We start from the raw sequence: 72,089 nt of genomic DNA on the forward strand, positions 1-72,089 counted from the left end.
TGCCCCCCGCCATGCCCAACATGCCCCCCATCCCCGCCAGGCCCCCCGCCATGCCCCCGCCAGACCCAACATGCCCCCCATCCCGCCAGGCCCCCGCCATGCCCCCCGCCATGCCCAACATGCCCCCCATCCCCGCCAGGCCCCACGCCAGGCCCAACATGCCCCCCATCCCCGCCAGGCCCCCCGCCATGCCCCCGCCATGCCCAACATGCCCCCCATCCCCGCCAGGCCCCCCGCCAGGCCCAACATGCTCCCCATCCCCGCCAGGCCCCCCGCCATGCCCCCCGCCATGCCCAACATGCCCCCCATCCCCGCCAGGCCCCCCGCCATGCCCCCCGCCAGACCCAACATGCCCCCCATCCCCGCCAGGCCCCCCGCCATGCCCCCCGCCATGCCCAACATGCCCCCCATCCCCGCCAGGCCCCCCGCCATGCCCCCCGCCAGCCCCAACATGCCCCCCATCCCCGCCAGGCCCCCCGCCATGCCCAACATGCCCCCCATCCCCGCCAGGCCCCCCGCCAGGCCCAACATGCCCCCCATCCCCGCCAGGCCCCCCGCCATGCCCCCCGCCATGCCCAACATGCCCCCATCCCCGCCAGGCCCCCCGCCAGGCCCAACATGCCCCCCATCCCCGCCAGGCCCCCCGCCATGCCCCCCGCCATGCCCAACATGCCCCCCATCCCCGCCAGGCCCCCCGCCATGCCCCCCGCCAGACCCAACATGCCCCCCATCCCCGCCAGGCCCCCCGCCATGCCCCCCGCCAGCCCCAACATGCCCCCCATCCCCGCCAGGCCCCCCGCCAGGCCCAACATGCCCCCCATCCCCGCCAGGCCCCCCGCCAGGCCCCCAAGCCAGCCAGTGGCCCCAAATCCATATTGAATTAAACTCACTTGTTGGTCTGGAGGACCGTAGAGTAGCGCATACTGGGGGAGGACCCCATCCACAAGTTTCTCCAACTCCTCTCCAGTGAAGGCAGGGGCCCTTTCCCCAGGCGCAGCAGCCATTGTCCCTTCCAGACCGAGGTCACAGCAACACTTGCAGTATAGGTCCTCTCCTGTGAAAGTTCAAGTCGCAAGTGGATAAGTAGATAGAAAATGGCGGTGACGTCCGCGGCGGTGCGTACCGCGGCGGTGCGTCCCGCAACCGCCGGCGCCCTTCGCCATTGGCTCCTGAAACCCATAGGCTTCAATGTTAACCAATGCGGCTTTGCGCCGCGGTCTTCGCCCGCCGCCCGCCGCGGTGTGCCACGCCAGCGCATTGACCTCACATCCCATTGTCACACTTCACAGGTCAGGCAGCCGCCATTTCCAGGGCCCACATGGCTCAATTTCAACTGGTTCACACAGGCCTAGGCCTTGCATAGCCACTCAGACACGCCATTCACTGCATAGAGAATCGTATACTGTGCTAGCTGTGAGTACGTACCTGTGGGTTGCTTGACTGTGTGCTCCATGTTGTCCTTCCTAGGCACCGTCCGCTGGGTTGGGCGAGGAGACGGATGAATCCTCCCGTGTACCGACCGCTGGTGGACCTGTCGACAATGGAAGAACGCCACATTATCCTGACCTACCGTCTTAACCGTGCCACTATCCATGAACTGTGTGCCCAGCTGGAGCCCGACCTGATGTCCCCCATCCGCCAACCCACAGGGATTCCCCCTCTGGTGCAGGTCATGTCAGTACTCCATTTCTTGGCAAGTGGGTCATTTCAGACAACCGTGGGAATTGCTTCTGGGATGTCTCAGCCCATGTTTTCGAAGGTGTTATCCAGAGTGTTGTCTGCCCTGATGAAATCCGTGAGGAACTACATCATTTTCCCTGAGGTGGGCGAATTGGCTACAGTGAAGGGTGATTTCTACGCCCTTGGACATATTCCCAACGTAATTGGTGCCATTGATGGGACCCATGTGGCTTTGGTTCCCCCAAGAGACAGGGAGCAGGTGTACAGGAACAGAAAAAATTACCATTCAATGAACATCCAGGTGGTGTGTTTGGCTGACCAGTACATCTCGCATGTAAATGCCAAATTCCCAGGGTCAGTGCATGACGCCTACATCCTCAGGAATAGCAGCATCCCTTACGTGATGGAACAGCTACAGAGACACCGTGTATGGCTAGTGGGGGACTCTGGGTACCCCAACCTGTCGTGGCTACTGACCCCAGTAAGGAATCCCCGGACCAGGGCAGAGGAACGGTACAATGAGGCCCATGGGCGTACTAGGAGGGTGATCGAACGCACCTTTGGCCTCCTAAAGGCCAGGTTTCGGTGCCTGCATATGACAGGTGGATCCCTAATGTACTCACCTAAGAAGGTGTGTCACATCATCGTGGCCTGCTGCATGCTTCACAACCTGGCTTTGCGCCGCCAGGTGCCTTTCCTGCAGGAGGATGGTCGAGACGGTGGTGTTGTGGCAGCGGTGGAACCTGAGGAGAGTGACGAGGAGGAAGACGACGGGGCTGAAACAGACAACAGGGACAGAATCATTGAACAGTACTTCCAATAGGACACAGGTAACATTTCAAAGATAATTTAGTAAATGTTAACTACTCTCCAGCATCTCTGCTGCCTGTCTATTTGCCCCAGTGTATGATGACTGAGTTTTGGCTTTTCCCTCCCTATTTCAGATCTGGGGTCCCCACTACGAGTCCTGTGCTTCGTTTCCCCATGGACTACAGCTTTGTGGCAGCTGTTTGTTGACTTCACCATGTACAAGGACATATTTGCACTGTCATGTCAATTACAATCTATTGAAATCACAGCCAGACTCCTGATATTTTGGTGCAAAATAGGTGTTTATTGAAGTGCTCAAAATGGGATGGGTGGTTTCAAGTGGGTGGGGGCTATGGTGAAGGAATGTCCATGGCAGAGTCCAGAGTAACAGTCACACAGGTGCATTGTCCAGAGGCCTGTGGAGAGATGGAGCATGGGCAGTTCAAGGATGGACAGGGTGACAATGTGGGACAGTGGGATGACATCAGGTGGTATCCATTGCTGGCGGGGGTCTTGACATCCTACTCTGTCTTCTTGCGAGATCTCAGGGCCCTCTTGCGGGGTGGTTCTTCTCCTGCAGGAGGTGGGGGTCTGGTGGGCTGCTGCTGTGCGGGGGCCTCCTGTCCACTAGCGCCGGCGGAGGTGGTTGGCTGTTCTTGGTCCAGGCTAGTGGCAGGGGCCCTTGGGTGTTGTTCAGTGTCCGCCCTGTTGTTGACGAGGTCCTGCAGCAGCCCTACCATGGTAACCAGGGTGGTGTTGATGGCTCTGATGTCCTCCCTGTACCCCCGATAGTGTTCCTCCTGCAGTACCTGGATCTCCTGGAACCGGGCCAGTACCGTCGCCATCGTCTCCTGGGAGCGGTTGTATGCTCCCATGATGGTGGTGAGGACCTCGTGGAGAGTGGGTTCCCTGGGCCTCTCCTCCCCCCCCTGTCGCACAGCTGCCCTCCGAGTTCCCCTGTTTCCCTGGGCCTCTGCCCCCTGGCTGGTGTGCCCACTACCACTGCACCCAGGTCCCTGTTGTTGTTGGGGTGGTGGGTTATCCTGGGTGCCCTGTAGTGGTAGACACACCGCAGATTGACGCGCCCTGGAGACAGAGGCATGGGCCCGCTGGGTCGGAGCTGTGCTGGTGTTCCCAGAGGGGTTTGGGTCTGTAGTGGCCTGGGCCTGTGTGAGGGGAACCGACTGTCCAGAGGTCCCCGATGGTCCGGGCTGGTCATTGGTGTCCAGGTCGACAGAGCTGCTGTCATCGCTGACGGCCTCTTGGGTGGGGGGTGTGGAGAATTCTGGCCCCTCCGCCGCGGTGTGTTGACGGTCGGGTCCTGCAGGGGTATAGAGGTATGGTTATAGTTTCAATGTGTGGCATATGGGTGTATCTGTGGGTTCTCGTGTCCCCAAGTGCTGGCATTCGTGTGTGGGGGCTTTGGTGAAGGTGGCTTGTGGGGGGGATGTGTATATGCATTGGGCATGCTTTGGTGATGGGTGTCCATGCTTAGTGGACGCATGCAGGCCTAGGTTTTGGGATGTGTGGGTTGTGATGGTGAGACATTGGCGGGGAATAGGTGTGCTGGGGGTGGGGGTGAGGATGGTGGTGGGGGTGAGGATGGTGGTGGGGGTGAGGATGGTGGTGGGGGTGAGGGTGGGGGTGAGGATGGGGGTGGGGGTGAGGGTGGGGTTCGAGGATGGGGGTGAGGGTTGGGGTCTGATTTGGCATGCAGGTGGGGGGGAAGCAGTATTGAAGCTTCAACTTACCAGTATCCATTCCTCCGCCGACTCCTGCGAGGCCGTCAGGATGCAGGATGTTCAAGACTTCCTCCTCCCATGATGTGAATTGTGGGGGTTGAGGTGGGGGTCCTCCGCCAGTCTTCTGCACGGCGATGTTGTGCCTGGATACCATGGAACGCACCTTCCCCCGTAGGTCGTTCCATCGCTTCCTGATGTCTTCCCGATTTCTGGGGTGCTGTCCCACTGCGTTCACCCTGTCGACAATCCTCTGCCATAGCTCCGTCCTCCGGGCAATGCTGGTGTATTGTATCTGTGTGCCGAACAGCTGGGGCTCTACCCGAACGATTTCCTCCACCATGACCCTGAGTTCTTCGTCTGTGAAGCGGGGTTGTCTTTGGGGTGCCATGGGGTGGTGTGTATGATGTGTGGGGTGGAGTATGTGTATTTAAGTGAGTTGAGTGTGGTGGTGTGTGTTGTTTTGTGTGTGGATAGTGTGTGGGTGATGGTGTTGAGTGGCTGTGGCTGTTATTTTTTGGATGCTGGTGTCTCGCTCTTGCCTTCTTTACGAATTTTTTAGCGTAGGGGTTTGTGGGTGATGTGGGTGTGTGTTTTATATTGTATTGTGTGTGTGGGAGTGGTGTGTGTATGTGTATCAGGTGTGTGGGATTCAAATCGTCCAATGTGGCTGAGTTTTGTTCGTTTGTGTGTATTCTGAACGCGGCGGTGTGTCCCGCCAATGGAATACCGCGTTTGAATGACCGCCGCGTGGATTCGTGGGTCGTAATGGCATGGGCGTATTTCTGTTGGCGTGACGGTGGAGGTTTTGTCACCTCCACCTTTCCGCCGACCGCTGGTCTGGCGGTCTGTTGTGGCGGTCGGATTTTCGGAGGTTTGCCTTCTGCGGGTCAGAATGACCGTGGCGGGTTTCCGCGACCGCGGCGGGATTATGGAGGATTTCTGACCGGCGGTAGGCGCCTTTTACCGCCGAGGTCAGAATGACCCCCTGTGTGTCCATTTAACCTTGACTCCTGTTCCTGATGGCATACATTAATTTAGAGAGTATTCATTTTGGTGGAATGGTGGCTGGCCTTCAGGGATTTAGGGAGACAGGTTTTCAATTTTTTCAAATAGTTTGACTAATCGACCTAGCAGTTCATAGTGTGTATGCACAACCATTGTCAGAGCTCTAACCACAACTTACTTGCTCTGCAAATAGTGGCTTAACTCTTAAAGTCCAGGAGATGATATTTAATCCCAATGGAAAACCTTAATAAATAAACATTATAGGGCCTCATAACAACTGGCCGCCCGCCAATTTGTAACCGCCGTGCGGCCGCCAATGGGTCTGCACTCCAGCGGTGCCCATTTTGACAACCCCGCTGGGCCAGCGGGTGGAAACAGAGTTTTCACCCGCCAGCCCAGTGGGGATGTGGGCTGCAACATGGGTGCCGGCTCCAAATGGAGCCGCGGTGTTGCGGCCGTGCGACGGATGCAGTTGCACCCGTCGCGCTTTTCACTGTCTGCGAAGCAAACAGTGAAAAGCCGCATGGGGCCATGTCAGGGGCCCCTGCACTGCCCATGCCAGTGGCATGGGCAGTGCAGGGGCTTCCAGGGGCCCTGCAACTCCCTGTACCGCCAGCCTTTTCCTGGCGGTTCAATTCGCCTGGAAAAGGCTGGCGGTCAGAAACTCGTAATCCCCTGGGCAGCGCTGCTAGCAGCGCTGCCTTGGTGGATTATGGCCCCGGTGGTGCACCCGCGGCGCTTCTGCCGTGGTCGTAATGACCCAGGAAGCACCGCCAGCCTGTTGGCGGTGCTTCCGTTATTCGAAATGACCCCCATAATGTGAGAAAGTGGATTATTAGTTGGGGTGGTTGGTAGTCCACCACAAGTACTAATGTTATTTTTCTGGTTAGGTCCAGTAAAAGGTTCAATGTTTTAAACCAGAACTCAATCCCTGGTAGATATGGCTTAAAGCAGACTGGCTTAAATGTATAAATTATTTAATGGTACCAAAACAGTTAAAAACAAAATAAATAACACAACTCATTAAAAATCCTATTGCAATTTATAAAAATATAAAATAATTTCATGACCAAAATGACACCAAAACAACAAAAATCTAATAAGTTGAACTGATGAAAGGTGTATTTTTAAGGTTTTAAACAAGAATAGTGGCCCTATTGTGCTGGTTGTGCTTGAATGGTACCTAGTCACAATTTAAGTTCAACTGCATTAGACTGTTGGTCAGATACAGAAGCAGAGTTTGACTAGGTTTTCCCTTTATAGCCTCTGAAATGGAAGTCAAAAATGTTCAATAAGCCAAGGAAGCAGGATATGGTGGAGAAGGGCTCCATGAGGCCGTAAAGCATTTGGTTGAGGTCCCAGTAAAGCTGTTGACTGGCAAGCTCTGACCATGAGAAATTCCAAATTCATTCCCAAGAAAGGTTCCTACCTGGCCAAATATTTTGGCACCTTCATCCAGTGAAGATGTCTATGTTAGCCACTTTTTTAGATCTCGCATTACCCTGCCAGGGAAGTATGCAAGCTGTAGTCAAATGGGGCTCCATGAGGCAAGTTACCTTCTCCACGAAACCCTGCTGCAATGGATTTGCTGCTGGAGATAAACTCTGTGCAGGAACAACTTGAATCTTTGGGCCTTCGTTTAGGCACCATTGTTGGATTGTCTTGGAAGGTTTGTCCCTGTCCTCCAAAAGTGTTTGGAGACAAAGAATTTATAAGTTCCAGGTTTCTCAAGATGTTCGGAGGAGTACACATTTGTATGGGCAAGGGTCCCAGGACCTCAGGAACAGCACTTGCAGGTCAAAACTTATCCTAGCAGAAACAACCAGCAGCATCTAGGGGAAGTTCAGTAGGAACTGATCACTTGGGTTCTTCAGGAAAAGGGCTTCTAGCACCTTATGCTATTGCTGTAACCAACCGGGAGGTCAGCAAACTGACCCTTGAGTCTAATTGTTTGCCTTTGGTACAAGTGGGATCAGGCATAGTCTGTTGGGTCTCCTCACAGGAAGTGCAATCCTACTTCTGTCTTCAACAGGTCAAGTAGTGTCCTGAAGGGGGGGCCCATGGATGCCACAGTTGTGCTTTGCACTAGCCCACTGATTAATGCCCTCCCTAATCAATAGGATACAAGTTCTTAGGGTTAGCCCTACCCACTTTTTCAGCACTTCCTGTGTGCATTCTGGAAGCAATCCCACAGTGCTCCTCTCAAAAACCATCAACTTTCTTTCCCTGTACAAGTGCTTGTTTTCACCTAAGAGCTATGGCCATGTAAATGAGCAACTCCACATTTGTTATTACTCTAAAGCAGTCCTGGGCATAGTTCCTTTCCAACTGGAATTGGTGCTTGGCTGCCTAGATGGACAAAAGATGTCCTTACACAAAGTTAGCTAACATTTGCCTGCCACATGTTAAGCCTCTTGAAGTTAACCAAGTTAATGGGAACAGACCAAACATTCATCCTGCCAGAGGAACATAGCATCTTCCCCTACACCCAAGACCTTTGTCTCAACTCCAGGAGCAAGTTCACACTGCATCAAACCTATAGCTGGGTTAACTATCTCAGTTAGGCAAATAGCCAATGTCAACATATTTTAGGGGTCAGAGCACATGCACTACCTAGTCCCAGTGAACAGAGTGACTGTAGCATCAGTTGAAAATGAGGATGATCATGCATGGTCAGTCAGAGGTCTGTGATCCACTATAAAATGAAAACCATGTGAATAGATGGCCCATTAATTAGCTGTTCATGGTTTTCCTCTGTCATCTGTGAGAGGCAAATGAGAGGCCTGTGGTCAGTTGCACCCAGAGGTGAATAGTAAACAGACAGAGTTTCATTGTCTTCACTGACCAAACCACAGCAAAGGCTTCTCTCTTTATGGTACACCAATGTTGACTTCTGGGGAGCGATTGCCTATTGCCAGTTCAATACCATTCTGGTAAGAAGGTGGCTAGTGCTTCGACATACACCTTCCATCAGAGAGTAAGGGGTCATTGGAACAGAGGGAGTCTCCCTTCCTAGGCCCTGGCTCGTGTCATGGAAGGAAAAGGTTTCTGCCCCTTGACCATACCCACTTGGTTTTGGAAAAGTCATGGACCTTCTGAATAGACATTTGTGGCCCTTGTGAGAATTTTATGTTGATCCCCAATCTCCCCTGAGGGGGGCTGAAACCCCTTTCTTGAGATAACCTTGTGAGATCACCTTCTGTGTCTTTTTAGACACCCTAGTGTGCACCCACACATCAGCTATCTTACCAAGATACCTGAGGTTAGGCATCTCCGAGTCAACTATATTCTGGTATAACTCTGAGTGACAATTGCTCAAGATGTTCTCATTCATGATCAGATTATAAAGTCCATCCTAAGCAGTGTTGCTTTTCATAATCCACCTTGTTAGCAATCTGGTCCACATTCTATTGTCTTTCTCTGCAAAGGGTCTTCATCTTCACCACTGTGAGAGATTTCTGACTAGCCAGATCCAACTCCATGTTCACTCAGAGTTTTACATGGTCCAGAAACTAGAATGAAATCTAATTTGGAAAAGTCAAAAGAGACACAGTCAGAGCCCTAATGCCAATTGAAAAAAATAAAAAAAATAGCTTTTAGTTCAATTTAGGTATTTTTTAATTCTAACTTGACAACTGAGTGGTACTGCTAAAGAGAAGTGCTGGATTCCACCAATGTAAGAATTTTGATTATTAGGTGGGTGGATGACAGTCCACAACAAGTAATAATGTCATAATTCTTGCTAGGTCCAGTAAAGGTTTCAGAAACTTGAACCTGGGCTCAACCCCTGGTAGCTATGGCAGGGATAAGACAGCCATGACTTAAGAAAATGTGTAAAGCATTTCCATTACCAAAACAGTTAGAAATTGACACCAAAATGACAAGAATCTAATAAGTGAAAATGGAGGTATGAATTTTGAAAGTTTTAAATAAAAACTTTTATTGCCTACTCCCCATTAAGATTTCTATGTTTAAATGTATTCACTTTTGTGGAGCCTGGATTCCTCCAGCAGCTCAAGGCTACAAGTTGTAGCCAAACAAGGCACCACAAGTCCAGGTACCTTATTCCCGATGTCCCACTGACACATATTTGTTGCTGCGGAAAAGCTCTAAGAGGGAACAACCTTAATGTTTGGCACAGAAACAATATACATTCATCATATTGACTTGACATGTTTGTCTTGGCCCTCCGGATGTCTTTGGAGCCAAAGGTCATTCTAAGTGACAGGTGATTAAAAAGCGTAATTTAAAGACAAATTCATAGGGGGTTGTAGTTCTCAAAAGGTAATTGTAGGCAATATCAATGTCCAGCTGTGCTTATATTGCACATTAAGGCCCTCATTATGAGTTTGGCAGTCATGAGACTGCCAACCTCACAGCGGTGGTCTAACCGCTGCGACCCGGTGGTAAAGACTGCTGCATTACGAGTTGTGTGGTTTGGACAAAGCCAAACCGCGACAACACCACCTGTCATTCTGACATACACACACCTGCACTCACACATACGCACCCCCATCTGCAATCATTCACAAACCCTTTATTCGCACACTTGCACATACACCCCATCCGCATACTTCCAAACACCCCCACCGACTGCACTCATCCACACAGATACTCCCACTCCTTCTCACCCACCACACAGACACCCCCACTCACTTGCAGACTTGCACACATGCACCCCACTCGCACGCATCTCAATAAACACACCTACTCACTCGCATCCCGACACCCACTCCCCTCAACATACATGCAGACACCTTCCATGCACACATACATAAACATACATACTCATGCACACCCATACCGCTACACATAAACCGCTACATGTACACACTACACACATGCACACAACACCCCCCTCCCGACCGCACACTTGCAGACACCCGGCCACACACATTCATACAGACTCTCCCTCCTCTGCATTCACACCCCCGCCCTTCCACACATCTACACACCCCTACCCCCCTTTCAGTCGGTCCACCTACCTGTCTGGGCAAGGTGGTCATCTGGGAGGGGATGGGTATTGGCTGTTCCACCACCAGCCCTGCACTGCCATGCAGGGTCCGCCGTGCCGCATTACATATCGTAATGTGGCGGGCAGAGTACTGGCCCCGTGGCGGTGCTGGCAGTGGAAGAGCCTCTCACCTACCGTCGGTCACACCGATGGTGTCAGATTTCGGCCTGTGAATGAGCAGAAATCTGTGGGTAATACCAAATACGGTGGTCACTGTACCGCCAGAACTTGCGGTATAGTGGAGGCATTATGCACGGCGGTCTTGGCAAAAGACAGCTGTTGTCATAATGAGGGCCTGAGTCACTAACTCTGTTAAAAATTGGAAAAGAGATAAAGATATGTGTATAAGAGTTGGAAATTGGGTTTCTGTTGGGCAAAGGTATGCACCCTGTCCAAGAAAGAAACACAATATTAGTCAGGGTAAGTCACAAACACACCATAAATGAACCTGTGCTCACCCTCTGGTAGCTTGCCACTGAGAAGTCAGTCTTAATTTAAGATGCAATCTGTAAAGTATTTGTGCAGCCCTTCAAACAGTAAAACAGTGAAAACACCACACAAAACGGTTCTGCTCCAGGTTGGAAAAATATAAACTTAATTTAATCAATAAAATAAGACCAAAAATCCAATAAGTAAAACTTAGGTTATGAATTTGTAAGAATAAACTGTAAAATAACGCTAAGAAGTAAGAAGTGCCAATCAGAGACATCTGGTCATCCTTGACCAGGGGAAAGTTAAGAGTTCAGGCCGACTGTGACGGAGCGCAGGTCAGAAACAGGGACCTACTTAGGACCACTGAACAAGAGTAACAAGTTCCTGGTTGTGTTGATGTTGGGGAATATGTGGGGTGCAGCGAAGGTGATGCATCAGTTCCTATCCTGCAACAGAAGATGTGTCAGTTTACTCCATGAAAAATTGATGATGCATCAGTTCCGAGGGTGATGCACTGGTCCTAAATGTGATGTGTTGGTTCTGCTCTTTTAGTAGAAGATGAGTTGATTCTGAGGGCGACGGGCAGGTTCTAAAGGTGATGCCCCTGGTCCCCTCCATGCAGTAACAAGGATGCGATGGTTCTGATTCACACAAAGGCAAACATGCACTGGTTCTGATCTTTACAACAGTCCCAATGAGGATGCATAGGATGATTGAAGGAGCACCTTAGGCCTCACATCCAAGGATCCAGGACTGGGGTGGCCCCAACTGATAAGGCAGACTCACAGATGTCAGAGTCCAGGTGTAGATGTAGGGAAGTTGGGAGTCTTTTCTGTCCCTGAGACTTCAGAAAACAGGAGACCAGTCAGCTGGCTGTTAGAGGCACTCTGGGTCCTGAGGTGGAAAGATGCAGGTACAGTCCTACTCACTGCCAAGCAAGAAGGCAACAGGTCAGGAAAGCAAAGCAGAAATCTGGCAGAGTAGCAGTCCCACTAAGTGGCAGTCCTAGTGACAACACACCAGTCCTTCTTCCTGGCCAAGTATCCATAGGTTAAGAAGTGTACTGAAGAGGTGGTGAGGGATGCCCAGTACTTTTACCCAGTTGAACTATGGGAGACTTCAAAGAAAGGACTTTGAAGTGCATAGAGGTCCTCCCTTCCTGCCTTGTTCCAGCCTCACTACAGGGGGAATGCAGTCCTTTGTGTAAAGACACAACACACCCAATTCAGGTATAGGTGTGAGGTTGTCTACAGCTCTCTCCCTCCTATACTGCCCAAGATGGGGAATGAACAAAGCCCAGCTGTCACCCACCCCAGAAGTCTATTCAGAGACAGGAAGCAGGTATAAAATAGCGCAAAATGGCTAAAGTAAGAAAATGTCAACTTTCTAAAACTGTCATTGCAATTTAAAATCGAACTTCACCATAAATAGTGGTTTTAAAGTGGGAATTACATTTAAAAAATGTAGTAAGGTAATCACAATATTATCCTAAGGGCGAGTTAGGCTTTGCAGTATGGAGAAACAATGTTGGGAGTTTTTCACTATCAGGGCATGTAAAACATAAAAGTAGATATCCTACCTTTTAAATACAATGCACTTGGCCCTCTGGGTTATCCAGGGCCTACTTTAGGGGTGACATATGTATAAAAAGGGAATGTTTTGGCCTGGCAAGAGGTTTATCTTGCCAGGCCGAAATGGCAGTGTAAAAAGCACAGACAGGCTGTGCAGTGGCAGGCCTGAGCCATGGCTATAAGGCTAATTAACTGGGTGGCACAATGGGTGCTTCAGGCCCACCAGTAGCATTTAATGTACAGGCTGTGGGCACTTGTAGTGCACTTTACTAGAGACTTACAAGTAAATTTAATATGCCAATTGGGGATGAGTGACTGAAAAATGGAGAAAGTAGGCAGAAAGTAGGGGGGAAGAACACTGACAACAAAGATTTAAAGTTTCTCATCCAGGTATGTCTGAAAAAAGTGTTAGCAAATGCAATATCAAAACACAGTGGATCAGCATCAATAGTGGCAACTGGCTAGAATTAAATGAACATTTATACAAATATATATAACTTACTACAAAGTTGTTTCAGGAAAAAATAATGGTAAAGGGTATATTATAAAGATCAATAGTAAATAATTTGCAATATCTGAACAGGATTAAAATGTAACATACATTGTGACTCTTCCCTCAAAACTTGTGTGGAAAAATATTTACCAAATGTGTTTTTAACCAGATTTGGCCAGTAGTATCATCTCAAATGGGTTACATTTCAACAAAGGTTTTATGGAGGGCTTCAGCTTGATAGAAAAGAAGCAGAGCAATTAACAGACATAAATTGTATCTCATGAATTGTATCCCCCTATATCAATATTATGCAATTAGTTCCTACCTCTTCAAAGAACCATCACTGATGGGCCATTGCCTGTCTTCCATCTGCCTTTAAAATCAATATATATTTCCATGAAGAAAGATGCATAATATTATTACATAAGACTCCAAATGTGCTACCCCCTGAACATGATAATCAATGTTTCTGTGTGTACACATGTTAGTTTGTCCCAAAAACTGTGAAAACAGCCACTGCATTGTAATGATCTAATGCAAACATGTTGCTGGTTTTAACTTAGATTTACATCAAGCAAAAGCCCTTCAGTCTGTTGGATTAATGAACCCACATCAATACAGGAAAGGAAGAACTCACCACCACTTATTTTCTATGTGGTGCTTATCTCCTTTAGCAATGGGTGGAGATATGGGCCTCAGTCTGAGGCCAATGCAAGTACCACGTTGACAAGTCACAACCAATTTGACTGTGAACTGTGGGCCTCGAAACAACAAATTAAACCAATAACAGGGATAGCTCTCTTCTTTAGGACTAGAACATTCTACCCACTTTTGAATGTGGCTCATCCTGTGGTTGGATCTATGCCACCACATAAGAATAAGTACTGTATGATGTTTTTTTCTTCTTTTTTTCCTCCCTCTAAGTGAACTGTATTATGCAGCAAATATTGGAAAAGGAAATGCCTTGTGGGATTGTTTTTGTGCAGGAGGGTATCCTTTCTTGAACAAAACACTTTTCCTTGTAACACAGGCACCCTTGCAGCTTGGTGCATTGGTGCCTGTGTCGGCACTAGGCTGCCTAAACCATGCCAGCACTTTGAGAGAGCAGATGTGTGACATATCTTAATATATATGGGAATTTTCTCTCTCTCTTTCATGCAACGCAATGTAGCAGGTTGCCTTTCTACACCATGTTGCATGAAAGGTTAGTAAATCTGGCCCAACGTGCCTAGCATGAAGAAGCTATAAAAATGTTTGGGGACAGTTATGCATCCTTAAAGGTGCTAGTACCTTTGAAATATTTATGAATGCTTTCTTTTTAATTAAACTATTTATTTCTCCTAAAGTAAAGCTAAACAAGTAAAGTAAAATATTTACTCTCCCAAAGTAAAGCACAGTCTAGTTCTAGATTTGTATTGAGTTTGACTGAATCAGATTTCCTAACTCCCTTCTCCTTATACAATGCAATAGAATTTATAGATTGCACAGTGTTAGAAATGGGGTCTTTGGTTGGCAGTCAGGTTACCCCCTGTCCAAGCAAGGACCCTCACTCTAGCCAGGGTAAGTCACACACATTCCAAATTATCCTGTGCCCACCCTCGGGTAGGTGGTACCGAGCAGTCAGGCTTAACTTAGAAGGCAATATGTAAAGTAATTGGCAATAAATCATAAAATAACACCATATAGCACCACAAAAATACACCACACAGTGTTTAGAAAAATAGAAAATATTTATCTGGAGAAATGCAGGTCAAAACGATCAAAAATGCAATAAGTAAATGTTGAGATATCACTGAAAAGTGATGTAAAGTGTCTTAAGTGTTTTAAAAGTAAACAAAGTCTCTTTCAAGCACAAAGTACCTGGTTCACGTGAAAAATCTCCACAAGGAACTGCAGAGGAGAAGAGGAGTGGAAACAAAGGGATGTGCATCGATTTCTCGGGCAGGACACGGCGATGCGTCGTTTAGTTTTCACGCAGGGACGGCTGTACGTCGATTTCCGGCTCTCGGTCATGGATCCTCTTCGGATTGTGGGGTTTTCAGATGCCCCAGGGACGGTGCGTGGATTTCCTGCACTGGCAGGATGAAGTCACAGGTGCTGTGTCGATCCTGTGGGCCATGTGTTGAATTTTCTACTGCACGGCAGGTGCTGCGTCGATTCCTCTCTGGAAGTCGGGCTGCATCGTTCTGATTTGGCTGTGTGTTGATCCAGTGGGCCATGCGTTGAATTTCCGGCTGCTACTCTGGTGTTGCGTCGATCTTCTTGTTGGGAAGTCGGGTGCATCGTTCCGGTTCGGCGTGCAGTGAAATTTTCTGTGCGGTGCTGGCTGTGCGCCGTTTCTGGCAGCACAAGGAGTCCTTCTGGATGAGATGAAGTATTTTTGGTCCTGAGACTTCAGGGAACAGGAGGCAAGCTATATTCAAGCCCTTGGAGAGCACTTCTTTACCTCAGCCAGAGAGCAGCAAGGCAGACGGCAACAGCAAGGCAGCAGTTCTTGACAGAAAGCAGTCAGATGAGTCCTTTGGGCAGCAAGGTAGTTCTTCTTGGCAAGATGCAGGTTCTGGTTATATGTTTCTTCTCCAGGAAGTGTCTGTGAGGGAGAGTGTCTACCCCAAGAAGTGTCTACGTTGCTAGGGTCAGAGACCCTGCTTTAATACCCAAATGTGCCTTTGAAGTGGGGGAGACTTCAAAGACTGGCCCAGAAGCGCACAAGGTCCCCTTTCAGTTCCATCCTGTCTGCCAGGGTCCCAGTAGGGGGTGTGGTAGTCCTTTGTGTGAAGGCAGGCCCCTGTCCTTTGACATGCAAGTGTCCAGCCCTCCACCCTCCTAGCCCAGGAAGACCCATTCATAATGCAGATGTATGCAAGTGAGGCTGAGTATCCTGTGTTAGGGGTGTGTCTGAGTGAATGCACAAGGGAGCTGTAAAATAAACCTAGCCAGTGTAGAGAAATGCTCACTTTCTAAAAGTAGCATTTCTAAAATAGTAATAGAAAATCCAACTTCACCAGTCAGCATTTTGTATCACCATTCTGGCCATACTAAATATGATCTCTCTACTCCTTTCAGATCAGCAGCTACCACTCAAACAATGTATGAGGGCAGCCCCAATGTTAGCCTATGAAGGGAGCAGGCCTCACAGCAGTGTAAAAACAAATTAAGGAGTTTTACACTACTAGGACATGTAAACTACACAGGTACATGTTCTGCTTTTTGTCTACACAACACCCTTCCCTATGGGATACCTAGGGCATACCTTAGGGGTGTCTTATGTGTAGAAAAAGGGGAGTTTTAGGCTTGGCAAGTACTTTTAAATGCCAAGTCGAATTAGCGGTGAAACTGCACACACAGGCCGTGCAATGGCAGGCCTGAGACAAGGTTAAGGGGCTACTGAAATGGGTGGCACAATCATTGCTGCAGGCCCACCAGTAGCGGTTAATCTACAGGATGTATCTCTCCACTGGTTCTGGAGGGGGCTTTGTGCCCAGAGTGCTTCATCCTGCCCGTGACGGACTCAGTAGTGTCAGTGCCCTTGGCGCTCATGGGCCAGCAGTGCTTGAGGTGGCGGTGCCCTGTTCAGCGGTGCTTGAGGCGGTGGTGCCCTGTTCTGCGATGCTTGAGGCGGCAGTGCCTGTTCAGCTGTGCTTGGAGCGGTGGTGCCCTGTTCAGCGGTGCTTGAGGCAGCAGTGCCCTGTTTAGCAGTGCTTGAGGCGGCAGTGCCCTGTTCAGTGGTGCTTGAGGTGGCGGTGCCCTGTTCAGCGGTGCTTGGACCAGCGGGCTCCTTTGCAGTGACTCAGCTGCTGGCGGTCCTCTCTCTCCCAGCGGAGCTTGTGCTGGCGGTCCTCTCTGTCCCAGCGTGGCTTGTGCTGGCGATGCTCTCTAGCCCAGCCGGGCTTGTGCTGGCGGTCCTCTCTAGCCCAGCGGGGCTTGTGCTGGTGGTCCTCTCTCTCCCAGCGGGGCTAGTGCTGGCGGTCCTCTCTAGCCCAGCGGGGATGATGGCGGTGGCCTCCTGGGCAGCGGGGATGATGGCTGTGTTCTCCCGGGCAGCGGGGATGACGGCTGTGGCCTCCTGGGCAGCGGGGATGATGGCGGTCTCCTCCGCCGTGCTGCTCTTCCCAGACTTTCCTGGTTTCTTGTGGCCCTTCCCCACCTTGGAAGGTGTCGCAGCTGACCGGGACCCCTGGGAGCGGCTTTGTTGGCTGGAGTCTTCCCCCTCTCCTGCCGGGCACTGGGCAACTTTTGATGCTTCACAGGTGGGGGACTGTCTGTGCTGAGGCTGCCCTGGTGGCCGGTGCACTCCAGATTCTGAGCTGTGGGTCATAATAGATCTGGCGGAATTCCGCTGCCGCGGCGGTGTGTTGGTGGTCTTCTGCACGGCGGTAAGCAGCTTTTACCGACAATGTTGTAATGAGGGCCATAGTCTTTTAAACGTGAAGGAGTCTTGATGTTCCTCTCAGATCTCCTCAGCTCCATCGCATCTGTAGAACATAATTTTCCATCTTGCAGTCCTTTTAGGGTTTCCAAACTTGCAGTGTTACCGTAAAACTTAACAATCCTATTGAAATTCCATATTCGTCCGTCACCAAGTTTTACAGCATTAGTGAAAAGTTTCACAACCTTCATGGGAGAAGAGAGTCTCTTTCCACAACTTTTCAAAACTGGATTCTTGACCATAACCCAATCACCAACGTTTACTATAGTTTTTTTTACAGAGTTCTTCCTATCAAAATTACATTTACTCATCAAAGATTTCTCTTGTTCCCTGAATTTCCAACCTTCATCAATAACCTTCTCTCCTTTCACCCCAAAAAACTAATTGACCCAATTTGGCTCAAGAATAGTGTTCCCTCATCTTCCACAAAATAAAACAAAAGGGGTTTGACCTGTAGTTGAATGCAGAGTATGTCTATATACAGCCACCTTTTTAATTACCTCCTGTTTCCAATTGAGAAGATTGTCTTTTGCTAAGGTGATGGTCTCTTTTTAAACTTGGTTAAATCTCTCAATTAAAACATTACACTCAGGGTGATATAAAGCATATAACTTATGTCTTATTCGACACCCTTTGAGAAATTTCTCCATCTCTCTTGAAGTTATTTGCACGCCATTATCAGTAAGAAGGGTGGAAGGGATACCCTCCTTAGTTATAAGGTTTTTGAGAAATTCTATTACCTTCTGAGTTTCTATTCCCTTGGTCAAACAAACTTCAGGCAATCTAGAATACATATCCATGATCACTATGACATACTCAGCTGACCCTTCACTATATATAGGACCTAATATATCCAATGCTATATTTTCCCATGGTCCAGTTGGTTTGTCCCTTATTATCCCAATGCTATATTTTCCCATGGTCCAGTTGGTTTGTCCCTTATTATCATTGGTTGAATCCTAGGCTTCATGGTATTTTCACTTAGAGCACACTGCACACACTCACGAACAACCCTCTCCACATGAGTATCCATACCAGGCCACCAATACGATGATCGTAATCCCTCCTTTGTTTTGGATATCCCCATATGACTGTTATGCGCATGATCAATCAGTAGACCTCCCACGCTAGCTGATGGTATCAACCTCATCCCTCTAAGTAACAAATCCCAATCAACAGCTAGTTGATCTCTCAAACTCCAAAACTCTCTGCACTACATTGACTCTTACTATTCCATCCAGATCGCAACTAATTCACCACTTCTTGTAACACTCTGTCAGACTTAGTACCCTCACGCCACTTTTCCTCAGAAATAGTTTCAAAATCCACCTCACATACTCTATCAAATTGTTCAAAGTCTTCAGCCTCATCAATCTCTGACATAGACAGTGATACTAGTCTAAATAACACATCCACTGAGCAATTATCAGACCCAGGAACATACTCCACCACATAATCATGATCCATCTAGTAATCCTGCTCGGGACAGCATCAACACCTTTAGACTTAAAAACCTCACACAAAGGTTTATGGTCAGTTTTAACTACAAACGGTCTCCCCCACAAAAACCTTTTAAATTTCCTAACTGCCCAATAAACAGCAAGACCCTCTCTCTCTATTATGGAGTTCTTAGTCTCAGATTCTTTCAAACTCCTGGAGATGAATGCAATTGTGTTCTCAGAACTATAAACACCCTGTTGTAGAGCCGCGCCTAAACCTTTCCCACTGGCATCTGTTGTCAGAATTGATTGTAAGTCAGGATCAAAATTCTTTAGTTTGGGAGCATTGCATAAACAATTTTTTAACATGATGAATTCCTTTTCACACTGCTGATTCCATATGAAATCTTTCCCTTTCTTCAACAGAAGTCTCATATTATAACAAGAACTAGCAAAATCTTTAATACAGTTGTTATAATATTCAGCCATACCCAGAAATCTCATCAACTCCTCTTTGGAAGTTGGAGAAACTAGGCTTCTAATTGTGTCAACAAGATCTTTCCTAGGAAGTAACCCACCTCCAGTAATAGTGTGCCCTAGATAGTCAATAATCTCAACCGCAAACTTGCATTTCTCTGCTTTAGTGGTTAAACCATGCTCAGAAATCTTCAATAAAACTTTTCTGAGAGCTTCATCATGATCAACATTGTCCTTGCCATAAATCAGAATGTCGTCCTGATAGACACACACACCATTAATGCCTCTCATTATTCGTTCCATAGCCCTCTAAAACACAGATGCAACAGAGATTAGACCAAAAGGTAGACAAATGAACCTAAAAGTTCCAAAAGGCGTAACAAAAGCCGTTACATTTCTGGAAGATTCATCCAATATTATCTGATGGTAGGCCGAGGTTAAATCTATGGTAGAGAAAACCTTAGCACCTGAAACCAAAGTTAATAATTCAGATATGTTGGGAAGCGGATATCTGTCTACCATCACACATTTCTTAAGTTTGCGAAGATCAACACAAAGCCTGATATTGCCTTTAGCCTTTTTAGTTATGAATATGGGAGACAACCAATCTATCCCCTCCACCTCCTCTATAATACCTTGATCTTCTAATTTTTTAAGTTCAGATCGTAACTCATCCCTCATTGCAAAAGGAACATTACGCACTTTGCTACAGAACGGTACAGCACCTGGAAGTAATTTAATTTTATGAGAATATCCCTTCATGCATCCTATATTCCCACTGAAGATATCAGAAAATTCTTTACCTAGTTTCTCCGTGAGATCAGTGGTGGATAATACACTCACCCCATCCAAATTCTGCAATTGTTTTACTATAATAGGAGGTGAATTGTTAGGGTCAAGCATTACCCCAAGATCTTTCTGATGCCACCAACTTATGATGTTATCACCTCTCTTTGAACCATAGACCTTTCCTGAAGTGAAACTTTGGTCATATTCAATCAACCCAACAAAATATCCATGTAAGTCAATGGGCTCACCACCATAACCACAAGGCTTAATATCAGGTTTTAACAGGTTAACCTTACCCTTTAACTCATTTTGATAAAACATATTAGAAACTATGGAAATCTTTGCGCCAGAATCAAAGAGCACTTTGGTTCTCTTTCCCTCTACAGTAATATAATCCAGAGGGCCACACAAATTGTCATTTGAAACTTGAAGTACAATTTGACCACAAACAAAGTCAGACTCACCAATGTTGACATCAGAATTATCATCAATCACACTTACAGACTGTTTTGTCTTCTTAAGATTACACACAACTTAAAAGTGACCCTTCTTTTTGCAATTCAAACAAAAACTGTTAACAGCTGGACAAAGCTTACTATTAGCAAGATTTCCTTCTCTTCCACATCTAAAACATTTATTTCTATTGATGTTGGAGAACGTTTCTTTGCTAGAAGACTTGGTCACTTTGGACTTACTACTTCCAACCACATTCACTTCCTTAGTGGAAAGAATGAAAGGTGGAGAGGAAACATTGTGCATCTTTAGTATGTTAGAGTTCACAATTAAATGTACAGTAAAAGTAACATAAGTATAGTAAAAAAAATATAAGTCTATATGAAAGAGAAAAAAAACACCACACTACACTTCAATATGTGAAGTTAATCTAGAATAACTGTATCACAATTGTTCCCGTATATGACTAATTGTTGGAACAAATAAGAGTCAAATATTTAGTAAGGAGCATAGGTGAAGACTAAGAGAAGATCCAAACATATTATGTTAACAAAGCAGCAGCATCCGTAGAAATAACAAGAACAAGAACAGCGAAAAAAAAGATCTCCCTGAAAGAAAAACCAGAGAGAGGCGATTCAAGTAGTAATAGCGTCGCTGAATACGAAGTATCCTGAAGCAGAGAAAATGTTGAAGATCACACGGTGATATACAGCAACAATAGCGTCTCTCGGAACAGTTACTTGTAAACCAAGAGACTCTGTGAAAGAAATTGCTGAGCCGACATTGTAAGCGGCAGCAATGGCATCTCTCGGTTGCTAGGAGACCGAGAGATGCAACAATAGCATCGCTGGACACGATGTGTCCTGAAACAGAGATGACGTATTAAACTACAGCAATGGCGTCTCTCGGTTGCTAGGAGACCGAGAGCCACAGGTCCAGCAACAATAGCGTCAATGGCAAGGATTTATCTTGACACGTAGAAAAAAAAAAAAATCACACAGTGTATCGCCGTCTTCAAAAAATCCCCAAGATAATAGCAACAGCGTCAGAGAAACACAATCTGCTCCTGACAAGGGCCGCTCCGTAACGCTGAAATCAAGTGTGAAGGAGTTGGGACGTTACACGTAAATATCCAGAGCACTCAGAGTAAGTCATCTTCGTCGCCAGTGTTGGATCAAAGAAAGTCCACAGACAAATGAAAAGGTTTCACTGGTTTATTTAATACGAGATCTTCCGCACATGACGTCCCAACCTCCTCTTTCAAGCTCCAACGTCTCACTCCCGTGCCCCAGCTCTCTCACGCTCCAACTCCTCGAACCTCCCCCAGGTTCTCATTCTAGTACTAACTAGAATATAACAGAATTGTTTATAAATCATTTTAGTTTTGTTAGCAAAGAAATCAGCAAGGTCCTTGCATAGATGAGCTGAAGATATAAGACATTTTTGAATAGCCATAGGTGGTAAAAACGAGTTGACAATCGTGAAGAGTTCACAGACTTTGTTTAAGTCAGTATTATTGGCAGAAGAGATAAACTCTTTGTGAGCCTTACAGGAGGAAACTCATCAGGGTTTTTTGTATGCTAGTTATGCAACGTTATCATAGGACTTTTACCATCTATGCTCAAGCCATTACTCTGTGCCCACTTCTCTCTTAAGGCATCTGAAAACAAGGGTGCAGGTGGCATAGCTAGGTTCTGGGATATTGTTATCATCTGGCCAATATGATCTAAGGCTGTGGATAACCAATTGATACTTCCAGATCAACAGGGCCAGAAAGTACTAAAGGAGTTGGTTGGAGAGCCTAAAAAATGAGTGGTTCCAATATTTGGCACCATGGTCTTGAATATTTCTGAAATGGGACCTGAGGTGTTCTGGGATGGTTAGTAACAACCTATAAAGGTAGCAAAAAATGGCTGTGAGAAATTAGGCTGTTGGTTGAATGGGGCATGAGCCCTGGTCAAGCAACGCCACAATCCATTGCAGGGTGAATCACAAAAAGTCACTAAATAAATCTGTGCTTAACCATGGGTAACTTGGCACAAAAAACAATGAGGCGTAACGGAGAGGAAAAGTGTTAAGTATTTATGCAGCACACAAACAGTAATAGAGTGAAAGCACAGGACTGGAAAAATCTTGAACCAATTTAGAAAAATAGAGTACATTTTAATACATTTTTCAACACCAGATTGGACATAAATCCAAGCAGCAGACCTGGAGTTATGAATTTTTAAAGTTTAAGGTTCAAAATGGCACCTAAAAGATAAAAGCACCAATCACACACATCTGGTCACTTCTTGGGGTTCATGACTCACTCAGTCTGGGTCCAGGTGTGGGTTCAATATAATGACAGCCTGTTATGCCCCTGTAGCTCTGAACAGGAGGCAAGCAAACTAGCCCTTCGAGTCAGGTCTGGCCGTCCTAGGTGCAGGTACAAAAGCAGGGCTCATCAACAGGGGTTGGTCTCTGAGGGTTGAAGGAAGGCTCCATGAAGCAAGGCAGTCCTTCCAGGTACAGGAGCCATCCGGTAGAGTGCATAACAGGTCACAAAAGCAGGCAGATTTCGGAGAGTCCTTACGCAGGTCCAGTAGTGAACTGAAGAGTGGGTCTGAGAGCCCTTTTTTCAATCCTATTACAGTGCTCCCAGAAGGTGGGAGAAGTTTCTGGAAAGGTTCTTTAAAGGTCTGGGAGTTTCCTGTCTCCCCTGCCCTGGCTTCAAGCTGGTTGCACTGACAATACAGGGTTGTTAGGCCTACTGTGAGGAGTCACAGTAGGCCTAACAACCCTGTATTGTCAGTGCAGACAGTTTGAAGCCAGCTACAAAGATGATCTTAGCGGTGGCTCACTTGCAGCATTCGATTTACAGACCTTGGCACAGTCTAATCAGGTGCAAGTGGGGTTGTGCTCAATTCTACCCCTCCATCAAGCTAGTTAGTGGCCCATTGAGGCACACCTAATGCCACTACAGGAACAAACAGCTAAGGGCTAGAAAATGCAAATTTTCTAAAAATGGCATTTTGAAGATTTTATTGATAAATCCAACCCTACCATTAAAAAGGGTTTAATATTACCATTCTATAGGTACCAAACATGACATATAAACCTCAGTTTAGTAATTACAACCTATTGAGTGTAATACGAAATTTCCAGAGTGATCCTATGAGAGCAGTAGGCCTCACAGTAGTGCACAACGCAGTTGGGAGTTTTCACTACCAGGACATGTAAAACTTAAAAGTACATGTCCAACCTTTTTATTACACAGTAGCTTGCTCTATGGGCTACCTAGGGCCTACCTTAGGGGTGACGTACCTGTAATGAAAGTGGAGTTAAAGGCTTGGCAATGTCATTTAAATGCCATTGTTGGAGTGTAGCTTTTATAATCAAAATTAACATGAATTGCTTGCAAATTAAGGTATAATGATGCTGCATAGAAAACGCATTAAAATGATTCTAATGTACACGTTTGAAATGTGCCCACAGGGAGTGGCCACCACTGTATACGATGAATGATGAAATTGACTAATATTGGATTATTAATGCACTAATGTATTATTGTGTATCAGCCTTAAGAGTTATATGTTAAGGATTTGCTAATTTAATCATTAGGCCTTAGTTAGCAAGAGTCTGGGCCTAGCTGCCTGATCTCATATTAAATGTGTTTTTTAATGTGTAATGCGCTGTCTTCCTAAGGACGAGTAGCTGTACTTTTCCAGAAGCTGGATATGTGTGTAACCGTAGAAAATTCTTTCTCATGAGACCCGACTTGCTCAAGGAGACATTCTTGTTGAATGCAACAGTGTAGTTTGCAACAGGTACAAGGTCGCTCAAACTGGTAAAGACAATGGAGCTACTGACTGAAGCTGTACGTGTAACCTTTCTTACCTGCCATCTCACCTAGGAAGACGTAAATCACAGGAGCCAGTTAACTGCATGATAACTGTCGTAGGTGAAAATTCTAGTAAGGTGACCACTCAACTATTGGACAGAGATAGTGGTGCTCCAGATTTTGCCCAATTGGAAATTAAGGGTTTGCTCGACGGATTTAATATAATGACATGTCAAAAGGAGACGGGCGACTCTTTTGCCATTCTATGCCATTCCTTGAAGCCATTACCTTGTTGTTACGCTTAAATCACTACTTTGAGAGACTTTTTCTTACCTTGAATCGTCCTCTTTACCCAACATTTACTTCTCCTCCTTAGGAGGGAAGAACTTTCTGCCCTCTTCGCTGAGACTTTGCTGTTCTACCCTGGCTGATGGCGGATCGACTACTGTCCTGAGGACGAAGACTGACTCTGTATGCTGACCCATTACGGAGGGTAACTATATGATAATGACATTGTAATTGTCTATTTGCCTTTCCTTTCTAGGTACCAACTGCTTTTGACAGAGACCATAGTTAGATGTTTTCCAAATTTGTGCTACTAAATTGTTTTGCATGAAGCCCAACATGCTGATGCTAATTAGAGGTTAGTCAAGGAGTTCATTAATATTGGGTGCAAATAGACAAATGACAGAATCTTTGCTTTGTTGAATATTGTACTAAGGATACTCTGCTAAATAGATACATGTTAACACCGTGTTTTGTTCTGATGTTTATAATCTTTGCTTTGCTTAAATATTACTCGAGTTGCCACATTGTGACATTACTGATGTGTTTCCTGGTTTTGAGACTAATAAACTTACTAGTAGAGTGTAACCAATAGGGAATAAATATCATAAATCTTACTAAATTTTGTGTGGTTATTCATGGCTGAAAGGTCATGGTGAGTTTGATTCTTATTAATGTCATTAACTAATTTGAATATTTTGCTATTGAGAATATTGATGAGGTTATTGACCTAGTGATTGATATGCTGATTAGTTATCTCGTCTTAAGGTGTCTCCAATCAGGGTCAAAAGATTCATTGGCCTAAAACGAGTCCCAGAGTAAGTAAATTGCCTAGGGCAGGACGCGCTATCAGTTCTGGTATCATAGGACGGTTTCGGCCCTTTGGGGCCCTAGGACGAGGGTCCATGGTTTTAGAATTGTTTTTGAAAAAATGTAGATTGGAGAGATGATGGTCCCCTAAGCCCCAAATGACGTTCCCGGGACCCCGGAGCTTGCCGAAGTGAGTTGGATATGTTCTCGGCGTTCTAGTGATGGTATGAGTGAAGTAGAATTTGCGCTTGCACAGCTTATGCATATCGCAGGTGAATTGTGAGGGTTGTGAGAATTTTTAGGCCAGTTGATGTTTTAGTAGGAGTGGGCGTACTCCGCAGTATGAGAGTAGGGAAGTCGTCGAACTTCATGTGAGTGTGGCGCTTTGTGCTAAAAAATTGTCCACGTGGTTGTTGGTGATGTACCGACCCTGTGTGGTCTAAGACTCCGGAGTATATTGGTAAGTGTATGAGACACTTGGTTTGTGTTGTAATTTGCGCGGTTTAATTAGGTCAATCAAGCGCGGTTGACAAGTCGAGTTTGAGTCAAAGTGTGTGAGTTGAAACTTTCGATGGAGATTTGGTAAGTTCTAAAGTGCACTAGGACGAACCATTGACAAGTCGAGAGTAGAATTTGCGGGTTGAATTCTGCTTGCGAGTGCGGGATCTGAGAAGGAGAGAGTAGCAGCCAAGGCTTCAGGTGAAATCTCTGTAAAGTTCTGAAGCGATTGTGTTACCATTCCTGTAGTAAACCAGCAAATTTTAGACAAGCTGCACAACTTTGTCAGCCGCAGTGTGTGTGAGTGTGACGTCATTGGAGCCGCGCTGGGATAGGTCAGCTAGTGAGAAGGGTCGCGCACGGATTGGCAGCCGTCCGTGAGAGGCAATTGGTTGGGAAGGTAGGTGAAGGGTGTTCTGGGAATTAAAGTCACTTCCTGATTCAGTTACAAACGAAATAAGAGACGCAAAAAATGAAGTTCTTCAAGGCTCTAAAGAGCGCTTTGAGGGGAGATGTGTGCATTACCGTGAGTGTGGGGGAGCCTACACCGCCAGAGGATACTCCGGCTTATGCTGTATTGGAGGAGAATGGAGTCGCGCCATGTCTTTGGCTAAAGCAATGGTGCAAATTAACAGAGAAAGATCGGTGTTTGGCGTTTCCAGAGAATGGGACACTCAACATAGGGGTTCTAGAAAATTTGCGGAAGGCGCTAAATGAGCAAAAGCCGCCTCCGAGGCCAGCACAATTCGAGGCATTAGCAATTTGGGAATTAATGGCCATACGACAAAGGCAGCAAAAGTTTGAGAGGAGAATGAGAAAAGCAGAAAAGACGCTAGCGAAGGCTAGGTGGGATAGCGGAATGAGGATGTGGAGGAGAGAAATAATAGATGGAGTCAGGATGTTTCCTGCGATAACTCAAGAAGCCAACACACAAGGAAGAAAGGCCACTTGTAAAACTGACCAGGGTTCTAGTAAAGGGAAAGAGAATAACAGGTCTTGGGCAGATGCAGATGACTCAGATGACAATGAGTTCCTTAATCAGTTGTTACAGGATCGTCCAACCACCATATGCCATGAATGACAACAAACCAAGTACTAGTGCAGGTCCTGTAAATTCAACCCAGAATGAGGGAACAGCGCATACAGCTCAGGTAAATGCAGTTGCGACACTAGTTCCAGTGCAGAATAGTGCCAGTGTATCCACCGCCCCAGAGATGCAGACACAGGTGCAGCCACCACTGGTTCAGAGGCTCTACCCTGATGTCCCAGTATTAGAGACCACTACGAATTTGATAGTGCTGCCAGATCAAGCATATACAATATCAAAGTTGGTACAGATGGATCCAACTCCACTTCTGCTGCCCCAGCCGCAGCAGCAAATGGTTCCGAATCACACTTTGGTCACAAGACCGCAGTCAATCCCAGCACCTGTAATGAATCAGCCTATGGGGGTAAATGCTCCCCAGGGTTTGGGAAACAAGCAGGCACCAGCTGCTATATCTTTGCGGATTACAGTTGGTCCACCCGTACCTCTGTACGCACAGGCAAAGCCTAGTGTATGTGACCAAGGGGTAATGACTCAAGAGGTGATAAGAGGAGGGTTCGCAGGAAGCTGTCAGGGGATGACACCAGGAGAACAGACAGCAGAGAGATCTAGGTCCTTGTTGGATTTCAGTCCGATTGGGGTTCCTCTAGAGACAATGAGACAGGCTGGTTTGGGACTACTAACTACACAAATACCAAGTACGAACATGTTGCAACCACCAGTGATGCAGGCTGGAAATATCTTGCTGCAAGGTTTAACTGCGCAACAACTGAATGAATAGCTAGACAAGCTTAATTCACCACAGACTACTCCTGCGACAGCTGAGTGGTCAGAGAGAGAGGAATACCTGAATATTGTGAGGTTAGGCGTGGAAGCAACCGAATTGGTTAAATGGAGTATGGGAGTGAACAGGCTAGAGTCATACACTGAAGCAGAATTAAGGTATCTGTGCCCAAAAATAAATAAAGAAGTGAGTAAGGTGCACCAAAGGTTGGCGAATCTAGCAGACAAATATGGCATAGACTTAGACAATACTAAACATCTAAAGAGAAGCTACAGATTAGACTTTGAACCTAAAGATTTTGATCGCATGAGGTCTACGGGGATGAAGACACACCTTAAAGAAATTCTACAGAGCACGCAGGTTTGGGGAGCCTTAGAGAAATGGGAAGGCAGATGGGCAAAGAAAAGAGATAAAAGGAAGAGTGACTGGTTGGAGCAGCAGCAGGCAAAACCAGTGCCGGATACCAGTACCATAAAAATGCTACCCATGAGAGAGACAGCTGGAAGGGTTCTTGTCCATGTACCATGGTCTAGAGGTGACATTCTGTCCTTCACAAATGACTTCCCCAGGCTGAGGGAAAAGCCGATAGAGTGGTATCAGCAGACAGACAGATTTGTGAAGCTTGCGAAGTGTCTTTGGGAAGACTTGAATACATTGTTTGAGATTATAGTTCCTGCCGCTTTGAGGCTCGAGTGCAAGAGAAGTGTTGACTGGCTGACTGCAGAACTGGCAAGGGATAGGGTTACCGGGGCACCCTCTCCGGAGGTAATGAAGTATCACTATAAGGTAATTGAGTTCTTGAAGCAGAAAGTGTCGTCGCTGAATATTGATTGGCAAAAGATTGATCGAACGTCACAAGAAGGCAAAGAGTCAATACATGCCTACTATGAGAGGTTGTTGAAAGCATTCAAGCATTACAGTGGCACGGAGGTCATAGAGCCAAAAGATATGAATCACATTGTGTTCAGGTTTGTTGAAGGGCTGAGACCAGAAATTAGCCAGATGATTAAGAATCATTTAATGTGCTGGCAAGCAAAGCCGATTGATGAGGTGTTACAGTATGTGAAATATTGTAGTGATGAAATAGAATTGAAACAGAGAAAGTTGAAGGAGAAAGTGATGGGGATGCAAATTAAGGCAGCGCAAGCAGAGATGCAGGGAAATGGAGTACAACAGATGGTGCAACAGCGGCAGGGAAACTGAATGTTTCAGACGCAAACGAGAGGCAGAGGTCATGGAGGTTTTGTACACCGTGGTCCAGATTTGAATACTGTTGTGGTACAGAATGATGTACAAGGGATGAATAAGGTGTTACCATGCCATGCGTGCGGGGGGTGGGACATTGGAAGCGGGAATGTCCAATGATGGTGCAGGAGGGTGCAGTTCAACAAAGCAATTATGTCAGTGCATTTCAAAATGTTAAAGGACCGAGGATGAGGGGTCCTAATCCAAATCTCCAGAATAACATGGTTCAGATGCAGGTTCTCCAACCCATGCAACAAGTGCAGATGCCCCGTATGCAACCAGTGCAGATGCAGCAGGTGCAACAGCAGATTCTAGTGGTACCTAGACAACGAATGCAGTTGCCCTTAGCACCATTGGGACAGCAACAGTTGATGCTTTCTCAACAGGTCACAAGTCAAGGAGTGGGTCAAAATAACACAGTACAACAGTTCCCATTCCGTGGTTAGAATCGAATAAATGATGAATGGTCGGATGACAGTTCAGATAGTGATGAGTACAGGCTTGCAGCATCCCTAGAAGTAGATCAGAGGGGACCCTATGTGCAAGGGAAGGTGATGAGTCACAAGGTCTCATTTTTGGTTGACACCGGAGCTACACACTCTACAGTCAGGAGTGCAGAGGTTCTGAAGTTGCCCCTTTCAGGACGCACAATAAAAGTAGTGGGAGTGGCAAACCAGCTTCTGACCAACCCGATCACAGATCCGGTTCAAGTTGAGATTGGTACCTTTCAGGGATTACACAGATTTGTGGCTTGTGACTCAAGCCCTGTGTCCCTACTGGGAAGAGACTTGCTGTATAAGACGAGGTGTTCTATCACCTGTTCTAATGAGGGAATTGAGGTGCAGATAAACAGTGATGATGAGGGGGATGATGGTCAGATCTCGGAGCCTGAGACAGAGACCACACATGAAGAGTACCCTTTGATAAGCTTTTTCCCGATGTTCACAATGACTGACTTGCCTGCAGATTTGCAGGGGACGGTCACAGAGAAAGTGTGGGATTTGACTGGAAAAGAGGTGGGATTGATAAAAGGAGTGGAACCAGTCAAAGTAGACGTGAAGCCAAATGTTTTGTTCCCCCAGGTACCGCAGTACCATATGGCACAAGATGTCCTCATTCAGGTGACGCAGATAATTGCAGACTTTGTGAAGCTGGGGGTCTTGAAGGAAGTAATGAGTAGCCCATGCAACTCACCTATAGTGGGTCTGAGAAAGCCTTGTGGGAAAGTCCGAATTGTTCAAGACTTGAGAAAGATCAATGATATAGTGGTAAAGTGCTGCCCAATAGTGCCAAATTCAGCTGTAATTATGTTTCAAGTTCCATGCTATGCAGAATGGTTCTCAGTCATTGACTTGTCCCAAGCGTTCTTTTCTGTGCCTCTTCATGGGGACAGCCAATTTAATTTCAGATTTAAATTCCTGGACAAGGTTTACAGTTGTTGTCGAATCCCTCAGGGGTTTCGGAGTCACTGTCTATCTTCAACCAAATTCTGACAAAAGATTTGGAGTCATTGGAACTGCCTTTCCCATTGACTCTGGTGCAGTATATTGACGAGTTGTTGATTGCTTCCAAAACAAGAGATGACTGTAAGTACGATACTATTGCCCTATTGAATCACTTGGGAAAAAATTGGCATAAGGTGTCCCCGAAGAAGCTGCAGTACTGTCAGAAAGAGGTGAAATATCTAGGCCATTTGATTGAGAAGGGGTTGGGGAAAATATCCAAGGAGAGAGTGACTGCCATACTACAGATGAATCCCCCGACATCTAGGAGAGACGTTAGGATGTTTCTGGGAATGGTGGGCTACTGTTGTCAATGGATCCCAAATTTCTCCATTATCTCCAAGCCCTTGGTGAGACTGACAGCTAAGGAGGTTAAGGATGGCCCAGATACCCTAACTATGTCCGAGAAAGAGATAAGGGCATTCATTGAGTTGAGGGAGTGTATGTGCAGGGCTCCAGCTTTATGTATGCCTGATTACACAAAGCCTTTTGTCCTGTTTTGTCATGAACATGATGCTTGTTCTTTGACTGTCCCGACCCAGGTCCATGGAGGTGCAAACCGACCAATAGCATATTTTTCAGCTACTTTGGACCCAGTTGCAGCAGCCTTACTGGGTTGTCTGCGTGCAGTTGCAGCAGTTGGTCAAAGCCTCACTCAGTGTGAAGGCATAGTGATGGGACATCCCTTAACAGTAATGGTCCCCACATTCAGTTTAAATACTATTGGCCCAAACTAAGACTCAGCACATGACAAATGCTAGACTGACCAAGTGCGAAACAATTGAATTGGGGTCACCAAACGTGTCATTGAAGCGATGTACTGAATTAAACCCGGCAACTCTGCTTCCCAATGAAAATACAGATGTTGATGATGCGGAGGAGGTAGAAGATGATTGTCTTGAGGTAACAGAACTGTGCACCAAACCGAGACCTGACATTAAAGATACCCAACTGGAAGAAAATTACTATATCATCTTCGTTGTTGGCTCATGTCTGAGAGATTCAATAGGAGTACTGAGAGACGGATATGCTGTGTGTACAATAACTGGAATTCTAGAAGCATCTTGGCTTGAAAGAGTATACTCTGCTCAAGTGGCTGAATTAATTGCTCTTAGAGGGCATGCCATGCTGCTGACAAATTGAAAGCAGACCCCAACGACCTCAAGAATTTCCGACCGATCTCCCTACTCCCTTCCCCAGCGAAGGTGATTGAAAAAATCCTCAATACACAACTAACCAGCCACCTCGAAGACAACAACATCCTGGACCCCTCCCAGTCCGGCTTCAGATGAAACCACAGCACTGAGACCGCCCTTCTCGCTGCCACAGACGACATCAGATGCCAAATGGACAATGGCGAAGCATCAGCCCTCATCCTCCTGGACCTATCTGCCGCCTTCGACACAGTCTGCCACTGCACCCTGAAAACACGCCTCCACAAAACTGGAATTCAAGGAAAAGCTCTCGACTGGATCATCTCATTACTCTCCGGCAGAACCCAGAGAGTCCGCCTCCCCCCTTCCGCTCCGAAGCCACTGACATCATCTGCAGTGTCCCCCAAAGCTTATCCCTCAGCCCGACGCTGTTCAACATCTACATGGTCCCCCTCGCACAAGTAGCCCGACAACACAACCTCAACATTCTCACCTAGGCCGACGACACCCAGCTCATCCTCTCACTCACCAAAGACCCGCGCACCGCCAAAACCAACCTCCACGAGGGAATGAAATCCATTGCCGAATGGATGAGAAGCAGCCGTCTGAAACTGAATTCGGACAAGACGGAGGTCCTCATCCTCGGACCCACACCCTCCGCCTGGGACGACTCCTGGTGGCCTACCGCACTAGGAACCCCACCGACACCGACCGACCACGCTCGCAACCTGGGCTTCATCCTCGACTCCTCCCTCACCATGTCTAAACAGGTCAACGCACTTTCCTCCTCCTGCTACAACACACTCCGCATGCTCCGTAGGATCTTCAAGTGGATCCCGACAGAAACAAGAAGAATGGTGACACAGGCCCTCGTCAGCAGCAGGCTAGACTACTGCAAAGCACTCTACACAGGCATCCCAGCAAAAGACCTACTACGCCTCCAACGCATCCAAAACGCCTCCACCCGGCTGATCCTCGACGTACCCGCCACAGCCACATCTCCCACCATCTGAGAAACCTTCACTGGCTCCCCGTGGACAAGAGGATCACTTTCAAGCTTCTTACCCACGCTCACAAAGCGCTCCACGACACCGGACCAGCCTACCTGAACAACAGACTCAGCTTCTACACCCCCACCCATCAGCTCCGCTCCACAAACGTCGCCCTCGCCATCGTTCCCCACATCCGAAGAAAGACCTCCGGTGGCAGATCCTTCTCATACCTCGCCGCCAAAACCTGGAACACCCTCCCTACCAACCTGCGACAGACCCAAAACCTACTCACCTTCAGAAGACTCATCAAGGCCTGGCTCTTCGATCAGAAACAACAGCACCCTCCCCCCCCAGCGCCTTGAAACCCTCACTGGTACGTATAGCGCTTTATAAATACAATGATTGATTGATTGATTGAAAGTGACTATCTATACCGATAGCAGATATGGATTTGGAATTGTCCATGATTTTGGCCAACTATTGTCCCAGAGGGGTTTCATGACCTCTTCTGGTTCTCCAGTGAAAAATGGCAAAAGAATTAAGGAATTGTTGCACGCGATTCAGTTACCTCTTGAAATTGCCGTGGTGAAATGTAGCGCTCATGTGCAATTACAAGATTTTGTGTCAATGGGAAATGGATATGCAGATCAAGTCGCAAGGTTGTGCGCATTGAATTGTATATCGTTCAAGGATCAGTGGGAATTATTGACTGAAACAGAAAATGAGACATGCACAGGTTACGCATTGAGGGTGGTTGACACAATGGAAGAATCAAAATTGTTACAGGGACGTGCCAGCAGGGAGGAGAAGCGCTCTTGGCTCAAAATGCAGTGCGTACAAAGACCAGATGATTTGTGGGTATCAGACGAGGGGAAAATGGTTTTGCCAAACAGTCTTCTGTCACAGTTTGCAAGGTTTTACCATGGTCAAGCACATATTGGGAGAGACACCGTGATCAGATTGTTCAAAATTGATTGGTTTAAACCAAAATTCAGACCAGCTGCAGAAGTGATCTGCCACCGGTGCATCATCTGTCAGCAGATGAATGCGGGGAAAGGGACCGTGGTGAATTTGAGCCACATTGGGAGAGCTGGAGGTCCATTTAGCAGAATGCTGTTGGATTTTATCGAGATGCCTGTGTGTGGAGGACTGAGATACGTGTTGGCGATTGTGTGTATCTTTAGTCACTGGATTGAAGCATACCCCACACGTAGGAATGACAGTCTCACAGTAGCAAAGTTGCTGCTTAGGGAATTGATACCATGTTTCAGGTTTCCGATCTCTTTAGAATCAGATAGAGGAAGTCACTTCAACAATGAGGTGGTTAAGCTCTTGTGTGCTGTGCTGTGCTGAACATTGAACAGAAGTTGCATTGCAGTTACCGCCCTGAAGCATCAGGACTAGTGGAACAAATGAATGATACCCTGAAGTCTAGAATGGCAAAAATGTGTGCAGCTACAAATTTGAAATGGCATGATGCATTGCCCTTAGTGTTGATGTCAATGAGAAAGACACCCAACAAGAAAACAGGACTGTCGCCTCACGAAATTCTCATGGGCCGAGCTATGTGATTGCCTGCAGTACCTGCAAATGCTCTTGTGAATATCACAGATGATATGGCGTTGGACAACTGCAAGGGTCTGGCTTACGTGGTCCACTCTTTCTCTCATCAGGTGAAAGCAACCACAGTGCCACCGATAAATGATTCAGGTCACAACCTGAAAGCTGGTGTCTGGGTTGTTGTCAAGAAACATGTGGGAAAGTCATGTTTGGAGCCACGTTGGAAGGGGCCGTATCAAGTGATACTAACAACTACCACTGCTGTGAAGTGTGCGGGAATTCCATATTGGATCCATGCCAGTCACACAAAGAAGGTGACCTGTCTGACTGATGAGGAAATTGAATTATCGAAAATAACAGCTACAGAAAAGGAAGTCTCAGGGCCAGAGAGTAATCAAAGGGGAACTGAGACCGGAGGAGAGCCCGTTGAGGACGGCCTGGTCACTCAAAGAGCAAACAAGATCCAGGGTTGTGACAGGGGGCCTATCTCAACTGAGGCACCAGGAGAACCGGCCCAAAGAGAGGTTCTCCCAGAAGCAGATGGATACAGGTTTGAAGTCGAACCCTTGACAGACCCAGAAGGCGGAGGAGTTGAGACAGAAGGAGGTCCGAGTATCCAGACTCCTCCTGGGCCACTTGCAGGTGCAGCAAGAGAAAACACCATAGCACAAGAGGAGGGCATTGAACAGCAACCAGAAAGACCGAGCGATAAAGGGACACTGAAAGGAGATAAGTGGACAGAGTCACAAGTAGCAAAAGGAAAAATGGTCATTGATGAAACAATTGAGGAGGAAGTTGATACAATAAGGGGGAGAAGACCTGAGCGAAGGAGAATTACAAGGGGATCGCAAGTTGAATGAAAGTGAATAGCAAACAGAAGGTACGCAGGTCCTGAATGGGCTTATGCAACGTCAGCTGAGTGGCATTTTGCTTTGATCGAGAAGTTCCAGGTCAATACTATGGTACCTGAGTTCGACCACGAGGAAAGGAGACTGTGCTAAGCTGAAATTGAATTAAAAAAAACTTGAAAACAGAGATTGATAAATTACCGGATGTGTCCATATTAACCTGAATTGACTTTTGAAAACTGATAGTGACTAGCTGCTAACCGAATTGACAAAGGTCCTGGGAGCGAACGATGAAGCTGTAAAATACTTGCTAAAGAGAGACTTTGCTTAGCCTTGCAGTAAAGAAAAAAAAAGAGCTTTTAGCCGTCCTTTGTTGATTGCCGTTTACATTTGCAGTACTTCACTTTCTGATTCTTTACAGATCATGCCTAGCACGGGAGATGATAGTGAAGGGAGTAAGCGTTGTAAATATTTGGGTGTTGCTTTGGGTGTTGTATGCGTGATATTCATTATAGCTTTGTTTGTAGAAATGCGTTTGGTGGATGAGAATGAAGCTAACAATGCTACAGTTTCTGAGACTGCTACACTGACACCTTGGGAGAAGTTTGAGAAAGATACCTGGTATCTGCATGATGAAACTAATGCATCTGCATGATGAAAGGTATCTGCATGATGAGGTATCTGCATGATGAAACTAATGCAAAAGGGGAACTGTCTACTAATGTTTTCTATTGCTTGCTGAGTGAGTATGTTGACAGTATGGATGCAAAAGCTTGTTATGTGTGTACACAAATTCTTCTTTCAGTTCAAGAAGGAGTTACATATCACAGTTTACCACTAACATCTGGGATTAGTTGTAGTCTGCTACTAACGCATTTCTATAACCAAGAAGAAGTGCAATATATTTACTCTAGCTATGACCTTGTATTCACTTATGTGCCTATCATAGAAGATCTGAATAGTGTAGCTAAATAGTATGCCATAAAATTGATTAAAGGGTTCTTTGAACCTAGAGTAGCGATCAGTACATCATATGCACACTGCAATAATTTGACTTGCTTGCTTACACCCGTAGAAAAAAGCTTTCTAGATCACACTGAAGATAGAAGGAGGGTTTTAAAGGGGAAATTAGAAAAGGGCTTGCAGCAACGATCTTTTCTTAATAATGGTAATTACAATGGGATTAGGGAACAAGGGAAGCTAGCTTTAGATGCGAAACATGTAGGTAGGCTTTGCATAACATGGCCGAAGTCATATTATGACAATGTGTTTGTGGGAACGAGTGAGTGTAAGCATGTGTTTTTGTTTCAAAATAAATGGACCTTCATGATAAATGGAATGGATCAGGCGATCCCAGGGGTTTATTATATTTGTGGACTTAATGCTTATTACCGTCTTCCACATGGCTGGTACGGGACATGTTACTTGGGGATAGTTTTCCCAAAGATTTACCAGCTAGAAGGTTTAAAGAAATTCCCGAAAGTGACAGAATTACTTCGAGCTAGACAAAAGAGAGAAACTGCTGCTGGTGTAATAGGAGACATATTTGGAGCAATAATTCCTTCAGTAGGGGTTGTCTTAAACTCCATAAAGATTCAAAAGTTGTCTACTATTGTGGATAACATGTTGACAAATTTCACAGGGCCTATACTCCTGATGGATACTGAACTGGCGGGGGAGAGGGCTATGACTCTTCAAAACAGGCTTGCTTTAGACATTCTTTTAGCGAAAAGTGGCAGAGTCTGTAAGATGCTCAATGAGCGTCACTGCTGTGCCTACATACCTGACAATAGAAATGCAATTAGAAGTATGCTTACTTACCTAACGAGAGATAGTGCAGATTTGAAAGAATTGAAGGAACCAGGTGTTTGGGAAAAGGTTGGAAAAGGACTTGCTCATGTGGGAAGTTGGTTTAGTAGTATTTGGCATGGGATATTGGGAAAATTAATACAGGGAATAGTGATTATTCTGGCTTGTTTATTTGGACTATGGTTATCATGCAAAATTAGCAAAAGGATTAAAGCAAAATTGGCAAAACATAATGTGATGAGGGAAGAAAAGAAAAGGGAGAAAATGTTCAGAGCAAAATATGAAAAGGCAAAACAAAAGGAAGAAATTGAAATGAAAGAGATAAAGAAATAACAAGGTTGTTGAAGGAAGGACTTGTGTGATGACTAGAGTCATCAGAGGAGGGATTGTTGGAGTGTAGCTTTTATAATCAAAATTAGCATGAATTGCTTGCAAATTAAGGTATAATGAAGCTGCATAGATAACGCATTAAAATGATTCTAATGTACGTGTTTGAAATGTGCCCACGGGGAATGGCCAACAATGTATACGATGATTAATGAAATTGACTAATATTGGATTATTAATGTACTAATGTATGATTCTGTATCAGCCTTAAGAGTTAAATGTTAAGGATTTGCTAATTTAATCATTAGGCCTTAGTTAGCAAGAGTCTGGGCCTAGCTGCCTGGTCTCATATTAAATGTGTTTTTCTAACGTGTAATGTGCTGTCTTCCTAAGGATGAGTAGCTGTACTTATCCAGAAGCTGGATATGTGTGTAACCGTAGAAAATTCTTTCTCATGAGACATGACTTGCTCAAGGAGACATTCTTGTTGAATGCAACAGTGTAATTTGCAACAGGTACAAGGTCGCCCAAACTGGTAAAGACAATGGAGCTACTGACTGAAGCAGTGCCTGTAACTTTTCTTACCTGCCATCTCACCCGATGAAGACATAAATCACAGGAGCCAATAAACTGCATGAGAACGGTCTTAGGTGAAAATTCTAGTAAGGTGACCACTCAACTATTGAACAGAGATAGTGGTACGACAGATTTTACCCAATTGGAAATTAAGGGTTTGCTTGACGGATTTAATATAATGACATGTCAAAAGGAGACGGGCGACTCTTTTGCCATTCTCTGCCATTCCTTGAAGCTATTACTTTGTTGTTACGCTTAAATCACTACTTTGAGAGACTTTTTCTTACTTTGAATCATCCTCTCTACCCAACATTTACTTCTCCTCCTTAAGAGGGAAGAACTTTCTGCCCTCTTCACTGAGACTTTGCTGTTCTACCCTGGCTGATGGCGGATCGACTACTGTCCTGAGGACGAAGACTGACTCTGTATGCTGACCCATTACGGAGGGTAACTATGTGATAATGAAATTGTAATTGTCTGTTTGCCTTTCCTTTCTAGGTACCAATTGCTTTTGACTGAGACCATAGTTAGATGTTTTCCAAATTTGTGCTACTAAATTGTTTTGCATGAAGCCCAACCTGCTGATGCTAATTAGAGGTTAGTCAAGGAGTTCATTAATATTGCTTTGTTGAATATTGTACTAAGGATACTCTGCTAAATAGATACATGTTAATACTGTGTTTTGTTCTGATGTTTATAATCTTTGCTTTGCTTAAATCTTACTTGAATTGCCACATTGTGACATTACTGATGTGTTTCCAGGTTTTGAGACTAATACACTTACTAGTAGAGTGTAACCAATAGAGAATAAATATAAATCTTACTACATTTTGTGTGGTTATTCATGGCTGAAAGGTCACGGTGAGTTTGATTCTTATTAATGTCACTAACTAATTTGATTAATTTGCTATTGTGAATATTGATGAGGGTATTGACTTAGTGATTGATATGCTGATTAGTTATCTTGTCTTAAGGTGTCTCCAATCAGGGTCAAAAGATTCATTGGCCGAAAAGGAGTCCCAGAGTAAGTAAATAACCTAGGGCGGGACGCGTTATCACCATATCAACATGGCAGTGTGACACTGCATTCAAACTGCAATGGTAGACCTGAGACATGTTTTAGAGGCCTACATAGGAGGTTTCACAATAGGGGTTGCAGGCCCACTGGTAGCATTTTGTGTATAGACCCAGTGTATATGGTATACCACAGTACAAGGGACTTACACTACAAGGGCCTTACAAGTAAATTAAATATGTCAATTGGGTGTAATTTTGCCATGTTTTAGGGAGAGAACACAGACACTTTTGCACTGGTTAGCAGTAGTAAAGTGCACTGAGTCCTTAGGCCAACAAGCAAAATTCTAGCAAAACATTTACACAAAGGAAGGCAAACTGTTTGGGGGTAACTCTGTAGGGAAGGCCATTTCCAAAAATGGTCATACTAAATCAGCTTGCAGGGTGAACTCATGAGAACATTCATAAAAGGAAAAAAGATAAGGTCCAAAATATGACCACTGAATGTGTGATACTATTTACATGTTGTTCCAAATTAAAACCTTCTAATGTGCTCACACACTGCTTGGCAACTGAGCAACTGGAGTCATCTACAGTGTTCTTTGTCACTATTCCTGGAGACGCAGGCATTGTCTGGAAAAACATGATTCAGTCTATGCTGCCATGCCCTAAGTATTCAATCTTCACCCTTAAAACCTGCTATGTCACAATTTTGTCACATAATGCATTGCTCTTCTTCACCTCCCACTGCATCAACAAGATTCCTCAATGAGTTGAAATTTTGCTATGGAGAGAGTCAGCTGAGACAAGTAGGTATCTGTAGGTCACTAGTTTGAATCCTGGCAAAGTTGACTCAACCTTCCATTACTGTGAATAATGTAAATTGTATAACATTAAATGCAGTAACATTACCACAAACTATTTCAAACAGTTGGAAATGGCAGGAGTACAGGTTGAGGAACTATTTAGAAAATAAAATTACTATCATTAACATTATTATTATCCAGGCAGTCCCTCTCCCCAGACTTCTCTATCTTTTTTTTGGCAATGTAGAAAGTGCTCCTGTATTCTGAAACACAGCATTTTCCTATTTGGTCGAGCATGCAGTCTTTTCCAAAAAAAGTGTCTGTTCTATTTGTTTTTTTGTTTCAGTTTTGGTTGCAGACCCTGTAGGAGGCTGGCCTGGCTTGTAGTGGGTACCAAGGGATACTTACACTCTGTACCAGGTCCAGTTATCCCTTATTAGTGTAGAAGAGGTGTTTCTAGCAGCTTAGGCTGATAGAAGGTAGCTATAGCAGAGCAGCGTAGGCTGAACTAGGAGACATGCTAAGCTCCTACTATACCACTGGTGTCATATGCACAATATCATAAGAAAATACAATACACAGATATACTAAAAATAAAGATACTTTATTTTTATGACAATATGCCAAAAGTATCTCAGTGAGTACCCTCAGTATGACAATGCCAAATATACACAAGATATATGTACACAATACAAAAAATATGCACTAATAGCAAAAGGAAGTAATGCAAGCAATGTAGAAATACAGTAGATTGCAATAGGAGCACATAGGTATAGGGGCAACACAAACCATATACTCCAAAAGTGGAATGCGAACCACGAATGGACCCCAAACCTATGTGAGCTTTTAAGGGTCGCTGGGACTGTAAGAAAACAGTGAGGGTTAGAAAAATAGCCCACCCCAAGACCCTGAAAAGTAGGTGTAAAGTGCACCTATATTCCCCAGAGAGCACAGAAGTCGTGATAGGGGATTTCTGCAAGGAAGACCAACACCAGCAATGCAACCAAAGTGAATTTCGGACGAGAGTACCTGTGGAACAAGGGGACCAAGTCCAAGAGTCGAGACAAAGTCGAGAGTGGGCAGATGCCCAGGAAATGGCAGCTGAGGGTGCAAAGAAGCTACCACCAGATGGTAGAAGCTGTGGATTCTGCAAGAACAAAGAGGACTAGGAACTTCCCCTTTGGAGGATGGATGTCCCACGTCGTGAAGAAGCTTGCAGAGGTGTTCCCACACAGAAAGACCGCAAACAAGCCTTGCTAGCTGCAAGGGTTGCAGTTAGGGTTTTTGGGTGCTGCTGTGGCCCAGAAGGGACCAGGATGTTGCCACTTGGATGAGGAGACAGAGGGGGCGACTAGCAAGTCAGGGAGCCCTCCCAGAAGCAGGCAGCACCCGCAGAAGTACTGGAAGTACTGGAACAGGCACTTGGAAGAGGAGTGAACCAGAGCTCACCGAAGACACAAAAGGGAGTCCCACGACGCCGGAGGACAACTCAGAAGGTTGTGCACTGCAGGTTAGAGTGTCGAGGACCCAGGCTTGGCTGTGCACAAAGAAAATCCTGGAAGAGTGCACAGGAGCCGGAGCAGCTGCAAATCACGTGGTACCCAGCAATGCAGTCTAGCGTGGGGAGGCAAGGACTTGGACTGAAGAGTCACTGGACTGTGGGAGTCACTTGGACTGAGTTGCTGGGTTCCAGGGACCACGCTCCTCATGCTGAGAGGGGACCCAGAGGACCAGTCTTTTGTTGCCTGCGGTTGCAGGGGGAGGATTCCGTCATCCCACAGGAGATTTCTTCAGAGCTCCTGGTGCAGAGAGGAGGCAGGCTACCCCCAGAGCATGCACCACCAGGAAAACAGTAGAGAAGGTGGCAGGATCAGCGATACAAGGTTGCAGTAGTCGTCTTTGCTACTTTGTTGCGGTTTTGCAGGCGTCCTGAGCAGTCAGCGGTCGATCCTTTGGCAGAAGGTGAAGAGAGAGATGCTGAGGAACTCGGATGAGCACTTGCATTCGTTATCTAAAGAATTCCCCAAAGCAGAGAACCTAAATAGCCAGAAAAGGAGGTTTGGCTACCTAGGAAGGAGAATAGGCTAGTAACACAGGTAAGAGCCTATCAGAAGGAGTCTCTGACATCACCTGATGGCACTGGCCACTCAGAGCATTCCAGTGTGCCAGCAACACCTCTGTTTCCAAGATGGCAGAGGTCTGGAGCACACTGGAGGAGCTCTGGGCACCTCCCCTGGGAGGTGCAGGTCAGGGGAGTGGTCACTCCCCTTTCCTTTGTCCAGTTTTGCGCCAGAGCAGGGCTGGGGGATCCCTAAACCGGTGTAGACTGGCTTATGCAGAGATGGGCACCATCTGTGCCCATCAAAGCATTTCCAGAGGCTGGGGGAGGCTACTCCTCCCCAGCCCTGACACCTTTTTCCAAAGGGAGAGGGTGTCACACCCTCTCTCTGAGGAAGTACTTTGTTCTGCCTTCCTGGGCCAGGCCTGGCTGGATACCAGGAGGGCAGAAACCTGTCTGAGGGGTTGGCAGCAGCAGCAGCTGCAGTGAAACCCCGGGAAAGGCAGTTTGGCAGTACCCGGGTCTGTGCTAGAGACTCGGGGGGATCATGGAATTGTCTCCCCAATGCCAGAATGGCATTGGGGTGACAATTCCATGATCTTAGTCATGTTACATGGCCATGTTCGGAGTTACCATTGTGACGCTATACATAGGTAGTGACCTATGTATAGTGCACGCGGGAAATGGTGTCCCCGCACTCACAAAGTCCGGGGAATTTGCCCTGAACGATGTGGGGGCACCTTGGCTAGTGCCAGGGTGCCCACACACTAGGTAACTTAGCACCCAACCTTCACCATCTATGAAATTTAAATGCTAATATTTAGAGACCAGACATGACATTTTGGCCTATTCCCAAACAAACGTTATCACATAAGAAACGTAATAAGGTATCCATTGTTATTCTATGGGAGAAGTAGACACCACAGTAATAAAAAATTAATTTAGGATATTTTCACTACAAGGATATGTAAACCTTAAACATGCATGTCCAAGTGGTTGACTACATTGCACCTTGCCCTATGGGCTGTTTGGAGCCTACCTTAGGAGTGATACATATTTTAAAAAAGGGAGATTTAGGCCTGGCAAATGTCTTATTTTTCCAGGTTGACTTGGCAGTTTAAAACATTATACAGGCTGCATTGATAGGTCTGAGGCATGTTTAAAAGGGCTTTTCAAGCGGGTGGCACAATAAGTCCAGGTGGCTCGCTTACACAATTTAATTTACAGGTCATGGGTACATTTACTACCCTTTGTTAGGGGCCTACCAGTAATTTAAATGTGACAATTAACTGTATGACAATTTTGTCTCCCTGGTCAGCAGGAGTCGTAATGACAATAAAACAAGTTCAGCAATGTCAGGGGGTGAAGGAAAAATGTTTAGGGGAATTCAATAGCAAGGATGTTGGGGCTAACAAGGACACTTACATATCTAGCGTGGCAAGTGATGAATGACTGAGATGCCCAGGTAGCCCTCTCTCTTGTTATATCAATTCTTTTTTATTGGTTTTTATAAATAGAAAAGTATATTATACTTCGTGCCATTCTTTTTCAACAGATAAAGACCTAGGCCAGTTGCTGGGCATTGCTTGGTGATTCTAGGAAGCTGTGGGAGCGCATTGTGTAACACTGCATTATTTTGTTTATGAACCAGGAAAGGCAGACACGACTTTTGCAAATCTCTACTGGTAGCTATGACAATGCCAAAAAAATGACAAACCCAAAATGCAAAATGCTAGTAATCGGGCCATAATGAGGGACTCCAGGCTTTCAAAGAATCTGGGCCACCAGGTGATCTAAACAGACAGATAAATAGCCTGTCCTCACTCCAGATTCTGGACTATTGGGCGAATGACTGCTAACATCTATTTTATGTATCTGTCAACCTCTTAATTCAAAATGTTGGTGAAGTGAAGGCCTTTTGGAGGGTGGCCCCATTAAGGTTAACAGGGAAATTAATACATTTGTGGAGTGAGATATGGGTTTCAAACACGGGTGACCCCAATAAAGTCTATAAGATATTTTGACTGTCAGGGTGCAATAATGCATTTAAGTTACAGAAAGTAGGAGATGTTGTCCAAATGAACCACGCACACCACCCGCCTTCCCTTTTATGTTTCTTATGAGGTCATTTCGATAGGAATAGGAAGGATTCAGTCACTACAGTGCTGAAAATTGTAGGTTTTACTTTACGCTTGAACAAACTCATAATGTTGTGGCTGCAACATGCAAGAGGGTTCCTTTCGCATCCTATACAGTACTCAATGCCAACAGTAGCAGTGTTCCTGCCAGGGACATCCTATATGTCTATAGGGTAGGGGAGGGAATGGTTCAGGGGTAGGAATTAAAGGGAGCAAGAAGGTTGGTGAGGATGATGAGGCTTGAGAGGACAGTGAGAGACCAATGACAGAGGTGACGAGGGAGGCTGCAATGAAAGGAAAGGTGAGGGGTGGACAGTCTGTAAGAACAATGATGGAGAGCAAAGAAGTGGGGAATGAGTACAACTGTGAGCAGTACTGGGACAAGGAAGCCTTGCATGGAAATCTGGATTCGAAAGACAGCTCATCCAACCAGTGCCAGACACTGAAAAGGTGAGCCAATGGCGGAAGCGGACTGCACCAAAGCCCACTCTCTCTGTACTTTTTTATATTTCTTTTTTATGTATTGGTGACAAGAGCTCCCACAGCGTGCAGAGTTTGAGCAGTGTTGCCACAAGAGGTGCAGATTAGTTGGACCAAACAAACCTGAAGAACTGCCTAAGGCTCCCCACCTGCTCTCTGAATCCATGTTCTCGTTCTCCAGCTCTTGCTCAGAAGACTGCCTGTCCCACAAAGCATTGCGAGAATCGCTTTATAAAGGTTTATAGAGGGATGCACTGACACTATCAGTGTCCCTGCCGCCACCTTCGTGTCTGATCCCCCTGTTAGTGTAACCTATTAGTCACAAACTGGGTGCAATGCTGGATCTCGTGAGCACAGGGCTTCCAAAAGTCCATCACTTATTATATCAACAGAAGCAATGTACTGCACCACTCCAGTATCAACCACAAAAAGCCCTCAAATCTTTAAAACTACCCAGATCCAGAAAATTGTTTTAAAAGCCGCATAATTGGACCATTATTATTAGGGGATGAAAGAACATATAGATAAAACAATCACAGCTGACTAGTTGGGGGATAAAAAGAAGGTTTGCTTTTATATAAACCTAGAATATGATGCCACTCCTGTTCTGAAATTAATTAGCAGGTACAATCGGCGCTAGAAAAGTTGGGTAATGAGTAAAATGCTAACCGTCTCTTAGACTGCTTCATGGATGTATGTCTACTCTTCGCTAGAACGCCTGGAACACTCAGGAACGTCTTGACTAGCGATATAAATAACGCCAGCATGCAGTCAGTATGAAAAACAGACGTAGATATTCACGTAAGTAATTTTTTGTAGGTTATGGATTCCCTAAAATTAGCAATTTTAACATCGCGTGAGAGTTTAATGTAAATATCCTTAAATTTCCAGATGCTGTTTCATGGTACTCCTGATACATCTGTCCAACAAACTCTTTCTCGCTAAATGCCTGTAAGGCATCGGTTTTCAAAAAACGCAGGGTAAATCACTTTTACAGCTCACTGAAGCGTACAATGCCTCCTCTTTTGTTTTTGATCTTCAGGGCTTTACAAAGTGGAACGGACAAGGCTTACTCTTGGGGGTTGTTGTGGGTCAGAAGGAATAGTTCAGATATGACACTTATACAGTAAATAAAACGTTCACGCTATAGTATTCGTCTGTTAGTTCGCCATGATAAATTATATACCAATTATAACATCTTTTTGCAATCAGAGTATACTTTAATCATGATTCTGTGCCCTTCTTTGGGAGAGCGAAAGTGGAAACAGCCGGGTGATGACCACACTCCTAAACTACCCAAAATATACTGGCGCAGTCTCAGCTGTGGAGCAGTTTTACTGCAGACAATTTGCTGCTCATGCTGCCTCCTATGAGTGTACAGGATCTCTGCGGGGGCCACGGGGTCGGGGACCGTTGGGCATCACGTGGGCATTGCACAAGTCCACAGTGGCACTTGAGAAGGCATCACAATAGCAGATGGCCTTCTCAAGTGCTGCATGCAGTTAGTATTCTCCCACTTTGTGAAGCGGATGCCAGCAGGACATGGTTGCTGATTTCCAATCCTGAGCTGGACTCGGGGTGGATCCAGCTTCTTCTCTGCTGACTCGCGACAGGATCCCGGCTCATTGTCAGTTACTCCAAGTGGATGCACTGCTCACAAGGAGTGACCTGACATCAATACATGGTGACAGTGAAGTCATATGTGCCAGCCTCACATCTGTGTATGTCGATGGAAGGCGTGGAGGGGGGCTTCACTCTCCAGATGCAGGGGCTTACAGTGGGTGATGGCCCACCACTCGCTGTACCAAATGAGATCAAGAAATCCAGCCTCATACCTGATGTGAGCACTTTGGTTCAGGGGCAGAGATGTGCCACCAGCTTGGAGTCCCGGGGCAGGGGACCATACATTGGCCTCACACATGCGGTCACCAGGAAAATCTCTTTTCAGTTACTGGGGGTCTACGGGTGTGGAGTCACCACCGTAGGTTGCCGGACTGTGGTATGCATTGGATGCATGTTTAAAACAGCGCCATGCTCTGGAGCACACCATTCGGAAGGCTTACCACTGAAGGGGCTGCCAAGAGTACTTTCCTTGTTCCTCATCTCCCCCTGTAAACTGCGCACAGCTCCACAGATTTCTCCCTATGTTGCACCCTGGGGCAGCTAATTCAACTGCACTGTCTAATGAGATTCAAAGTTTGCCTCAAACTTGAGGAAATAAAATAGGTCAAATCGCAATTACCTTGCAGTATCCGGCATTACTACGTTAAATAACTTGAGGTGAAACTATCCTTCTCACTTTGTGTATTTTTACACAGATAGCAGCACAAATCACAAGATATGGAGAGGAGATGGCAGTCCTCCTTCACTTTAAGAGAACTGCCTTCTGGTGTTACCTGGTCTTGCCTGCTGTACATTCATGTTTGTAGGTGCTGCTATGACCTTGTCATAGGTCGGCACGCTTGAGCAGTTATGTTCAGGCCTAGAAATCAAGAAAATACCTTTACTTCTCAAATTTACTTTGGCGTCACCAAACATTTTAGGGAGGTGGTAATGAGAACACAGACAAAGGGGGTTATTCCAACTTTGGAGGAGGTGGTAATCCGTCCCAAATGTGACGGATTTACCACCAGCCGTATTACGAGTTCAATAGGATATAATGGACTTGTAATACGGCTGGTGGTATAGCCGTCACTTTACCGTCACTTTTGGGACGGATTACCACTTCCTCCAAAGTTGGAATAACCCCCAAAGTGTGGCTGTGTAGGGACAAATGAGACAGCAACCATAAGCTACAACTAACAGTTTGCAGCAAGCTACACTCAGGATTCGGTACACATGGGAAGGGCTATTAGAGACATCTGCCTCACATGTAGCCAAGCACTTGCATACATATTGCAGATAAAATGATGGAAAAAGAGGGTGAACAACTTATCATCCTTGGACAATATTAGTCACTACTTAAACACTGATTATTTTTAACAGAGTGCTCCATTAACAAAAGGTACCCTTCTCTGCACATCTCTCTGTTGCTATTTCAGGGACTACTGAGTGGTGCTGCACTTCTTCTTTTGGAACTCTCCCATAGTGACGCATTGGGTAATCAGTGCGGTGCAGAAGCATTAGGGAGCAATGCGTTGCAGCAGCGATAGGCAGCACTGAGTTTCAGCACACCAGAAGGTAAAAGAGGTTGCCTGCCACTAAGTAGTTAATCTTGTCACCCACAGCTACTGGACCAGGTCTCTCATCCATGCATTGCAATGAAGCTCCTCCTTATGAGACAGATTGTCAGTGTTCCACCAATAAAAAAGCCCTGAGATGTGAAACGTCTAAGCTACACGTCATGCACAGCCTTTTTGCAACCAGTCGCTACTCAATAAGTGTTAACATCAACCAATATTAAAAGGGGACTCACTTCCTTATTCACATCAAACAAAGAGATCCCAAAACAAAGGCTAACAAATGTACTAGCCTAATCTACTGTGGATGACTGCGGTAGGTCCAAAGGCCCTTTGTTTATCTTCTTTTCTTGATCACCAGAAATCTGGCATGCAGCTAAAATTGTTTTTAGCTAGACCTAACGCCCACAAAGATCCCTCAAGATTAAAGCAGAGGCCCTGAAACAAAGCCAGAAAGGGAAAAATACAGGATATCCTCCAGGTGAAAGGGAAATATGGCGCCGGTGAAACTGCTTATGGAAGGCCAGTAACATTAATCATTATTTATATTATGAACTTCTCTGGCCAGTGAATATCCTCTGTTCCTAATGAACAAACGATGTCACTTTAATACGGTGCCAGAAATACAAGGGTAATTAATTTAATGTGAGACAGTAGATTATTATTTTGGTTCGGTGACGGCCACCTCAAGGAACAATAACACTTCCTGTGAGTGTGAACCTTCAAAGTCACTAAATTACCCTGATCTCCCCCCCCCCGCCTCCCGGCAGCTGTGGCATAAAGCATAAACAGAATAAAAGAACCCCCTGAATGCAGTAATGGAAAGATAAACCTCATTCAGTCAGGGCACTTCTATTCCAAAATGCTCCTGGATGGGACAGATACATGAATAGGAAGGAAAGCGATTGACTCATGAGCAGAAACGAGAGATAGGCAACAAAGCCATCCGATCATGAGGAAGGGGCTGACCCAAGTGAAAATAAAAGTAAATGACATGCATTGGAAATAAAAGATCTACCTAAAAACAGCTAAGGTTGCCTGTAGCGAGACCTTAAAAATTAGACAGTTGAACTCTTCTTGGGTAAGAGTAAATACATTGCACTGGTAGTGGGCAATGTTGCACCAGTATTTGTGTAGATGAACCACTGCCACATGCACTTTTTACACTAGTAAGTTAATAAAAAATAGTGTTCTTACCTGGTCTTTGCAAAACATGTCAGTGTAAAGCTGCCTGATTCCTGTCCAATTGAAACAGAGGCCATCAAGTATTACTGAATAATTTTGAAGAACCCAAAGTGATTAAAGGGTGAGGTGACACACACACACGAGATGATCATAGCTTAACCAGGCGAGAAAATACAGAAAACATTTTTAAAGACAATAAGGGCAATAGAGGACTATTATTGCACTTTACTTACTAACCCAAAATTACTTCTTTATCTCTTGACATTTATTAATAGGTGTTATACCTCACCTGACCAGGACTAACTTTATTGAATTCTGAAAAATCGGAGGCTATGATGGCCCTGTCAAGGTTTTATACTTAGCTGTGCAGTGGTGTACCACCAGAATATCAAGTTTTGAATATTGTGTTATAAAGCTTTGTAACCAGAACCCTGCCTACCAATATATTATGGATGTAAGAATATGTAGGTACGTACCGTAATGATATATATGCCTCCTATGTACGTACATGTAGAGTTAAGAAGAGTAAATCTAATCTTACATCCACAATATTTTGGTAGTTGATGTTCTGGTCACGATAATATTTTAGCACAATATTATTATACTCGCTATTCTCACACATAGAACGTCGCAGAGTAGACATAAACCTCTGTTTGGCCATTCATCCTTCTGAAGTATCCAACAAGTACACAGGTGAAAGAATTCGTCACACTATTGTTGTTCTTCGTCCTGCATAAAGTTACCTTAAATCATGCCTTAGATCGACTCTCTTATTTTTTTAAGGTAAATCTCCTTTCTAGAACATGTTGGGGCCCAATTCTTTATGTTTTAAAATGTTACATCTACAGCTTTAGAAATTGGAGAACTCTCTGGCGCTCCCATAGCTCTCTGGCCTCTAGCATCAGAAGCAGGGATTTCAGATAAATGGCTCAATGTGATCATACATAAAGGATGGTGCTGGCCTCCGTATTGGAGATATAGCCTGTGCCCTACATCCCTGGGAAATCGCCAATGTCCTCTTATTTCCCACCACAGGCCAATCCAACCACCGATAGAGTAGCAGGCCAACACCACATCTTTCGATCTGTGCCCAGCTCCATTCTTGCTTTCCGCAGCAGGGTGGTCACTTCTCGTGGTGGGCTGAGGTAAGAGACTTATCAGAGGACAGATGCACTATTTGTACTGTACATCAGTAATCTCTTTTGCTACGAAATGCTCTACATAATACGAAGGACTGTCATCACCACAAATGATCCAACTAAAGCAGCTCTCAAAAGAACCCCCTCTGTGGATTGTCTTAGACTAACAGCATGTATTTTATTTCTCAGCTATTGTCATTTTTATGAATCTATCATTATACGCATATTGAGAAAGATGTGAATAGCCATAATGTACTTCAGCACATCAACGTTTTTGTGCCCTATGTTGAAAAGCAAGTTGCTGTTTCATTAAGAGTATTTATATTTTCTTGTTTTTTTAATAAGATTTTGCAAAATATTGTATTTACCTAAATGTCTCTTTATTCTAGGTAGACAAATAACAACTGTGAGCACAGAACAAAAGCCCTATAAATCATATCAACAGGTTTAAAGCTTCTTCCTGAAGCTACTAAGTAACAGAGGGATAGCAGTGCATAGGAAGGATGCAAAATAAGTAAATGTGCCTAATTTTCTGTCAGGGTTGTCAGGGAACTACAGAATGACCAGACAAGCCACAGACTAGCGTCTATCAGTGATCAGACTACTGAGGTGCAACAGCAGCTACGGATCAGTGGTTAAGTGTAAAATTAGAAACACAAGCACTGGATGAGGGAGGCAAGGTGGATATAATAGAGGTTAAATAGGTCGATCAAGAGCATGGAAGGCTGAGAAATTCCAGACTAGATGGTAGAGTTGATGGAGGCGACATCCCACGGCCCCTCTTGTAACATGGCTGGAAAGAAAATCTGAGATTCACGCAAGCACATGCCTGCTCAGACTGACCTCTCCTGTTGTTTCCTGCAGGAGGTAGCAGTCAGCACTGTCAGATGCCCCTGGCGAGTCACACAAAATCAGGGTACAATTAAGAAGTCACTGAATAGACAAAGGTGGTCAATAGCTGCTCCTTCCACGGGCTGCGTACTATAAAGTGCTCAGAAGCTGGCCAGAAGCTTGCCTGATCATCATCCCAAACATTGGTGGCTTCAAAGGAGGACCACAGCTGCTTTGCCACACAATGTTTCAGATTCTTTCATCAGAAATTGTTGTTCAACTTAACATTTTTGCCAAGAAATATTCCGGTAGGTTCTCATGGCGATGACTGAAGTTATTTTGTCTCTCTTATTCGGCTGTGGGTATTCAGTTTAAACTATGCTAGCTATATGGTCTGTGCGCTGCCTGACAAATTCTTGAACACAAATGCACCATCAGTTATTCGCAACATTTACAATGGGTGCAAATGTACGAGGTAAACATGTAGGATTGGAAAAATATGTTTGACCATCCATTGACTATCAATTGGTTCCATTTTTACATTTAAAGCACAGTTTAAATATCCAGATCATCCTTTTTGGAGCAGATCTGCCAATCTATATCTGAAAACTGAATCCCCATCACACAAATCAAACATTAGGCTCTGCAGCGCAATTGTAATCTGCATACCTTAATAAAGGTTTTGGCCTGAGGACGGTCAAGCAGGTTTGATTGCCATAGCTGGGCTCTTGCTACGTAGTTAACAGCTTCAGCCAGTCTAGTTAATTTCAATAAAGATTGGAAAGCACAGCAGGCTTGATACTCACTTTCAACACCATCTTCCGAATGAATTATATTTTTTTCTGTACTCTGAAGCTACTTTGATGGCAAGTAGAACAACCCAAACATGAACCCAAACCAAAGCAAATCAGGCACTTGTACAAGTGTAGCAGTACCACTCCAGGAGGTGTAGCTACTCTTGGCTGAAAGGTGGTTTTATCATTGCCTTCTCCAATGGTGAGTTACTAATATACCTTCCATTAGCTTCAACCGCTCAGAGTCCGGGGTAAGACATTTAGCTTTGAACGAGATATGTTTCAGAACACGATGTATGGTTAGGAAAGCCTACATTCTTTCACCTTATTTTATTGACAACAGAGGGAGATATTTGTTGACTTGGGCAAGCATATTGGACATAGTAAAAATATCTAATTTCTTGCGCAAGTATTCTTACTCTCACTATTTAATGATTTAAGCTGTTGAGGGCTAAAATGAAATGATAAATGCAAACTACTAACAGTTACAATTGAGAAAAGGCACTTACACATACGTATTCCCACTACACCACTCCTTTCTGATCCTGATAGTGAAGGCAGGAGCATTGCTAGGGTAGGGTGCTTTAAATTACTTCCAAGCGTACACAGGGGAAGAGACCTCAGGAGGGTCAGACGTTTCCTAATTACCCTGTTGCTTCAAGTGTAGTTATCAGCTCCCTAAAGTAAGGGGAAGTAAGGTACAGCATAGTCCTGTTTACATGTAACTCACTTGAGACATACTTCTCTCTCATCATTTATCGGAAAGCACGCTGGTCCTTTAGGTACTCAAAACTTTCAGGGAGTGAGAATGAAAATAACTGCATTATCTGAATTGACAGATGTCAGGTCCTTGGTTAATCTCATTGCATACGGTTTTCAAAGGCACTGAAGGAAAATAAACACTAGTGTTCTAATCCTTTCACTTTTTTCACTTACTTTTAGAATCATATACCCAACCTTATTTTCGACCTTTATTATCTACCATGGTTCTATTCCAAAATCATTTGTATTACAGTGTAATATTATATTTACAAATATTCAAAAGCACCATTATCAAGATGCACTAACCTTGTATGCAGAATTCAGCAGGAACGTTGCACTCTTTCACCTCTCACCTTCTCCATCTTTAATCACATACACCAGAATATGAGGGCTAGTGGTACAAATGGGGATAATGATGAGGATGAGAGAAAAATACAAAGATTCCAGACTCCACCACTCTGACTTATCACTCCTGTTCATCAGACATGCTTTCAGGATATACTGGATCTGTACAAGGTGAAAAGATCAGATATGCTTTCAGGATATACTGGATCTACACAAGGAAAACAGATATTTTAAGTAACTTGCCCTAGTAGGGTCCTTGCTTATCTGTAATATTGAGTGGGTGTACCTTATTGGTAACTGTGTTTTCGACTGTCTGCACTTTGGTGTCAGACTTGAAACTTCTGAAATATAAATTTAAAAAATGAGTATCTCAAATATACATTGTCAGTCATGTGGGGACTTCCTCTATATGTTTTTCCTTCTCCTCTCTTATTTCTCCGGATTTGTTTTTGTTGTCCTTAGGACTCTGTGCCAATACCTCTGTCATCCAGTGCTAAAGTGCTTGTGCTCAGTTCCGAAAACATGGTAAAATTGACTTACACCTGATTGGCATATTTAATTTAATTATACGTTCCTAATAATGTGGTATACTCTATATCTAGGGATGGTATATTAAATGCTACTAGTGGGCACGCAGCACTTATTGTGCTAATCCGTTAAGTAGCCTCTTACAACTTGTTCCAGGTTTTTCATTGTGGCCAGTTTGCAGTTTTAAACTGCCAACTTGACTTGAGAAAATTACACCCTTGTCAAGCCTAAAACAGTCATTTTAGTACACATGCGCCAGCCATAAGGCCCTCAACAGCCCATAGCGCAGGTTGTATTGTAATTAAAAGTTTGAATGTGTACTTTTAGGCTATCCATGCTACACATGTTCTAATAGCAAAAAACTCACCAATTAATTTTTCACTGCTGTGAGGCCTATTTCTCACATATGATAACATTGGGTTACCTTCTTACATTTAATAATTACTAACCTCTGAGTGGGAGCAGGTGGTAAAGTCATATTTTGTAGCTGAGGAACACCTCTTTAATGTAATGTCAGATTTTGAGTCACAGTTCCACTTTTAAAAATTTAGGCCTTCAGTACAACCCTGGTGGTAAATCCCACTTACCGCCATGCAAGAAGACCGCCAACATACCGCTGCGGCCGCAGAATTCCGCTACAGGTATTACGACCCACAGTTTGGAATCCGCCACAATACAGACACCCACACAAGTCCCCCACACCAAAGGTCAGTGATAAACTGGTGATAACAAAACTGACACCGTCACGCCAACAAGAATACGCTCACACTATCACGACACATGAATCAACGCAGTGGTCTTTCAACCACGGTAAACCATTGGCGGTACACACCGCCGCGCTCAAAATACACACACATTTACAAAACACAACCACATTGGACAATTCGAAATACACACACCTGACACACATACACACACCACACCCACACACTCACAACACCATAAAACACACACCCACATCACCCACAAACCCTTACTACCAGAATTTTGAAAAAAGGCCAGAGAGAGAGACTACCTAAAACAACACCAGCATCCACAGACACACAACACCATCACTTACACAACATCCACGCACCTCAAACAACACACACCAACACATCCCCTCACACATCACAACAGATACCACCTCACACATCACCCACACCACATCATGGCACCTCAAAAACTCTACAGGTTCTCTGAGGAGGAGCTCAGGGTCATGGTGGAGGAAATTGTCCGGGTAGAGCCACAGCTATTCGGAGCACAGGTGCAGCAGACCTCCATTGCAAGGAAGATGGAGCTATGGCACAGAATTGTCAACAGGGTTAACGCAGTGGGACAGCATCCAAGAACACAGGATGACATCAGGAAGAGGTGGAACGACCTATGGGGGAAGGTGCATTCGGTGGTATCCAGACACCAGATTGCTGTACAGAGGATTGGCGGTGGACCCCCACCTCCTCCCCCACAACTGACAACATGGGAGGAACAAGTCTTGGCAATTATGCATCCTGAGGGCCTCACAGGAGTAGCAGGAGGACTGGACTCTGGTAAGTCAAATCTTTACTACTTTATCCCCCACACCCCACCTGCATGCCATCACATACTCCCACCCTCACACCCATCACCCCAACAACCCACAGATACCCCCCAACACAACCCACACATCTCAAAACCAAGCCCTGCATGTAACACCAATGCATGGACACCCATCACCAAAGCAAGTCCAGTACAGAGACTCACTCATGCCCCAAATCACACAAGGACCAAGCCAATAATGCAAGCACAGGAGTAGAGGGTCACTCACCCATTGCACAAGATGGCACACACAGATACAATAACTATCAATTTACATCCCAACAGGACCCATACCCAACGTCACCAGACAGGAGGTGCCAGACATATCCAGTCCCCCCACAGATGAGACCCACAGTGATGACAGCCGCTCTGCACGCCTGGATCAAGCTGACAAGCCCGGCCCATCAGGGACCTCCGGACAGACGGTTCCTCTGACACAGATACAAACCACCACAGAGCCTCCCCCCTCAGGAAACACCACCACAGCACCCACCCAGCGGGACCATACCTCTGTCCCCAGGACACGTCAATCAGCAGTGTGTCAACCACTACAGGGAACCCAGGCAACCCCACAGACACAGCACGATCAGGGACCTGGGGCAGTGGCAGGGGACAGAGTCACAGGATAACAGGGAAACTGGGAGGACTGCTGTGCGACAGGGGGAGGACAGACCCAGGGAACCGACACTCCACAAGGCACTCTCCAACATCATGGGAGCTTACCATCATTCCCAGGAGACCATGGCAACAGTACTGAGACCCAGCGGCTGCAGGAGGAGCACTACCTGGGGATCAGGGAGGACTTGAAGTCTATTATCACCACCCTGTTCACCATTGTAGGGGTGCTGATAGACCTTCTCAATACCAGGAGGGACACAGTAGCACACCAACGGGCCTCTGACACTAGCCTGGACGATGAACAGCCCTCCACCTCCACCAGCGCTAGTGGACAGGAGCCACCACCACAGGTAGAACAGGACACCAGCACCCCACCCTCTGCAGATGGAGAACCACCCCCCAAAGGGTCCCTGAGATCCAGGAACAATACAGAGAACATTGCCAAGACCCCCGCAAGGAAATGAGACCCCCCTGAATGTCACCCTTCTGTCCCACTATGTCACCCTGTCCATCCTTAAACTGCCATTGCTCCACTTCCTATGCCCCTTTGGACAATGCACCTGTGAAACAAATAGACTGGACCCTGCCATGGACATACCTCCACCATCACCCCAGCCCATTTTACAACCCCTCCACTTATTTACACAGGAATAAACACACTGCAATCACAAAACAATCTGGAGTCAGTCTGTGCTTTCACAAATGTGTAATTGCAATATCTAAGAATATAGCAATGCCAATTTACTTGTTCACATACCAATGTAACACACCTGTAGGCCAGGAGTAAACATAACAGAGGGCACAAAGTGGGACCCAGATCTGTGAAAGGGAAAGTCAAAGTGACAAGTCAGTGTCCATACACTGAGTGAAAATGACACACTTATGATAGCTCCATCAATAGTATGAGATGTGGGAAGCAGTGACATCTTCTTAACTGTGTCTCACTGGAAGTATTGCATGATGATGTTGTTTCGGTTGTCGATATCTTCTTCTGCCTCCTCTTCTTCACTGTCCACAGGCTAAACAGCTGCCACAAGACCACCATCTGGCCCATCCTCCTTCTGAAAAGGCAACTGGTGTCGCAAAGCCAAGTTGTGCCACATACAGCAGGCCACGATTATCTGGCACACCTTCTTCGGTGAGTAGTATAGGGAACCACCTGTCAGATGGAGGCACCAGAATCTGGCCTTCAGGAGGCCGAAGGTGCATTCGATTATCCTCCTAGATTTCCCATGTGCCTCATTGCAGCGTTCCTCTGCCCTTGTCCTGGGATTCCTCACTGGGGTGAGTAGCCATGACAGGTTGGGGTAACCAGAATCACCTGCAAATGTTGAGGGACAACTGTTAGACACACACTAACCCTTAGGGACAACCCCATACCCAGACATCTATGCCAACTCTATTGAAACTTTGGCCTCACCTATTAGCCACACACAGTGCCTCTGGAGTTGCCCCATCACATAAGGGATGCTGCTATTCCTCAAAATGTAAGCGTCATGCACTGAGCCAGGATACTTGGCATTCACATGGGAGATGTACGGGTCTGCCAAACACACCATCTGCACATTCATCGAATGGTAGCTCTTCCGGTTTCTGTACACTTGTTCACTCCGGCGGGGGGTACAAATGCCACATGTGTACCATCAATGGCACTAATGATGTTGGGGATATGTCCCAGGGCATAGAAATCACCTTTCACTGTGGGCAAATCCTCCACCTCAGGGAAAACGATGTAGCTGCGCATGTGTTTCAGCAGGGCTGACAACACTCTGGACAACACGTTGGAGAACATTGGCTAGGACATCCCTGATGCCATGGCCACTGTTGTTTGAAAAGACCCTCTGGCCAGGAAATGGAGTACACAGGACCTGTATTAGAGGGGGTATCCCTGTGGGATGGCGGATAGCTGACATCAGGTCTGGCTCCAACTGGGCACACAGTTCCAGGATTGTTGCACGATCAAGTCTGTATGTGATTATGATGTTTCTCTCTTCCATTGTCGACAGGTCCACCAGGGGTCTGTACACCGGAGGATGCCGCCATCTCATCACCTGCCCCAGCAGACGTGCCCTACGAAGGAGAACAGCAAGCAGAGAGTCATCCAACACTGAGGTATCACAATGTGTTATTTGCAGAAACGTTATTAATCCGCAGTGTGCCAGTATCTGTCTGTATTCCCGGCCTAGATAGGTATAATGCAGTTATTATCCATCCCATGTGGCCCCCTGAAATGGTGGCTGCCTGACCTATAAGGTGGGACAAGGGAATATGAGGTAACTGCGCTGACGTTGTACACCATTGCGGTGGGCAGTCGAAGACCGCAGAGCAATTCTGCATTGGTTAACATTGGGCCCTATGGGTCCCAGAAGCCAATGACGATGTGAACCGGCGGTGACGGTACGCACCGCCGCGGACGTGACCACAATTTTCTGTCTGTTCACTCACTTGATAGCTGACCTTCAACAGGAGAGGACCTACACTGCAAGTGCTGCTGTGACCTGTGTCTGGAAGCGACGATGGCTACAGTGTCTGGGGAAGGGGCCCCTGCCTTCACTTCGGAGGAGTTGGAGAAACTAGTAGATGGGGTCCTTCCCAGTAAACACAACTGTACGGTCCTCCAGACAAACAGGTGAGTACACTGTGAGCATGGTGGATAGGCAATGCCTACTTTGAGTGGTGTGGCTGGAAGATACATTGGGGGGGACTGAGGCCTGCATGTGTGGATGCTGAGTGTATGTGCGTCGGGGAATGGGTGGGAACTGGTGGGCAATGAGTATGACGGTCTGGACAGGTAAGTAATTTCCTTTCCCCCTGTACCATTCCTCTAGGTCAGTGCTCACCAAAAGAAGGGTATTTGGCGTGTCATCACAAAGGACGTCCGGACCCTGGTGGTCTACCACAGATGGAGCACCCACTTCCGTAAAAGATGGGAGGACCTGTGCCGCTGGAGCAAGAAGACGGTGGAGGCTCAGCTGGGGATGGCCTCCCAATGTGGAAGGGGTGCCTGTCGCACCATGACCCCCCTGATGTTCCGGATCCTGACGGTGGCCTACCCAGAGTTGGATGGGCGCTTGAGGGCCTCACAGCAGCCACAAGGCGGTGAGTACACTCTCATTCAGCTGACTCTGCGTGCATTACGAGGTGTCTGGGTGGGGGAGGTGGGCAGTGGGTTCCCCTAGGCCAGGGCGAAATTGGTAGGCAAGGTCCCTTGTGAGGCAGGCTATGTGGCACCCCAACCCCACTAGTGGTAAGAGCCATCTACACCTAGTCAGGCTCCTGTGACTTCCAGGTGTGGAGCAATTGGGCTTAGGCCTCGTACCCCATGATCAGGTGAAATTTCTAGGTACTGTTAGTACATGGCGTAGTGCAGAGGGCTGCTCCATGTGTGTTGTGTCTGCCAACGGTAGTGGTGTTGCATGCACTGAACATGTCTTTCTTCTGTCTTCCCCCCCTTTTTGTGGTCTCCATGTGCTTGTGTGCAATAGCATCATGAGGCGGAGGATCATTGGCACTGGAGCAGGAGGGAGCTGCAACCCACTTGGCCCTGAAGGGTTAAGCAACGGAGTCTGAAGCCACCAGTGGGACAGAGGGCGAGGGGAGCTCCACGGCGGAGACAGGAGCAGACACCAGTGACAGCGACTCCTCCTCTGTTGGGAGCTCCCTTGCGGTGGCGGGCACCTCTGTGCCCACCGCATCAACAGGTACAGCCGCCACCCCCCTACCAGCACCGCCCTCCCAGCAGCCCCTCGGCGTGTGTCCCATGCCCGCTTACCCAGGATGGTGGGCATCTCCTTCACCCCAGGCACCTCAGTCCCTGCCCCAGTCAGCCCTGCTGCCCTCAGTGAGGAGGCTATTGACCTCCTGAGATCCCTCACTGTTGGGCAATCTACCATTGTGAATGCCATCCAGGGTGTTGAGAGGCATTTGCAGCAAACAAATGCAGACCTGGAGGGCATTCATTCTGGCCAGGCATCCCAACAGAGAGCATTTCAGGCTCTGGCCTCAGCACTGATGGCAGCCATTGTCCCTGTGTCCAGCCTCCCCCCTCCAACTTCTTCCACCCAGACCCAATCCCCTGTACCTCAGCCTATCCCAAGCACACCATCAGACCAGCATGCACACACATCTACAAACAAGAGTGGGCATGGCAAACATAAGCACCACACATCCCACAGGCACTCACACAATCACCATACCCATGCAGATATACCAACATCCACTGCCTCCACTGTGTCCCCCTCCTCCACATCTCCCTCCCCCTCCCTGTCTTGTCTCCACTCACACCTGCATGCACTACATCCTCAGCCACTACCTCCATCACCAGCACGCCCATCACCACACACCGCTCACGTGCAATCACCACCCCCACTACCATTCACACATCCCCTGTGTCCTCTCCCAGTGTGTCTGTGAGCCCTCCACCCAAAGTACACAAACGCGGGCACACACCCACTCAACAGCCATCCACGTCACAACAGCCTCCGGCCCATGCACCTTCACCCAAATTCAGCAGACGTACACCTCCTACAACCACTACCTCTTCATCCACTCCCAAACCCCCTCCATCTTCCCGTCCCAGTGTGTCTACAAAACTCTTCCTGGCTAACATTGACCTCTTCCCTACACCTCCCCCCCGTCCTTCCACTAGGGCCAGGCTTTCCAGGTCCCAGCCCAGCACCTCAGCCACCAAATCCCCAGGCACAGTGGTGCCAACAACTGCAGGTCATGGAGTGCGCCGCCCATCAGGGCTGCCAATGTGCCACGTAGCAAGGGCAAGGACATTCCGCCACCTGCCAAGGTGAAAAAGGTGCCCATATCCCGGAGGTAGAAGCCGAAACTACCAGCCACCAAGGGCTCAGCTAAAACAAAAGGGGATAGTGGCAAGACAACTGCGGCACCATCAAAGGTGAGGAAGGGCCAAAAGCAGAAGAGCAGGTCAGGAGAGGGCATGGTGGCACCGACTGAAGTACCAGTGTCACACCTTCTGTCCACGACCACGCCAACCTCTACGGCGGTGAACACCGCTAGCTGCCCCGCCACCACAACCGCCACCTGCACCGCCACCTGCACTGCCACTTGCCCCGCCTCTGGCATGTCTACAGCCTCATCGACAGTCCCCAGCCTCTTACCCAGTGGGCAGCCATCTGAGGCTGCAGGAGATGTCCTGCTTTGTCCCTCAGCAGGTGCTGGCCCATGCACCGCTGGCAGCACCGCCGCCACAGACACCCCTGCCAGCACAGCCGCCACAGACACCGCCGCCAGCACCGCCACCACAGGCCCGCAACATCCTCGGACAGTGGCACCACCGCTGACATAGCTACCATTTCCAGTGGTCAGTCGTCCGAGGCTGGAGGAGAGTTCCTGGACCCTGGGCAGCTTTCATGAGGCATGACTTTCATCACTGTTTGCAGCTGCAGGTGGAAGGCGAAACTGCAGCAGTGTGGGGTATGTCGCTGCCTCCATGGCGTATCATGTTACCTGTACCTCGCCAATCTCGTGGCACGCACATCCAGGTGAGGGAATTTTACCGGCCACACTGCACGTAGAGCAATCTGGGCACCATGACCCCTCCAGAACAAGTGGAGTATCACATCCACTACCTCAGTCCTTAGCAGGATGAAGCACTCTAGGCACAATACCCCCTCCAGAACCAGTGGAGTATCACACCCACTACCCCAGTCCTTGGCAGGATGAAGCACTCTGGGCACAAGGCCCCCTCCAGAACCAATGGAGTATCACATCCACTACCTCAGTCCTTGGCAGGATGAAGCACTCTGGGCACAAGGCCCCCTCCAGAACCAGTGGAGACTGTTATCCACTTGAAAGACTGTGGCTTTGCACTCCCCAGGATAGAGCAGTTGGCATACCACCCACTGGAGAGACTTGAGAGACTGTGGCTTTGCACTCCCCAGGATACAGCAATGGGCATGGAGCCCCCTCGTGCAGCAGTGGCATTGTGCGTTCATCTGGTTGAGGTGCCCCCCCTCCCCCTGAGGTACTTGTATATTTTCGATCTGATGCCCCCGCAGTGTTCTCTTAGTTTCCAGTCAGGTATCATGAGTGGGCTTCGCCAATGCATTTTGGGCCCAGTGGTCCACGGACAATGATTGGTACACCATCTGGACTTGAGTAGTTGGTGCACATATTTGTATATACTGAATTTTGATTTTTGACCATTAGATTTTTCATGATTACAATTGTTACAATCATTTCCTTTTGTCTTTGCGTTCTTCCAGGGGGTGGGGGGAGTGTACATGTAATGTTGCTGCATGTATTTGTGTGTATGGTGTTGTGGGTGAGGGTGGGGGTGTTGCGTGTTGCGTGTGTGTGTCACTCTCTTTCTCCCCCTCCCCTGTGTTGTAGGTGCAGTACTCACCGTGGTCGTCGCCGCCGCCGATCATACTCCTGGTAGAAGAGCATGTACACCAACATTGGTAACACCTATAGTTCTGGCTCCATGGCGTCCTGGTTCCTCATTGGGTGTTGGGAGGTGCGTGGATTCCCTTCTGTGTACTGTTTCTGCCGTGCTTTGGATCACGTTGGTTCTGCCCCGGAAAAGGCGGAGGATAGGCGTCTTGAAATTCAGTGGACGGTATTTTGTCTTCTGCCTGTTTGTTGGCGGTTACCGCTGCGGTGTTTATTTGTACCGCCATGGCGGTCGGAGTGTTGAAGTGGCTGTCTATGTTGGCGGTTTCCGCCATGGTCGTAATCCCATTTTTTTTCCGCCGGCCTGTTTGCGGTATTACCGCCGCTTTAACGACTACCGCCAGGGTTGTAATGAGGGCCTAAGAATTTTCTTGACCGAACCATTTGGTGTCTGTACCCTGTTCCTGGGTCACATGATTAGGTGTGATTAGCAGTTGTCCTTTGTATATTCCTGGCAGACAGCCACAGAGTAGAGAGACTACATGTGACTGAATGGGCTAGCACTAGCAGAATGAGGGGCAGAGCTGTGCACTGCCCCACTTGCATGTCAATAGGCTGAAACTTGCTCACACACAAATAACTTCACACTATCCTTTTGTGTCTGCAGCCAGGCTGGAGCCAGAACAGGTAGGCAAGATACCATAGTTGCTTCTGAGTGGAAAGCCTCGAGAAATGTTTCCCTCTTCAACTGAGGCACCAGGTATGAAAATGAGACCCACTTTCCAGCTCACTTCTAGACCTACAGAAGGGCACTAAGAGAACTGGCTGCTGCTGTGGCATGCTGTGTACTTCAGAGGGACTGTTTTGCTGCACTAAGAAGGACTGATTTGCTGACTGACGCTTGCTCTGAACCCCAGAGGTCTGCTAGCTGCTTGAGCCCTGCTTTTCTCCTTGATCCCAGGACTTCCAGAGGTCTAGTTGCCTGGCCTCCTAATCAAAGCCTCAGGGACAAGAAAGACTGAAACCTTGACTTGCACCTAGATTCTGCCAGAGTAGGTCCTGACCCTTTAAGTGTTTCCCTCTCCATTTGTACACTCTTGAAAGTAATGCTAAAGGTGTCAGACAAAAGGTATGCAGTAAGCTCATCCGCAACGCACCATCCCTATTGATACCCCCTAGTACATGAGTATAAGTAAAAAACATGCAAAATATTGTTAAGTATCAAAGAGCGTGCAACTATACCATAGTTCCTACTGCAATAAGGAACTCAACGGGGCTGAAAGACAGCTCCACTGAGAAATTCTCCAAAAGGTGGTGCACTGCAAACTATACAGAAGACAATGTACAAACGGACAAAGCCAGTGTAACAATGTAAAGAAACAATATTTCCGGTTTAATATTTCGTTGACAGTCCAAAATATTGACTTTACACCACCCAAAAGGGCAGTGTAAATTCTGACCACAAATAATATATAAACAAAAAACAGAGAGCCTTATATCCTTGTAATCGTAGCGAGTTCATGAACAGATGATAAGTTAACGATAAATGGCCAGCCGGTGTAAATTTGAATCGTGGTTTGAATCTCGTTGTTCTTTAAATTTTTTCAGAGATCCCCAAGTCTGCCCGAATATCTTCTATCGCCCTGCTGTCATCATCTAAAGACATAAGTAACTTTTGATTTTTCCCACATATGAGGATCTGGATGAAGACTCACTGAAGGAATGGGAGGCCAATCTACAGAATGCATCCTTTAACATGATGCGTATATTAATTTGTCACACCGATAAGAAAGTTGCTAAACTCCAGAGTGACATTGAAACATTAGAAAGAGAAATTGATGACATCAACCAAAAAGATCTGGTAAAAAAGAACTATGAAATTCTTGAAAAAATAATTGATGATTACCAAATGTATTTAAGGGATAAAAAACTACGGAAAGTTAAACGTGACGATTTAGATTACAAGTTGGGCAGAATATATACCTTTGACCGCAAATATGACAATGTGAAACTCTCTGAACCCTCAACAACTAGGGGACGTGACACTGACGATACTGATATATCTAGTGGGAGCTCCACTTCTTCAATTGACAGTCGTACTTCAAAAGCAATACAGCTCCCCCACGACACTTCTAAGAGCAATTTTTTAGTAGAAATGGAACGGTTACGCCAGGGCACAAAAATGATCCGCAAAGACACAAGACCAGAAGGGGTGGGAATCGATGGAAACAAAGACACTGGCAGTTTGGGGGTCAGAACTAGATCCAAGAAAGACTAACACCCACCACATCTGGTGTAAATTCTACTGAGGGCGACTTGACTATTATCAATCTATCTGATCGAATCCTGAGTACCACTGAATGCAAGCTTTTGAGTAAGGGTCTTGGCTTTTGTCCCACCCAGACCAATGACCCCGTTGAAGTATTTATCGATCTGTTCAAATTTACACATCTTCTTAAACTTAGAAACTACTTTTCATCCGTACCTACCATTGACAGAGGCAAACTTCGATCAGAGAATGATGATGTAGCGACTCCTATCTTTGATACTGACTCCTCGATTCAGTCGGTCTCTGATCTACATGATGTACAGTTACTTATGTCTTTAGATGATGACAGCAGGGCGATAGAAGATATTCGGGCAGACTTGGGGATCTCCGAAAAAATTGAAAGAACAACGAGATTCAAACCACGATCCAAATTTACACCGGCTGGCCATTCATCGGAACTTATCATCTGTTCATGAACTCGCTACGATTACAAGGATATAAGGCTCTCTGTTTTTTATTTATATATTATTTGTGGTCAGAATTTACACTGCCCTTTTGGGAGGTGTAAAGTCAATATTTTGGACTGTCAACTAAATATTAAACCGGAAATATTGTTTCTTTAGATTGTTACACTGGCTTTGTCCGTTTGTACATTGTCTTCTGTATATTTTGCAGTGCACCACCCTTTAATGCAAAAGGTGCCCTGAAAGCTCAAATCCAGAACTTGGCACAAAACATTTTTGACCAAAAAGTGCTCTGAGAAACAAGCAGAGACTGGGATGTACCTGCTCGATGATCCTCCCAAGGTGCATCACTTTAGGTGTCCAAACTGTGCTCCATTGTTGTTGACCATAACTTTCGACTTTGCTGCAGTCTTGCATGAATAAACGTCAATGGTTGGTACTCTAGTCTTTTAGGCACTATTTTTCAATTTAAACATTACAATTTCATAAATGTGATTATATTGAATGAATTTTTGTCATTTTGGTGTCAATTAATGTATTCATATTTACTCTATTTTTCTAAAGTGGGGTGGGATTTTCCTTGTGTTGCATTTTCACTTTATTACTTTTTGTGAACTACATAAATACTTTACACATCACCTTTAAGTTAAGCCTGACTGCTTTTGTGCCAAGCTACCTGAGGGTTACGCCCTGGTTTATTCAGTGACATTTTTGGTTCACACTGATGGAGATTGTGTCTTTTGCTTGAGAAGGGCTAACACCCTCCTCAACCAATTTCTCGTACACATACATTCACTAACACTTTTCCCTATTACTTCAATAACTACCCCAAACATCATCAATATGCACTACTTGTGGAAGAGGGGTTACAATTTATTTTTCACTATTAGGAGGAAGGGGAAAGAATGCCCCAACTGGAAAGGGCATGCAGAGTACGATGGAGACAATGAAGGGTTGCAGAATCATGATAAGTGGTTTCAGAAAATGGCCATGTGGCATGGTGCCACGAGATCCAGGTCATCTGGGGAGAAGGGGGAAAGCAGGAGCTGCTCATCATCACATGATTATGCAGGTGAAGGGCAACTCTATGGCGCTGCACTCCCATGTTCAAGAAGGGGGACTAGATGTGCCCACATCGCTGTTCCTTGTCCAGAAGCTGGTACAGTACCCCCTTGTAGGATAACAGTTTGTACATCGAGGTCAACCACTTTTCATGGGTAGGCAGAGGGATTGCGTTACACTTGCGCAGCACACAGTAGTCCGCGCCTCCGGCAGATGGTGGGCTTAGATCCTGTGAGTCCTCTGGATTACAAGGGGGTGAGTGAAGGATGGCTCTATCAGTTTAGGAATTAAATCAAGAAGGAATGCCCGCATATCAAAGAGTTCCAGATTCTAGAGTATTCCCTAAAAATGGATGTTATCATGGCAGCTGTGGTCTGCCAAGTCAACAAGTTTCTGTTTAGTGCACCAGATGTCTTGATGGATAGACACAAGGTCCATCAGCTCGTCCTCAGAAACAATGAGATGTTAATCCAGGGCCCAACTGTCAGTGTCTCAGCCACTGAAATTAGGGTGCCTTAGGCAGGGTGTGCAGGCAATATGCCGTGCAGGCTGACCTCTCGATGGGTCAGGATGATGTCGCTGCTGGGGGGCCTAATAATTCTGCATGCCGGTCCATTCCTTGCGGCACGGTTGCATCCAGTGGAAATCATGGTGTGCCATGCTTGTGGTGACCAGAGTGCCATGGAGAAAGTGGCATAGCTTCACAGGCATGGCACACAGCAAGATGTTGGAGGGGCTGGAGCTGGGGTTGGAGGATGGCACATAGAATCATCAAAATGGGGCCAATGGCACTGGGGTACAAGATCTCCCCATTCCCAGGGCTCCCCTTCACCCACGGTAGTGCCTTCGCCATTCCTCCTGCCAACGTGGAGCTAAAAGGAGAGCGGCCATCTTGAATGGTGGTGTGACTCCTCCCCCTAAAATTAAGCCATGTGGAGCACATATGTTTTCCTAAAACCAACTGGCCGACAATGATATACTTGTCTAAAAACAATGAAAATTAACAATAACTTCCTCCTTCTGACATCAAGATCCGATGGATTATCTTAACTACTTGCATCTATGTAACCATTCATATGTCAAGTATGGCCAGTGACAGGTGCAATAATAGTTAGTGCTCATAAGTATTTGGGACATGTGAGTTCATTCATCTTGTTGGAGAAGAGCTGTCTCATACATTTTCATAGTGCCTGTTATAGATATATGTATTTTCTGTATACCCAATTACGAAAGAGCATGGGTGGCCAGTCGTTAAGATCTGGCTGCATTCCTTTCCACCAAAGGCTCATTATAACTCATTTAGATGCACATAGCATGAGGGACATAGGCTTGCCATTTCTGGAGTGTAATTGGAAAGTCTGTGAGTTAGCTGTCATAAGATAACATAAGCCGACAACCTTTGAATCTGGCTCTGAAAAATAAAATCTATTCTGTCTAGCACATATGTCCAATTCCTGTGCAATTTGAGGCATATCTAAAAGAGGTGACATAAGGTACCATTTGAGTTGCAGTCTGTCAGCACTTTTTTGGATTTTGAGCACCCCACTCTGATTTCTTATGGGGCATGATATACAAGTATGTAGGAATTTCATGTGACATAGCTGTAATGGACTGTCAAATGGTTACATATCCTTCTGTAGACTTCTCCCCATGCTTTTTCAGACAATACTCTTCCAAATTATTTCCCTATCACTGATTATCTGGTACTTTAACAGTAATACGTTCATGAGAAAAGAGTTTGTATTGGTTGGAATTGAGTTGCATGTTGTTTTCCCATAAGAGGTGCCATTCTTCAAATTTTGTGAGTATTCTGATAGCTGGATTCTTAATCAAGGGGTTAAGAGCTCAGTGTTAAATTAGGGGGTATTTAAACCATGCTATGTTCAAACTTCCTGGACAAACTTGTGGGCAGATTTATGAAAAGTGGATCTGCACCTTGTGCAGTGCCACTTTTCTTGCGCCATTTAGCTCCCCCCTAATGCCACCATGTGTGCACCGTATTTAAAACATGGCGCATGTTGGAAGTCAGGGTGACTAGCATCATTATTTTTTATGCTAGCCTGGTGATTGCAGGATTAGCATAAAAATCTGAAGCTAATTCTGCAAAGCACACTGAGGCCAATTGAACACAATGGGAACCACTTTTTAATGCCTGCACTTAGCAGGCGTTTAAAAATGCAGATAAAAGTGGCGCAAAGGAATCTCATAGATTCCTTTGTGTCATTTTACGGGCCCCCCTAGCCCTGGAACACCCCCTTTAAGCAGGCATAATGTGGCGCAAGGGGTAACAAAGTGGTGCAGTGCAAGCATTACCACACTTTGCAAATATGGTGCGCTATTTTTCCCTTCCAACACCACATTAGCGTAACAAAAATGACACTAATGAGGTATTTGAATGGCACTAGGCCACCATACATCTGGGCCTTAATGTTAATTGCCAACCTATCCTATACTCCAAAATCCACTCTTGTCATTGGGGATGAGTACAGATCCCAACCTGTATCATGCCTGCACTGCCAAGGAGTTTGATCATTACATACACCTTTTACTGTCTGGTATATTTTTTGTGTATATGTAAAGTGTACTAGCACCTGCAAGGGTATCCTGGTGCTGAGCAGTCGTATGAGCCTAGCCCTGCCTATGGTAGGTTGGTTGATTTAAAAGCCAGGTCTTCAGATTCATGAAGAATTCAAGAAGGAAGGAGGAGGATCTGATGTGGAGTGGGATGGTATTCCATGCTTTATGAGCGATGTAAAAGAATACCTGTTCTCCTGCTCTGGTTCTGTGAATGTGTGGGATGTGTGTAAGTAGGATTCCTGTGGAATAGAGGTACCTTGGTGGTTGTTTCATGTAGGTGTGGCCTAAGTTTGGTAGTGCCTTGAATGTCTGTGTAAGGAATTAGAAATTAGCAGGTCTATGTACAGAGGACCAGGAGTATTATGTGATGTGAGTTCTGTATGGGAGTATGGATCTAGTTGCTGAGTTTGGGGTGGTTTATAGTATTCCACTGAGGTACTTGGTGATCCCAGCATAGAGGATGTTGCCATAGTCCAACTTGCTGGTGACTTGCATGTGAGTGACTGGTTTTCTATTGTTGCTTGGGATCATTTGAACTTCGCAACTTCAGGGTGTGGAAGCAGGATGCAGTTATGGTGTTAACTTGTGCGGTCATGTATAGTTTGCTGTTTATTATTCCAGTGGTCCCGGCATAGGTGCGAGGTGTGGGTATGAGTCTGAGATTGGCCGGTCATCAGTTGGAATCCGAAGGTTAGTTGTTCTTGCCAAAGATCACTACTTCTGTCCTTTCTGTATTGAGCTTGAGACAGCTGGCAGTTCTCCAGTTAATGACTCCTGTCATTCAGGAACAAACCTGTTTCTTGCGTTTGCGGGTCTTTTCTGAGACGAAGAATATGAGTTACATGTCATCGGTGTAGGAGAGGATGTTGATGCTGTTTGTGCATATCATGTTTGTCAGAGACACACTGTATGAGCTGAAAAGGGTGGGGCTGATTGACAAACATTGAGGCACTCCGCAGGTGAGTTTGTGGGCTTCTTAGAAGTAAATTGACTGACTGATAGCTTGTGTTCCATCCGTTAAAAAGGAGCCGATCCATCAGAGCATGGGTCCTTGGATGGCAGTCTTGTGCAGGAATCTGATAAGGATAGGATGTGCGATCATGTCAAATGTTGCATAGAGGTTCAGGAGAAGATGGGCTTCCATATTTGCTCTGTCAAGGACCATGTGGATGCCTTCTATGGCTGCAGTGAGTGCTGTTTCTGTACTGTGGGTGGGCCTGAATCTGACCTGCTTGGTGCAGAGGGGCTGTTGGTTGCTGAGGTGATCAGTGAGGCTTCGGTTGATTAGTTTCCCTCAGACCTTTGTTTTGTATGGTAGGAGGGTGATGTGTCTGTAATTGGAAAGCATGGCGAGATAATAGGACTGTTTTTAAACAGAGACATGATGGTTGTCTGTTTCCAGGTGTCCAGAAGAGTGGCTGGGTCAACTGAGGCATTAAGTGTGGATGTTGTTACTTTGCTGATCTGTAGGAGCCCACTGGTGAAGTTGTGGTGAGGGCAAGGGTCACACGGGGTCCTTGAGTGGATGGACTTCATGCTAGCAGCAAGATCAATGGTGATGATGGTGGTCCATGAGGCCAGGGTCCATTCTTTGGCCATCAAGCATCATTTTTTTCAGATTGTGGATGTCATTCCACCAAGTATCTTAATTGTTGAACATGGTAGTAACATAATAAATGGAGAACCCCATTCTTACCATATTTAGGGGGTTTCTGAAATACATGTGTGGTAATTTCATGTTGTTTCCATGACCAATCAAAGTAATTTAGTACATTTTGGATGCATCCTATTTTGCTTCCTCTCATTGGCATTAGGCAGGACTGAAAACAAGTACAAAATGAGTGGGAATGTAGGCAATTTAATCCCAGCCACGTGCCCCATCCAGGAAAAGCCCAACAAGTGACATGACTGAGTATCTGAACATGTATATTTTTTACCCAAAGTTTTTTTTAATTTAGTATAACTTAGAAAGCAGTAGAAACGGTGAGTGTACTATTAGACATCGTCCATTTTCATATATCACGTGCAAGCACAGCAATGGTGGTAAATTACAGAATGCTGTTGATATGGGCTGCCCTTCAGGTGCAGCCTGTGGGGTCATTATACAAACATTTATGGAAATGGCCCACAATAATGGAACAGGTACTTTAAGATGTGGAGGTGATTGGAGGTTGTGCCCATAGCTATTCATTGTCCATCACCAGGCGTGTAGGGGTGCTCAAACCTTTGAGTTCCAGTCTACAGATATCTGTCTACTATTCTAGACTTTATCACATTTGATAGGGCAGCCTCTAATATACAAGTCCTTCAGCTCACAAACATATATCCAGCACTGCACGCCATTTGTCTTTCGGCAATGTTGTGTAGGATCCCCAGAATTGCAAAAAGTATCTCTTTTTGCCACCACTAGACCTAGCGAGCAGAATAGTAATTTCTTTCAGGGTAAGTCTATGTCCCCAGGGACAGAAAGTAACATACAATGGGTATTGTGCAGGGTTTCACTCTCCAAAAAATCACACATATCTCTCAAGATCATACACAAGTAGATGATAATGCTAGACATGCCCAGATTGTCTAATAAAGGGAATATCTTCATTATTGCATCTTAGATAAGTGGAGCGTTTGGGACTTTCCCATTTTGTGCACTTTGGATCTGTGGCTCTGTCCACATACGCTCTGTGTCAGGGCCCTAAACTGAATGAGATGGAATCTAGCTCGAATGGTCACCTCCCAAGGGGCATCAGGGCAACTTCTGTGTCCATATCTTTAAGGGTTACCACATCTGGTAATAGTTCAAATTGCTTTATGATTCCACCCTGCATTACGTCCCTTTGCTGGAAATACCTATCATATCCCCCTTATAGGGATATACCTCCTTTGACATGGTTCCTTCCCAAAACTAAACATATATTTGCAATCAAGTTATCATAATTTATAGATACTATTATTCAGCCAAGTGTTATTTTCAAACCCAAGTATGGTGTTGTGACTTCCTCCTATTGAAAAATCAATTTGAACTGAAGGTCCAGCAACTGTTATGGGGTAGGGTAGGATTCAGGTCCTGCAACTTAATCAAAGTTACTCTAAATCTGAGACCCTGCCAAATTTTTCTGGTCATACATTAAGGCAGGGGTCGTACTATGGGTGAGGTATCTGTATGCACTCCTCCTGCCCCATTTGGATTCTTGCCATACCTTTAGGCTCTTGAATCCTAGATACTAGGGTTCCAGTGTTAGGTTGAACAGCATAGAATAAAGCAGCCAGCCTTGGGCAAACCACTGCATATTGTTCAAGACACATCTGTGGGTAGAAATCAATGGTGTATGATTCATTTGTTAAGCCTGTACCCAACCACTAAAGATTGGTCTCCATCCTACAAACATAAGGGTTTTTATTCAGTTATGGACACAAAGGGGGTTATTCCAACTTTGGAGGAGGTGTTAATCCGTCCCAAAAGTGACGGTAAAGTGACGGATATACCACCAGCCGTATTACGAGTTCCATAGGATATAATGGACTCGTAATACGGCTGGTGGTAAATCCGTCACTTTTCCGTCACTTTTGGGACGGATTAACACCTCCTCCAAAGTTGGAATAACCCCCTAAATCCTTTTCAGATTTGAAAGTTGGAATGTTTTTTTTCCATGTTCTGTATACATTGTCTATCTTGTGCGGATTGACTTTTGTGTTATCGTCTCTGTTCCATCTCATAATACCTAGCCTGCTCTGGATCAACCAATCCTGGCACGTTCTTCCCCAATATATCAGCTAATATCCTGGTGTGTAACTAAAGAGCTACATTTAATAAAGAAATCAGGTGGTATGACCTGCATTGTGGGGGATGTTTCCTTGGTTTCAGTGTAATTATTTTTATGCTAAAGCGCTAAGGTGTGTTTTCCCTGTGTCATATTTACAAAGTAGTGCAATGCTTTCATTGCAGCACTTTACAACCCCTTGCACCACATTATGCCTGCATCAGGTATAATATATGCAAGGGGGGCGTTACGACACAGGAAGGCTTAAAAAAAAGGGTGCAGTGAGATTTACAACATTTCACCGCGCCATTTTTTCCATCATTTTTAATGCCTGCTCAGAGCACGTGTTAAAATAACGCACCCATTTTAATGAATAGGTCTTCCTGTTGTAAATACAGCACAACTATGGTGTTGTTAGGTGGGACAAGAGTGACACAAGAAAAGTGGCGCACCTGGTCTTCTTGGAGCATGGAATTGTCAAAACAACTCTGTTAACCCCATCAGAGGAGCGGAGCTCACCCGGTGCGTGCAGCAGCCCAGTTGGGCTGCACAGGGCAAGCGCACACAGT

The sequence above is a fragment of the Pleurodeles waltl genome, chromosome 4_1, assembly GCF_031143425.1.
Source record: "Pleurodeles waltl isolate 20211129_DDA chromosome 4_1, aPleWal1.hap1.20221129, whole genome shotgun sequence".
In the NCBI taxonomy this organism is placed as follows: Eukaryota; Metazoa; Chordata; class Amphibia; order Caudata; family Salamandridae; genus Pleurodeles; species Pleurodeles waltl.